Source organism: Hoplias malabaricus, chromosome X1, assembly GCF_029633855.1.
Source record: "Hoplias malabaricus isolate fHopMal1 chromosome X1, fHopMal1.hap1, whole genome shotgun sequence".
In the NCBI taxonomy this organism is placed as follows: Eukaryota; Metazoa; Chordata; class Actinopteri; order Characiformes; family Erythrinidae; genus Hoplias; species Hoplias malabaricus.
Genome location: NC_089818.1, coordinates 5,784,659 through 5,846,854, shown reverse-complemented (window position 1 = coordinate 5,846,854; position 62,196 = coordinate 5,784,659). Strand labels below are relative to the sequence as shown.

The 62,196-nt window shown below is 42.5% G+C and overlaps 2 protein-coding genes across 3 annotated transcripts; one reads left to right on the top strand and one right to left on the bottom strand.

Moving 5' to 3' along the window:
* Positions 1–3,532: 3,532 nt before the first annotated feature.
* Positions 3,533–8,802, bottom strand: LOC136675890 (neuritin-like). Of its 2 annotated transcripts, XM_066652689.1 has the most exons (5): positions 8,674–8,802; positions 8,170–8,385; positions 7,215–7,321; positions 6,982–7,123; positions 3,533–5,391 (listed from the first exon to the last, which is right to left on the bottom strand). In XM_066652689.1, exons 3-5 carry the CDS (start codon positions 7,243–7,245, stop codon positions 5,151–5,153), a joined length of 414 nt encoding a protein of 137 aa, XP_066508786.1. In that variant the 5' UTR covers positions 7,246–7,321; positions 8,170–8,385; positions 8,674–8,802; the 3' UTR covers positions 3,533–5,150. The 2 variants fall into 2 exon arrangements, with proteins under 2 accessions (XP_066508786.1, XP_066508784.1); XM_066652687.1 differs by lacking the exon at positions 7,215–7,321.
* Positions 8,803–14,475: 5,673 nt separating this feature from the next.
* On the top strand, positions 14,476–61,286 carry LOC136675813 (ras-responsive element-binding protein 1-like). The gene is made up of 13 exons (XM_066652575.1): positions 14,476–14,578; positions 36,058–36,153; positions 42,717–42,815; positions 44,719–44,978; positions 47,949–48,035; positions 48,351–48,514; positions 51,320–51,464; positions 51,628–51,770; positions 51,866–52,055; positions 52,158–54,777; positions 55,741–55,905; positions 55,994–56,755; positions 57,900–61,286. The coding sequence occupies exons 2-13, from the start codon at positions 36,150–36,152 to the stop codon at positions 58,409–58,411; spliced, it is 5,151 nt and encodes a 1,716-aa protein (XP_066508672.1). The 5' UTR covers positions 14,476–14,578; positions 36,058–36,149; the 3' UTR covers positions 58,412–61,286.
* Positions 61,287–62,196: the final 910 nt, after the last annotated feature.

The window sequence follows — 62,196 nt, the reverse complement described above, 5'->3', positions numbered from 1 at the left end:
AATTCCACACATCAGAGTTGTATAACGTTATATATTCTCAGGACCCCCACAGGACCACCACAGAGCAGGTATGATGTGGTGGTGGGTCATTCTCAGCTGCAGTGACTCTGACATGATTGTGTCTTAGTGTGGTGCGAGTGGATCAGACACAGCAGTGCTGCTGGAGTTTTTAACCCCTCAGTGTCACTGCTGGAGCGAGAATAACTAACTAAACCAAATAAAAATATCAAGTGTCCACTGATGAAGGACTAGAGTACAACCAACACACACTGTGCAGCAACAGAAGAGCTACAGTCTCTGACTCTACATCTACCAGGTGGACCAACAAGGTAGGAGTATCTAAGTGGACTGTGAGTGGACACAGGGTTTTAAAGCTTATGGTTTCTCATGTTTAAGCTCTGCTCCTGCACATCCCAAAGGAATTGTATGGAGCTCCAGTGGCACTGGAGGCACTTCATTTACAGCTGCTTCAGAGCGTCTAATTCCACCAGCAATGCTTTTCTATGAAGACAATAGAAGCTGCACTAAATACAGATCCATGTACATATACAGACTACTTCCCCCTTATTTCTATTATTGTTATTAATATTAAAATCATAAGTAAACCTGTGATTCAAGTTCCATGAACGAGAAATATCTGTATATAAATATTTACTGACAATTTTAAAGTATATTATTTTTATCTATGTTACTATATAGAACCTTTCTGGCTAACAGCATTTGCACCATTAAAAAGCATAAAGCAGTTGCTGTCATAAACACACCTGTCTCTCAAATGAACAGGGGCCTCGTGGCACAGACAGGCCAAGGCCTCATGCGCTCAACAAAGAAGAAGCAGAATAATGGAAATGTCTGCTCTTTTCTTCTGTAAAAACCCTCATACCAGACCCCAGACCTTTAAATTCAAACGACAGTTCTCTCCTGGTTCAGCCGCATCTCTATGTGCTGTCGCTCTCTAATACTTCCCTCTACCTCCTGTGAATGGTTGGTTATTGTGTGGTGTCCTTGCTCGGGATCACAGCAGCAGCACCTCCGCATTCATCCGTTCCACATTCTCAGCTTTAGAAACTTGCTCTGCCTCCGAAAAAGCCTCCAAATTGGATGTAACTGAAAAGACTGTCATATAGAATGTAGCAGGATGCATACTAATTTAATATACACCGAATGTAACAGCAAGGCCAGAATAATCTAATGTACAGGTCTTTGGGATTCCATGCCTTGTACCAACAGGATAGATATCTATTAATGTACAACTCTACTCCTAATGTTATTTTGTGTATCTTAAATGTTTGCACTTTATTTACCTTCCCTGGAACAATGATGTCACACAGTCTAGCATTTAACTATTTTCTCATTTATCTTATGGTTAGCTTTGTTGGTTTGTTGCTATTAATTAACATAAGTGCAAGTTGTGCACACCATATATACACACAAGCTTTTAGTTGTGTGTGTGTGTGTGTGTGTGGATGTGTGAAAAGTTGTGTGCAGATACTTCAGTTTTTCACTACATGAAGCACGTACGACATCGATTAGCATCATGCTAACTTAATCTGTATGAAATCTGCAAGTAGAAAGTTGCTTATGTTTATACTGTCATATATAACCCAGCTAGCAAAATTGTATCGGCCCACACTCGGGCCGAATCACACACCCCGGAACAAAACCACTCGGCACGTGGAGTTGGCATTGTCTCGGCCGATAGTTTTGGCCCGAGTCTGGGAAACTCTCGGCACAGACTCGGCCGAGTGTTGTGGCTGAGGCACGGCTCAAATGACTCGGCCCTAGTCCGGCAAGCCATAACTAACTCGCGCTAACCGGACCACGGCCGAGTTTAAGCCAGAAACACGCCATTAGTGACAGACTCGGCCCAGATCTGGCTCATTATCGGTTGTAATAGTTTATTTCTATACACCGCCCCCCGCCAGAATCGGCCCAGATCTACCTTGCTAGCTGGGAAATGGACAAATGTGTGAGCAAATATCAGTCCTTAAGATGGCTGACGCTAATGTTTTTAATTGTGCTGTTTACACTTGTCATATCTAAGCAGACAAACTTCCAAACAAAATACACTGCTGTAAAACTGCGTTGACATGTGGTTTACAGCAACGTTCTTGTATTTTCCTAAAGGAAACAAATGGCTTTAGTGGGATGTAGCCTGAGAATATATGTGGTTTTGTGATTCTTTACATGGCACGAATGACAACGAACAACCAAATGTAAACTTGTGGACGAGGCTCGGTAACAGCCCGTAGGAAAGATGTCCGAACGAAACTCGATTCTGCTGCTCAGAGCTGCTGTCAGACTGAGTGGAATATTGTGTTGGAGAAGCTGTTTGCAGCCAGCTCTCGCTGAATTATTGACGACGTGTGTCTTTCTGGAGGCACTCTGTCTCCACTGTGATGCTCTGCCACTTTTGCACACACTGAGACGTCCTCTGCTTTCAGAAGGTGTACAGTTATATTGATTGGAGGATGACTGTAAATAACCTTCAGCACAAAAAAGATCTGTCAAGCTCCACTAGATGTCCACAATATTGTTGACATCACCTTCTCAAGAGTGAATTCAGCAAATTTAGGGTGCGTGATATGAAATGGACTAGAGCTTAAGATCACCATGCGCAATGCTAAGTGTTGGTCAGTGGGGTCTAAAGCCCCCCAGCACTGAGCCGAGTCTCTGGAACATCCTTTAACACATTAGGCTTCTGTTGGAGTGTTTTTGTGATCTACAGCTAATTCATCACCAATATGGCCACATCCCAGAACGGGACCCACTGTATGTAGCTGAAAATGAATTACTCAGAGAGCAGCACCACAGTAAATATAACCAATAATCACTTTCATAAATATTCCTATTATTCCTGTTAAAATGACTTGCTACTTCAGTTTACAAAAATGAAGTTTTTGAAGATACAAAAATGTCTCAGTACCCTCATCACCGTAATGAGGCACAAGAGAGAAGCAGATGTGTTCCCGTCGCTCAGAGCATCTTGTTTAGGGACCATTTTGGATCCTCAGTGCAGCACGTGTTAATAACCCTGTTAATAACCCAGCTATGAGCCCAGTCTGGGGGCAGTTGGCTACAGGACACGAAACATCTGTGAACCTCTGTACCGCTAACACAGAGTTTAAAGTGTCAGCCTCTAATTAGGTGAGTGATTGTGATAGGTGTTAACCAGCTTCACAGTGAGGAACATGATTGGGACAGATGCACTAAGTCTTGGCACTCTCCAGGAGTTGTAGAAGCTGCAGGCTTTGTTACTGCGTGTGGGTAAATTCCATCTTAAAAATAGACACAGGGATGTAGCGCATCTGGAGTAGGGTTTGTGAAAGGTGAAACTTGTTTATAAGCTGAAAATGTATGATTCCAGAAGTTCACCACACAGCCATGAGATGGAGCGTATCTTCGTACATTAGTTAGCTAAATGCTAGCTCATAGCTCCAGTGAAAAATGGAAGGCAAAATCTGAGGACGATCCATTTCTATAAAAACTGTAAGAATCGAGTCATCCATTTGTTCTCAAACAGAATGTGGTTTATTAGTAGCTTCCCCTGTTTAAATACAGCTGATAATCATTTTAGCATTTTTTTGATGATGAAAAACCTTGTATCTCCAAAGTAGTAACTTGGCAGGTGGTGTTAAAATATGGATTTAACTTTTAATAGAACTTAAAGGACCATACAATTTTGCAGCATAAAAGTAGCTCATTTTTATTTTAATGTTAAAGCAGTTTTAAGCCTGGCATTTACTAATTAGGATAAATGGAGATGCAAGGCTTTGTCCCAAGGCAAAAATATACTGAACTACTGTTTTCTTTCAAATGTTGCACCATTATCATCATGATATAAGACTATTTACACAAGTGAAGAGTCTGGATCTGGGCTGGAATGGTTTGAAAAAGTATGAAAAGGGCACAAGTTAGCACAGGTTAGCACAGGTTAGCATGAGGTAAGAGGTTCTGTATTTTGGCACCTGGGAGATGGCCAGCGAGTACAGCTTAGGAGTCTACACACCTCCTGAATTGTTGGCACAGGTTATGCTTAAATAGGAATCCTTCCTGAGAATTTGGGGGGGTCTAGGAATGTTTTCATGAAATCAAACTGATGCTAATAAGACTTCATATCATTCCGTAGATAGATATTCTGTTGGGCTGCAATCCTCCAAATGTGTTGTAAATGTGTTGTTTCGATTCTAACTTTGTAAGTTTGAAATGCACAGTGAAGATAAAATCTGCAGACATCACTTTGTAGACCCAGGTGTTTAATTTTACGCACATAACTTGAATACTCTCCAGAGAAAGCATGAAATAATAGGACTCCAGAGCAGCGGCACATTAGCTTATGGCCAGTTTATGCTTCTGGGACAAACCTATGCGGTAAGCAATGCGTATGTCCCGCCTGGACGCAAATCATACACCATACCATACGTCGTAGCCTGATGCACCCCTCCCTGGAAATCTAACTATGCGTTGAATCAATCAGTTGGACGAACACGGATGAGATATTGGTTAAGACGTCCCAGAACTAATAAAAAGTTGGGACAAGGGAAAAATACAAATGAGGAGAGAGAAACAGGCCTGAAAAAAGTGCAGGTTTTGTATTTGAGTCTTTCCTGGAACTGCATACAAACTACTCTCAGTTCCAGTTATATAGTGTAGTGCACTTCACAGATTATAAAACTAATACTACTACACAACTACATTGTGTTCCTCAGAGAGTGGAGGAAGATATTTGAGATTCAGCCCTAGTGGTTTGCACTTGCGCAGAAAATGGTGTAGGCTCTGCGTTAAGTCAAACAGCAAACATCTTACAATTTCTCACTTAGACCTACTTTAAAAACACGTAAATATTTTTCATAATAATGCTTATAATAGTGTCCGAAATTACGTTTGCTCAAAAGGGAACACCTCAATACTTCTAACCATAGATTTATGGCAATTACTTACGAGTCTAGATGACCAATCATACATACTGTAATTGTTACATTAAAAAAGGTTTCCGTATTAAGTGCCATATCACGGGTCCAATGGCATGGCTCATGGGTTTTTCCTCAAAGCCCGCATCTTTTGATTCAGAACCTCCATCATGCACCTAAAAAGCAAATAATGTGATGTCCGTTTGATCCAATTGGTCGTGTGACTGATGCTATAATCACTCAGAATACAAGCCATGCCACCAGCTTGGAGACAGCTATGGACAAAACTGTCAGTTCCAGGCTCCAGGTCCAAGTTAAACCGAGTTTGGATGATCCGTTATCTCCTGAGCACAGTTCAAACAGGCTGCCTTTGTAGTTTAAACTCCTGGACTGGACTTTAAGTTTCTCCCAAAGGTCTACAGCACCTTCGTGGCAGTCAGCAATCGCGGTGGAGGCGCAGGAATGGAAGTCGTCCCAATATCTGTGAGCAAGAGCAAGTTGGTAGATTATGGTAATTGGCATGTTTAAAATCAAAGTGCTTCATAATTAATGAACAATTATTTTCCTTTAATAATATTTCAGTTATTGAAGTTGAGGGGACAATGTCAGCCATTAATCAAGCAAGTGCCAAATATTATAATGTTTTAAAAACAAACAAAGCCACCTCACACAGGATTCTGAACTGTACTGGACACCAACAGAGTGATGATATGACAGAAGTAATGATGTCACTTTTGACCTCAGATGTAACTGGTGGCAATGAACATGCATTAACGGTGCCAGCGGGGCTAGTAGAGACTTAGTGACCAGGGAGGCCAGTGTGGATCTACATATGAGAGTATGATAGGTCTGTAAATCGAGCTGTAAATCGTGTCGTTGGCTTAATTCAGCAGAACCCAGATAAAGAGTGGAGCCAACCCAATAACCCCTGAAAATAGCTGTCGATGTTTTGGCATTTATGGTATAACATACCTAAATATCTCGATATCAGGAGGAAGGAGAAATCCTTTCAATCAGGAGATTGATCTTAACTGTAAATAAAAGTGCTCCTAACTACTGCACATTCAGAGGGAGTCTGTATGGAAACGTAAATGCATGTCAGTTTGGTAAGGAGACACAGACTATGTCAATAAACACCCCCCGGGACACTGCTGCTGTTTCATAATTAAGGCGGACAGGGACAGAGGCGATATGAGTTCATCCTCCATGCTCTGAATGACTGGGAGTGCACATATTAAACATTCATATTAGATCCTTTGCAACTACTTCAGGCTATAAATGTTCTTCTACCATTTTGCAGGATATTATTTCACCCACTTGCCAACCACAACTTTGCTTTTCTTTAAATGTAGGACTGTGGGAAATTATACTTGGCCTGGTGGGAACCCACCTCTATTTACTGAATTCACCCCCTATATGGTGCACCCATTAGCTTCTATTACTCCATAGTAAAGTATTGAGCAGTTGGTACGGGGTGCTCTGAAGCAGCCACATGCATTGGCTAGAGGTGTATGAAGCCCTTCAAAACTGGATTGGGGAGCATTGGAGGCACTCCAACTCATCCTAATATACAGTAAGGAGCTCCATCAGTTTAAAGAATGTGGGTCCATTACTCCTCAGCAATGTTCTGGAGCTTTATAAACCTCTATCCCATGCTTAGCATAGGGCATGGTGAATTTAGTCTCATGTAGAGCTGTACTTGGTTATCCCAACCTAATTCTTTTCTATGGAATTTAAACAAACTGTGTTTGCAATTGAAATTAATTTACTAACTATAAGGGCTGTCCATGGGTGATTGGACCTACAGTGTGCTACTGTTTGCATGTTTGAATACATCATGGAGCATATGTGAAAGACATTGCTGCTTCTCAAAGCAAGACTAAAAAATATATTTGGGGCAAAGCAATTAATAGCACCCCCTAGTGGAGCAGTTCCCAGATGAGAGTGAGTGGCTCCACCTTGTGGAAGATTATAAACTAACCTTGAATGTGTATGCAAATACGTACAGTATGTGAGTGAAGCCACCTTAATCATACACAACATTGTTCATGTTCGTTACGGTCATACTTACGAGCAGATGGTCTGCAGGTTCTCCCTGTCGTCCAGCTCCTGCGGATAGTTGACCATGTTCTCTCCGAGGTTCAGCAAACAGTCTGAAAAGCCTTTGAACACGCCTTCACATGTCCCCGAGCTCGTCACCTGGAGTAAAGACACTGAAAAGAGGAAGGAATTTCAGCCATTAGGAAATAAATAGCGATGGCAGATTGAAAAGCATTATACATAAAAAAATGTGATTTTACAGACCATTGTTCAATAAGGTTGGTATGCTTTTCATTTCTCCCAGAACTGTGACTCATCCTTTGCATGCTCTACTTGATTTCAAGGACATGTGGTTGTCCACTGTGCTAGTACTTTGTCAATTTTAAAAGTAAGAAAAGGAAAAAAAAAACTTGCCAGTTATACATCCGTCATTTTTGCAGAAATTAAGTGCATTAATGTGTTATTTGTGTTCCCTTTGCTGCATTAACAGCTTCTATGTTCTAGTAAAGCTTTACACTAGATGCTGGAACATTTCTGTGAGGCTTTGATGGTATTCAGAACATCATGAGCGCATCTATGAACCCTATATGGAGGTCTTCAGTATGTTTTCTATCTGATTGTTGTATTAGTTCTGTGTAAAAGTCATTGTTAGTTAATATAATCCAGAATAAAAATAATATTTAAAATAACATTAATGAAATTAGATGCTTTATATAAATAAGGGAAGGAAAGTCAATGATTCAAATGAAAATCATCAAAATTAAATGATCAAAATTAAATGGATGTGGAAAATAAATGCATGAATAAATGAATACAATTAATTAATTATTTATTTAAGTAATTAATTAAGTTATAAATTCAGTAAAACAAATCATTAATATGAATCCCTCTCAGTTAAGAGTTTTAGTTACATAACAAAAGAAGCAGATTGATTTTTTTCAGCTAATTCAAATATTTAGCATTGAGAGGCAAATAAAAAGTGCATTGTTCTGATTGGTCTAAACTGCTGACATTTGGTGGGGTTACACTCCAGATGGATTTCTAAATGTTGTACAGAAGGAATGTTCATTTGCAAATACGTGAACACATCTACAGATTCTTTGTGCCTTCCTTCACTTCACATCATTAAACAGGGATGTCTTTTTCTCAGGACTATGTTGATTACATTTCAAAAATCTAATATGGATATTAATAGTAAAAAATGGAAGCTGGTGCTTACCTAACTCCAACAGAAAGAAAAGTGAGGTGTATCTATCTGTTAAAGTAAATCCCATCCTATGGTTCATGAAACCATCAGAATGTAGAGTTTAATCCGGTTTCATCCACGCTGTGTGAAGTCTGTGATGAGAATCCGTCTCTTACCCAACCTCTCGCTCTGACTGGGGCTTATGGGGAGCTGGAGAGGGGCGGAGTCATATGGTGGTCACGCCCACCGCTTGGATTCACAAAAGGAAGGCATAGGAATCCAGTTTATAAATGTATTTATTTATGTATTTCATAAAATAAATACATAAACATATACAGTTTAGTTCAAAGATGGCGTGAGTAAACAGATATCATAATTTAAAAAGTGATACTAGTTGCTGTTATTGACTGTGGACCAATAAGAAAGCTAATGACCAATAGCAGTCATTTTTTATAGATATTTAACATAAAATAATTTCAGTTAATATGTGTATATAAAAGACGAGTGTGAGGGAAACAAAAGGAGTGAACTACTAACATCCCGCATAAGCTGGCAGTACACCACCGCTAATTTCTGTTAGCCAGATTAGCTTAAGCCTAAAGTCAAGCCTATCGTATAGAAACAGAGGAATTTCTAAATGAACAGTCCTCAAAACTGAGCTTAAACTACCTGGCTAACAGAAATCCTGCTTTTTGATATAGTGAGGTAGAGATTTGAATGAAAATGGTGGAGCTATTTTTACAGAACGAAAAAGGCTCTGGGAGCCAGGTCCAACACTCTTGATGATTTCTAATACTGCCCCCTACTGGACGGGCGCCAAACATCTCACAAAACAACCCACTGCTTTTGTAAAACTACGATCATAAGTGTTTAATGTCATGACTTCAAACAATGCAAGGGATAAAAGAAATAATGGTAAATGCATTATAGTTGCCAACAGATGGAGCTATTTCACCATCAACTGCTTTGGTGGTGTTCCTGATTACTTTCCTGATCCCACCCCGAGTAACTTCAGTGGGCCGCATGGATTGAACATGGACTATGCGAACTCAAGGTGGACATGGGCTATGAGTGGCTTAATACATGGGCTGTTAGTAAGACCTAGGTGGGCTTCTTCTGTCAGATACATGTGGGCAGCCCAGTAACAGTCTATGTAGCATGCAAAGAAGGACATATTCATTACCATTACCATAATTACCATTCTGGTCCCATCACTGGCTGAGACTTTTAAAAGTTGGCTTAATGATGACAAAATAATATGTTTTTTAAAAACATGGCAATATTGTATATAATGTGTAGTACAAATACTGACAAGTAAAAAGTTACTGAGAAATTTTCTTTGTTCTTCCACCAAAATATATTAGCATTAGCAATATTTAGGAAGAGTTTATGACATTAATTATTTCCACTCAGATTCATTTTACGCACAAAGAGGACAGAAGAGGATATTCAAGGTGTGCATGGAATTAGAACAAAAAAAAAAAGATGTGCCCCACATCCTGTGGTACCATGCATTACCCACAGCGTACTGTGGCTAACAGGAGCTTATCACAGCTGAAACACAGTGTGAGAAACATGAGAAACACCAGATACGTCACACTTCTGCATGAGAACCAAAGCTGTGAAAGGATGTTAGATCATGGGCATGTCTCAGACTTCTCAAATTACACTTGTGAATCTTTCATTTGCTGAGGAACTGCAAGGCAATGCACTTACATACGGATGGCGGAAGACCAAGGACAGAAAACTGAAAAGCGAGAGTATCCAACATTGGCAAGAATAGGAGGGCCCCCCAAGGCAACGTTGACATTTGAAAGAGAGAATGGTGACAGTAAGCTCAAGTGCAGCTGCTCCACATGACTATATATGGACACTGCACGAGCAGCATGTTCAGTTTGTTGTCTGTGTGTGCAATGGGTGCTCCTTAAAGTATAGTTCACTCATTTTAGGAGCTCAGCTTTACGTCTCAGTAAAGCACTGTACAGTGTCCCTGTCACTGCACACAGTCACTGGGACCCACGAAGACCACAGGAACAGCTGCTGGAAATAAATGAGGAAGCAAGTTAGGTTGTGTTTGGAGTCATGAGAGATAACGGCATCATTTAGGCCTCCAGGTGGCAGCATTGTCAAAACAATTCAGCCTGTACACTTTGCTGACTCATTATTTCAATGCAAAGCTCTTTAATAAGCACTGCACTTGAGCTATAATCTTTTTTTTTTCAGTGCATTGGCTTGCATTTGTAAACCTGAATACACACATAACCTGCAACTTGATTCTATTGGAAAATATTATGGAGTGGTATCTATATGTGGTCTCTGGTAGAAGTGAGTGAAAAGCCTCATAAAGAATCGTTTATTGATTCTATTCATGTCTATATTCATATTAAATATTACATAAGGGTCTTTCTCAGCTTCCTCTGGTGTGGCGTCCAAATCCGTGTGTAACGAGCCAATCTGAGAGCAGCTGACGACTTGGACATTTTCTCAGGATGAAAAACATTATGTAGGCCAGAGGCAATTATTCAGGTCATTGTAGGTCGGAGACATTACTTAGTGTACAAATACAAGGTCGTGTTTGTATGGTTATGTAAGGAAGCCTCCTAGTGGAGAGACTGCACTCTAGTGGCAATTTATACTCTTAGTCACTCTCTCACCCTCTCTCTCTCACTCACACACACACACACACACACACACACACACACACACACACATGCTGAGGCCTGCTGCCACCACATTGTTTCCATTGTCCACTATGCATCCTCCAACCGTACCTTAAAAGTAAATTATCACCCTATGCACTGTGCACATTCAGATGGTCAACCACCACAGACGACAAACAGTGTTTATGAGAGTAAGTTTGTTTGGTTTTTACTTTTTTCCATACGTTGCAACTGACAGATCTGCTTAGCTTTGGAGGCCCAGAATGAGCCAGCGCAGTCTCCGTGGAGCGGGTCCCCCATACGATGCTGATCATGTTTATAATAGGTTTAGTACAGTGTCTTTTTTTAGGTCATTGTCTTGTTCCGTCTTCCCCTGAGATTTAGTTTCTTGTAAATGTCTTGGTGCTGTTTACAGAGAAGAGGCTCCGTATCAACTATATCATGAAGCTTATATGTATATGTTGTTCTTGGGATCATACGTGCAACATTCATTCATTCATCCATTATCTGTAAGCGCTTATCCAATTCAGGGTCGCTATGGGTCCAGAGCCTACCTGGAATCATTGGGCGCAAGGCGGGAATACACCCTGGAGGGGGCGCCAGTCCTTCACAGGGCAACACAGACACACACACACATTCACACCTACAGTCACTTGTGAGTCGCCAATCCAACTGCAATGTGTGTTTTTGGACTGTGGGAGGAAACCGGAACACCCGGTCACCCGGAAGAAACCCACGCAGACACAGGGAGAACACACCACACTCCTCACAGACAGTCACCCGGAGGAAACCCACGCAGACACAGGGAGAACACACCACACTCCTCACAGACAGTCACCCGGAGGAAACCCACGCAGACACAGGGAGAACACACCACACTCCTCACAGACAGTCACCTGGAGGAAACCCACGCAGACACAGGGAGAACACACCACACTCCTCACAGACAGTCACCCGGAGTGGTAATCGAACCCACAACCTCCAGGTCCCTGGAGCTGTGTGACTGCAACACTACATGCTGCGCCACCGTGCCGCCCATACGTGCCGCCAGCACTCAAAAAAGCGCTTGTCTAAAATGCTCATTTGTTATTTTTTGTTTTTTTTTTCTGTGCTGAAAGAAGATGCAGCAAGAGAAGATTATAGAAAATAGCCTTATGTATTTAAATCTTCCTATTACTAGATTACTACTGATCTTATCACACCAGTGGAACGTGATAAAAACTTGTTCTTGTTGCAAATAAAGCTACAGTGCCACAGGGAGTTCACTATTCCATTATTAAGTAGTTGGATATTCTTCTGTTGTATTTGCCCCATACGCCAAGCTAGTCGTCTATGAACATATTCAGATCTGTTTGGCGATTTCTAAATAAGTCTGTTCTATATTAGAGTTATTTATTTACCTTTATTTATCAGGCCTGCCTATCTAAATTACAGCCTGAATAGAAGTGCTTGTAGGTCAGCGTCCGCATAAAGGGCAACTTACACAACTGAGCAGGCTTTGCCACAGCTATAACATCTAATACTAATAGTGCATAACTTTGTGAAGCAGCCTTAAATGGCCAGTTGTTAACAGTACAGTCATGATTCATTTCTATCTGAATTTCTTTTAGTCCCTTATATAAAGTTGCAATTTTTTTTGTTCACTTACCTTATGTTAATATGTAGTCTGAGATACTGTAAATGCAGCTCCAAACTGTTTCAGGCTGTAGCCCAAAAGTGAATATAGATGTAAGTGTGCTCTTTTTGTGGTAAACCAGAACAACAGATTCAAGCTTAGCAACTCGGCCAAGCGTGTTTGACTGTTCACACATTGATCTATAATGTGTTTTATTAATGCAAGATTTGTGTTACTGTATGGTAAATGCCTACTGCTACAGGAGCTTTATCATTGGCTAAACTCTGAGAGAAATAAAAGAATAAAAAAAACTATTTAAAAACCTTAATGTCAAAATGGAATATTGACTTAAGGCTGGTATAACATTTCAAGTAGTTTTTGCTCTATGAACAGCTGATGGGAACTGCTTTGAACTGAATTATGCTCTCTGCTGAAGAGTATGCTAATGCTAATCATGTTGGTTAAATTTAGTTTGGATAATCTTTGTTAGAAGTGTTTGTGGATGTTTAGGGCTACATAAAATCACTGTGTCTTATTTACATTATGTGTTAATTCTCTATACTTTTGGAGCAGTCTGCATATTAACCAGTTTCATTTTCAAGCACATGGAAAGTGCAAAGAGAGGAGAGGGTTCTATGAAGCATCTGGTAATACCTTAAATATAAGAATAAAAAATAACAGACACAGGTAGATTTTAAGAGAAAAGTAAACATCCATGTTCTAATACAATTCTATGACAAGATGGCTATACAGCTAGCTAGCTTATGTTGGCTAGCTATAGCACCATAGCCGATTACGTATTAGTGAAAACCCAAAATTCCAGCACCATAGCTGTAATATGCTAGCAGTTACAAATCACATTAAACATGTTTTGTGATTCTTCAAAACAAACACCTCACTATATCTTATCTCTTATTTGCTCTGTGTTATATTTTATAAAGTAGCATTACATCAATCTGTCACAGACTGGGGTAGTTTTTTGTATTTTTGGTCATCAGTCCTCACACTACAATACCCAGCATGCATTTCACAAACACTGGGAACACCCCTGCAATGGGGAATATAAATCCTGACTGCTAGCATAGCCACTGATGTCTAAGCAATACAAATGTTGGAAAACATAATGTAGAAAGTCCACCTACATTGAATATAAGTGTTTAAGTTTGTTAAAAAGAACTGTGTTGCGCTAGAAGTATTAACATGTGTGAAATAAGCCATGGCTGGGTGTTTCTGTTCTGAATCGGTAGCATTCTAAAAACCACAGACTCAGACAACAAGGGTTTCTTATGTCATAAAGCTAAAGATGCAATTCTGCTAACCTTTGGGGCGGGGCTTAATGTGGGTGGAGTTTACTTGCTTATTCTCAGATGTGTTATAGATAGATAGATAGATAGATAGATAGATAGATAGATAGATGACTGCAGGGAGCTTTGTTTCGATTTCTCTGAGAAAAAAAACAATAAAATTGACATGGTTGGAACAACTGGTAAACAATGCTGTAAAGTGTCTTTACAGGAAGAAGCAACATTTTCTAAGAAGTTAATTCATACTTCGCGCCATTTATATGAACAAAATAAAGGTTACTATTTTTGGATAATGTTAAAAACAAATCAACATAAAGGCTTTTGTAACTTCTATCAAGTGAGTCTTCAACCAGATCGTGCGTGTGTAAAATGGGTTCGGTGGTGTTGTCAGTGAAGTATCTGGGTGTAGTCAGAAGTTTGGCCCCCTCCTCTGGTCAGCCCCCTGCTGTAGAGATGCTCCAGCTTCACTGAGCCTCTCACTGCACGTCCCCTTGGAGACTAGGACACGTGATGCGTCCGCTTATCAGGTTTAGAGAGCAGCGCCTCGCTCCCGACTCGGAGACACGAAGAAAAAAGCCAGAAAAGTGACTTTTCGCGTTCGTGCTCGGCGTCTCGCTCGACGGTGCCGCTCGCGCGAGGCTGGTAAGAGCAGGAGATAGTTGGCGAACTTTTTGCACATCCTCCAAAACGCCATTTTGCTCTCGACGCTGCTCTCTCTCTCTCTCTCTCTCTCTCTCTCTCTCTCTCTCTCTCCGGAACAAGTTTGCATTTTATTTTCTCCCCTCTCTCTTTTTAAAAGTCCATCCTCCTCTTTTCCTCCTCATCATCATCCGCCTGCAACTACCACGGGCAACTCCTCAAACGTAAGTACGTTAAGTTAATGCTTAACTTCTTTCACCCACTTTTCTCAACTTTCTGCCGTGTTTACGTTCTCCTTTTCCCCCTAGAGCCACTTTTGGGGAGTAAGGAGTAACAAACATGATAGGTTTTTACATGGGGAAGTCTAAAAGTTTTCGTTTTTCTCTTCTTCCTTGTCTGAGTGCTGCCTAACTTTCATTCTCTCATCCTAACGCGTGTAGGAATTAGTGATGGGCATTCCGGCTCTTTCACTGAATCAAATTAAATGACTCAGAGTCGACTCATTGAGACTTTTTAAATCAGTAGTATTCAGAGCCTTTATTTTTGTCCCTAAAAGTATCTAATTGTGTTGATGAAGACATTGGACGCATCAGTGTGTTTTGAAGGTTCCTGCTGGAGTCAATATCGACAAAGGCATGGATTTATATTTTCAAAATATGATGTAGTGTTTCTAGTTCTGCGTTTAGTGAGTTTTCTTCTTGAATCTGACGGTTTTATGAGTGTTGTTAACCATTTCCAGATGTTGTTATTACACGGTTTATAAAATGTTCAACGTTAGAATGACATTAATTGAAAAAGTCCTACTATCCTGTCTACATTCACAATATAAATAAATAAATAATGCAAGCGAGTGGTCTTCGCCTGAGTCGGTTCAAAGAGTCGACTCAGCGAACGACACATCACTAGTAGGAATGTGCTGCCCTCGCCTACTTCAACTACCTGTTGAAAACACGACGAAAATGTTCCACGGACACCGAGTTGTGCCCCTATGTTCTTCAAAGTGCGATTATATTTCACTTTGGGTCGAGTAATACGGAGTTAAAAAGAGTTTTAACTTCGTGCTCCGAGCATCCAACATCTTCGTACTTTGCTCTGAGCCAACGTGTGGGTCTGAGAGGAGGAGGAGGAGGAGGAGGAGGGGAAACATTAGTTGCTGGTGAACACGCTTCCCTTTCTGTGTTGACCTTGTCAGGACATTTGCCATTCGCACTTCTCTTTCGCTTATTCGATATTTGCTGCTGGAGGACACGTCCACGTCATGTACAGTGTCTTTATTTCCCCTGAAGTAAAGCTTAGCTGGGAATGTAGCACAAGTTGTGAAAAGAGGAAGTTGACACAGCAGCCACTTAGCAGCTAGAGAAGATGTTAGCATTGAGACATTCAGTAGTGGGTCACGCTCCCGTATTTTGTTGACTCAGAAGTAACTAGCCTGCTGATATATATTGCATTGAAATATATTGTACATTAGTATAACACTTATCTGGTACATTTTTGCATTAAAAATAGCAGGCCTTTCCAAGAGCTGAAGGCGTATCTGTTTTATTAACAGAAGCTCAACTTCACAAAATAATATCGACTGTTAAAGCTTCTGTGTACAGAATGCATATCAAAACTGAATGCTGTTCTCAGTAACATCAATATTAATAAAAAGGAGTGGCCACCACTGCATACCAGCTTCCTATTGGCTGAGGAGGCTGTGGACTGAGTAGAAGTGGATTCAGCATCATTTAATTTTAAAATAGGAACTCTGACCCACAATTCTTACTCCCAGAAGTGTTCCTGCATGTCCTTTACATAAACATTTGTGTGTATATACATATATATATATAATGTGTGTGTGTCCAGATGTTTTTTTTAGAGTTTTTATTGGATGGGCATGTGATTCATCTAAGTGTGTAACGCCCACCCCAGGCTATTCATAGACACACCCTTGATTAAAATGCTATCAAGCCCCTTTCTCATGATGTAATTTGATACACAGTTTGGTGTTGTGGCAGTTATAGCATATAAAGATGACACCTACAGAAATAATGCCATATTTAAAGCTACTTATTCTAAATACAAGGACAAGTTAGTTTGTATGTGTGATGTAGTTAGTCACTGATGATGACCACAAAAGCATGTTATAACAATAACAGTATTAGCTACAACAAGAAACAAATAACTATATCACCCAGTTCTATTTGAAAGTGAGAAACAGCACTGTGAGTGTGAGTTGGAAAGCTAATAGCCCTTACTTCAGTGTTACGTCATTGGATTTCTTAATGGCGGATAATAGTTATGACCATTCTGGTAATACATATTGAACATTGTAGTGAGAATTGTTCAGAGACAGAATTAAAGGGGTTCTCTGGCCAAAGTGAAGACATCTCACTTTTACGATCTGTTGTAAACATGCCTACTCAAGTCCTATTGTGGTTCTATTGCAATCACTAGAGCCAGATTTTCTGGTTTTCAAGACAAGACTAGAAAACCCCCTTCGGAAGATATACCACGAAGGTGGGGAAACTGCTGTGTTAAGGCTGCTATTTATTGCTAGTTTGTTTGATTATTTATTTATGTTTAAAAGCTACTCCTGTGAATATCACATTTGTGTTTAGTTGAAGATATGTCGGATAAAAACGATAGTATGACATTTGCATGTCGCCTGCTCGTGTTATAATAACACTGATGGACACAAACACTGACTGGGACTGAGAGATGCAGGTTATTATTACTTAACACAGCAAATATCAAAAGCTAGTTTTAGTAACGGAACACCCCTTTAAGAAGCACGTGGAGTAGTTTCAGGCTTGGACGACATAGACGAGTTGAAACACATGTTTCCAAGTGCTCCAGTGCAGCTGTTTTTCTGCTTGTTTTGCATCATATTTGTGAGGTTTTTCTGATGCAGTGCACCCTTCGCCTTTTCCCCCTCATCCTTTCTTCGGTCTCTGTCTTTGGAGACACAGAAAGAGCAGATCTGGACGAGCAGTTCACATTCCTTTACGAAATTCTACACTCATCTCAGGGAGGCCTGCAGATGCATCGCCATCCATGCAGCTCCACTTGGGGCTGGTGAAGTTGAAGGACATGCAAATAGCATGTTCAGCATTACGTAATGTGCTGAGTTTAAAGTAAGTTATAGTTCTTAACTTAAAACATATGAAGACGGAAATTACAGAATATTTCAATGAGTAGCAAGTGTAAGTTGGTTGTTCTTTGCCACTGAAAGGCCCCAGTTGACTCAGGATGGAGAGTTGTTTATTCAAGTTGATTACATCCAATTCAGATAATAAAAACTAAAACAGTCCTGAAGATGTGAAGCTGAGAGGCTGTTGAAGTAATGCTTGAGGAGCAGACAGGGCTGTAATCGCCTGTGTTTCCCCCAGCAGGGAGTCGGCAAGGCTGAATAGATAGCGGCCAGTCTGAGGGTCAGATACCGATGCAGTGCAGAGAAAGGCTCTGTATTACATTTGCTCTTTCGTCGTCAAATTCACAACCAAAACTGTAGTTATTTTGGCTCGTTTTGGCAGTTACATTTTCGTGCCTTTTCACAGGCTTGGCTGGTATCTGACCAATATAAAATGTTATAAAGCAAAGTAAAGTTATGATATTGATTTGGAATATTTTCAATATATATGAAGTTCTATATTTGATTTGACAGTAGGTTAGTGTCGCAGTCACACAGCTCGAGGGGCCTGGAGGTTGTGGGTTCGATTCCCGCTCCGGGTGACTGTGAGGAGTGTGGTGTGTTCTCCCTGTGTCTGCGTGGGTTTCCTCCGGGTGACTGTCTGTGAGGAGTGTGGTGTGTTCTCCCTGTGTCTGCGTGGGTTTCCTCCGGGTGACTGTCTGTGAGGAGTGTGGTGTGTTCTCCCTGTGTCTGCGTGGGTTTCCTCCGGGTGACTGTCTGTGAGGAGTGTGGTGTGTTCTCCCTGTGTCTGCGTGGGTTTCCTCCGGGTGCTCTGGTTTCCTCCCACAGTCCAAAACACACGTTGGTAGGTGGATTGGCGACTCAAAATGACCGTGGGTGTGAGTGAATGTGTGTGTGTTGCCCTCTGAAGGACTGGCTCAACCTCCAGGGTGTATTCCTGCCTTCCACCCAATGATTCCAGGTAGGCTCTGGACCCACCGCGACCCTGAATTGGATAAGTGCTTACAGATAATGGATGAATGGATAGAGTACTAACATAGTTCTGACGTCACCGTGTCGAGTAAAGAGGTGTATTTTCTCACAAATCATTAGGAACAGTCTTGTGGTTCGTTAAGTCCAGTACAATTATGGTTTAGACTGTTTTTTTATTTTGTATGAAGCTTTGCCTTATTCACTATATAGAGCACCATTATGGGGTTCCTCCATTCTATAGTTGTGTCTGAAAACAAACTGCACTCAAACAATGCAATAAGCAGTGTACAATTGATGTACCCTAGAGAATAATGGATACCCATAACATACTGCAAAGTTTGGTAAAAACCTGCATGAGGTAGTGTCTGAAATGATTTACTATCCTCCTGAACTCCTTTCTGAATAATAGTGCACTACATAGTCAGTAATGCAGGGAATAGTGTATAGGGAGCCATTTTGGAACCAGTTATTTTCTCCAGTGTTGACTCTTCTCCTCGTCATAAAGCAGCCATTACACTGACACCTAGCAGCTTGTTTTCCTGTTGTAAACATGGCCGCTCACGTGTAGGGGGCTGCTCTGTGGAGCATAACCCGGTTTCTTTAGGGACTACAAAGCAGCATTTTGGTGCTAGAAAGTGACTTCCTGCTCCTTTTAAGAAAGTGAAGTAGAGTGCAAAGGAAATGCATTTAAAGTGGTAATCACTATTAGTCCCATCCTTATCTTACTGTGGTTTCTTCTTAAAATCAGGAGTGGATGCAGAGATGGAGGGATGGACATACTGCCATGTGTGCCTTGTACTTTTCCTACTAGTGATGGGTGATCTCCTCACTTGTTCAGGGTAGAGATGGGCATCCTGTTTCGGGCTGCAGCTATTTTTAACCTGTCTATTTTAGATAAGATTATGTTCCTCAGCCTGGTAGGGGATTGGAGGCCTGGTTAGGTGGTGGGGTGAAGAGAGAGAGAGAGAGAGAAGGGGTAGAGACAGGCTGTACCTGTGTGGCTCAGAGGAGCTGCCGTCATACTTGGATCTCAAACCCAGTGTCTAAAGCTACTATTAGCCTGATGAAATGAATGTTTGCCAGTGCAGACCTTGAGAATAGCAGTGATTCATTTTATCTAGGCTGATTAACTTGAGCTCTGCTGCTGTAGGCGAAGTTTAGGCTGCTTATTCATCATTAAATATGTATACACAAGGCTGGCTATATATTGTGTGAAGGTTTGCATGCATTAAATATAGCAGTTATGTTTCAGTTTAAAATATTAGAGGGAAGCAGGTTTAATGGCGTCAGATTCAGTAAGATGGGAGAAGGATAACAGGAAATGAAGGCAGCATGTGTGAATGAAGGAAGTTAAAAACAATGGCTACAGTAACCTCCTCCTCTGCGCCACGATGAAAAGTTAGCGACGGAGCTGTAATGCGTCTGTAAACATCTCTAGTCTCTTCACCCGAGTGTGGAACGGTTAATTTCTTGGTCTTGTCATGTTTGCTCAGGGAAGGATCCCTTTTTTTTGTGTTTGCAGAAGAGAATGAGGGAAGACAAATCCCAAACAGATTTGCAGGGCCTCCCTCTCTTCACCCGCCCCTCCATCCCTCCATCCCCCAGCCCTCTTCTCTCTGAGCCTGAGCATGACTGCTGACTAAACAGTTTTGTCAGCTGGCAGTGGCTTGCAGTCTGTGGATTTGCAGTGGCTTCTAGGCCCTGAACAACAGAGGGAGGATGCTGAAGGCCCACACTTGTTGTGCCTAATTAAACTCATTATCGTTGTTATTAAGGGGTACCAAAGTCTTGAAACTGTAGGAGTGCCAATAAAATGTTGGGGTCAGGAGCATAATTTATGATCAATGATGCCGTGGCACAAATTTAAAATAGATTTGATGCTGCTACTGTTACATTTTCAGAGAAGTGCCCTCTTCAACGTGCAGCTACAAGTGTGACAACATTATTTAGTATTTATATATTTTGCTATTGTTGACATATGTAATATATTAAACACAACCCCTGCTACAGTATGGAACACTAGGAGCTGTTCCTATTAAAAAGTCTAGCTTTGATTGCTGTAATTTGAAGTTAATGTTTGGGTAATAGTTTTAATGCTAGGGCTGGGACTGTTGGTTTTATTCGACGTTTGATAATTTAGTGATTAATTTTGATTTAAAAATGAGTCATGATATTTGCACACTTTTACAATACTTCACATTAAAGTTCACTTCGTTTACATGGACTTTGTTACAACAAGCACATGCACATTTTTGAGATCATACCAATGTGTTTCTTCTTTTTTTCAGTTCTCTCTCTAGTTCTCAGTTGTAAAGTAATAATTAAAGCAATTCATCAAGAACGTATTTTTAAAGGCTAAGCACCACTTAATGGACCTCCATGAATATTTCACATTATTGTAGTTACTGACAGATATAAGTATGAATTAAAATGAAAATAGCAGCTTAATTTGCTTTAAAACTGACAATTTTATTTAAACTGACGGAAAAACCCGAGCTCGCTACGGAAATTCTTGAATGCGACCGTGACGTCACTGGTGGACAACAGCTGAACAACGCCGCGGTAAAACACCGTTATGACTGACTGTTATGACAGTATCTAGCTAAATAACCAACATTATTCAGGACAATAGCCTAGCAATAAGCTAAACTCAAATTTAGAGGTACCGTTATTCTTGGAAATGTGATCGAAGTCGAACTCGAACGGTCTTTTAAACCTTATTCCTTGAATTAGTACGAAATAACATGTTTTCTGACGATCAATAAACACAAGTTAGGAACTCAAATTCCACTGTATTTATTGGTTTGACACTTTCATAGAGCTGGTGCTTAGCCTTTAAAGGCACACTCTGTTAGATTTAGTAGTTTTGCTCCTGGGCTCCCCCTACAGTTGCAGAGTGTAAATAACTGTTCCGAAATCAAGGTGGAAATGGAGTGGGTTTGTTCCTACCCTCCTCCAAAGTTACATAATGGTGTTTCAGCTGTGTTGAGCCCTGAGTAGCAATGACAGACGCTCTGTTTTCACCGTACACCTCAGTAAAGCGATTTTGAAGCTGAAATTTTAAGGTAAAAATACTACCTAGTTTTACAAAGCTTCAAAATGTGCTATATTTATAGGTACTTTACAGAGGAATAAAAATAGATAATCAGAGTTAAACTACTCATGCTGCTCTTTCACAGGAAGAAATACATGATACACGACTGTGGTATTTCAAACTGGATTTGTTACGGGATTAAATGTTGATACCAACCCAACAGCAATACCTGGTATAGGATCAGTTGCATCTCTATTAAAAGGGTAGGGTGAGGCAGAGGAAGAGCCCTGCTGTAAATAAGAGAGGAGTTTCCAAATTCCAGCTGGAGTTTAAAGTATGTAAATGACTGCACTACCTCAAGTACCTCAGCATTTCGTTGCGGTCGTCCTGGGAGTTCCCACTGAGTGTCTTGTGATGTTCTGACAAATCACAGCCGTTAGGTCGATCTGATAAATGAGAGCATGTGTCAATATGATGACGATGATGATGATCAACCATCATTTATTTCTTTTGTATGCAGTATTCCCCTCCCGTTTGTATTTAGGATATGTGAGAATTCAGTGAGGACAAAAGGAAGTAAAGAGAGAGACAGAGCGAGCGAGAGATGAAACAAGGCCAGGCCCAGCAGCAACACAGTGGAACCTGTTCCTCCTGAAGCGGCAGTCTTATATTCTTCAGGCCTTTTTGCTCGCAACTAAGTTCCCTGAACAAACAACAGATGCTTTAAGATACAAAGAAGAATGCCGGACCTTCATTATCATCCTCTTCGTGTATATTTGGCCATCGCAAATTCAAGAGAGTCTTGTAAATTCTATCACTGAAATCAGAAAGAGAGTCCAGACAAAATTGGGAAAGTAGTTCATGTTACTGGCCGCTCAGGAGTAAGGAACCTCACCAAAAATATGAAGTTTAATTTGTGTTATATGAAGTTTAATTGAGTTATATTTTAAAAGCTTTTATACGTTGGGCAAAATGACAGCATGCCTATTGTTATGGTTTGCAAACAAAGCACTGAATGGCCGTCTCCAAATAGTGATTAGGGACCAAGCATGATGTGCCATTATGGACACAGCAGATCGTATATAACAGGCAAAGAGGACTGTGTCATTGATGTGGGGTTTTAAAAAGGAAGTAGTGTCCACATTGATTTTTGACTTCGGTGTAAGAAGCAGATTTGTGGCACGTTAAACAGAATGCCCTAAAAACAGCGAAACAATTGAAGTCAGTGCAGATAAATAATTCCACTGTTATTACCTCTGTATTGATGTCTCAGAGTATACCGGGCTAAAGACAGAACTTTGCACCAGGAGCAGAACTGATGGGTCGTGCTACTAGGAATTTTAGCCTTTAAGAAATGTAGCCTTTCCACTTGTAGGGTCATCAGCTGGTCAGCTGTGGTGCTTCTTTTGGCTTTGAGAAAAGATGGAGGCAGCAAAAATAGCAGCTGACGACCCCACATCAGTGAGTCGTGTTGATGTTGTCACAAGACTCCATTCACTCATGTATGACTTTGTAATTGCTTGATTACAGTGATACTCGTCGCGATGATGGGTGTGGAGTAGGGGCTGACTGAAGGCGTTTAGAGGAAAGTCATTTATGTGGAAAGTGCAGGCCTACATTACCGGGTTAAGCAGAGCTTCTACTGGTGTAGTGTGTAGTATTAGTCAAAGTAGCATTTAGACGTCCACAAGCTTGAGCCTAGCTGCAGAACTGGCCCAATTGGACAGTGAGTCATTCCTTGTGTGTGTGTGTGTGTGTGTGTGTGTGTGTGCAGTTTTGCTGCATACAACAGTGAAGAGAAGCTTCACGGAGCAGCTCTGAGGCTGCACACTGCTTGGCCAGATTCTCCACTGTGTCTCCTAGTGAGATGGCCAATGGGAAACAGATGTTCCTCAGCTTCGACTCCCTGCCTCAAGTCTTCCATCCTTCATATGAAGGTTTGGATGTGATCGGAAAACATCCAACTTCCCTTATAAAGCTTTATTATTCCCACTCTTTTGTACATGGACTATGCAAATTAATCAGCTGACCTTGTCCTCAGGGAACTTCTGTGGGTCCTTCCAAGTTTGAGATCAGAGAGAAGGTAGTGTTTTCGAGTTGTCGTTTCAGCTTAACCCCAAGTTCCTACAATTAACACCTACTGGGGGTGAGTAGAAGGAAAGTCTGTCCACCTGGAGTTATACTCCAATCTCTGTGAGTGAGGAGAGACTAATCTAAACCCTAAATGAAAGCCCCAGTAAGGTTTCAAAAACATGATCCTGTTTCTTTGTAAGAATAAATGTTTGAAAATGTAGAAATGATTTAATGGGTCTTCAGAAATTGGCTCTGTGTGTAACGATGTTGTAATAATGTATGCAGCCACATGCACACTCCTTTTCAATATCACTGTTTCTTTGTTAGTCTGTATGACTAACCCAGTGTTAGTTTGAACATATGCAGCTCCACCTGTGTATGTCATTAGTGTCTCTACATGCTGATATTTGGGCCGTTTGAATGAAAATGGACCGGTGATGGCCATTACACAGAGCCAATCAGAGAACATCAAAAGCAATGGAGTCGTGGTTGTGGGAGACCAGGAAAGAGTTTACCAGATTAGCCCCTCCTCCATCCTGGATTTTCATCTGTCATCTGCCTGTGCCCATTTGTTTCTGTTGGATGATGTGACTCAATGTCAGAATCCATTGCAGCGAAGGTTGAAATGGTCCGAATGGTTGACACTCTATGGGGCTGATTCAGTGTTTGAAGTGTCCTCAATGAAATACATTGGAGTGTATCTCTGACACTCTGCCAGCCTCTAGTGCAGAGGTCACTAATAGTCGTGGTCCAGGTCGAGGACCCAAACCCTGTCCGATCCAGACCTGGGCCTATAAGCAATACACTATTGAGCTATGTAATTTTGCATAGAGTGTTTATTTTAATCTGATGAATTTTCTAGACTTTTACGCTACAGGTTTAGCAGCCCAGGAAACTCACAGGCCAATCACATACATTGTACATATCACGTGATTACAGTCGGCCAGTCAGATCTGACAAGGCAATCAGAACGCTCAACAAGGCATCTCTTTACAGGTTAAGTCCTGCCCTTCATCCAAATGAGCCAGTCAGTTTGCTCATTTCCCATAAAGTCCCTCCTTTCAACAAAAAGAGCCAATCAGCTTACTGGTTAGGCAGTGAATAGAGGGTCAAATGTATTGTGGCTCTAATCGGGAAAAGCACTAATGTCAAGCGCAACTATGAGATAATAATAAGACACTTTATATTATAATGAATTTATATGCGTTTACAATTCTGTTTTATTTTAAAAATTTACATAAAATGAGAACAGAATGTTTTATTTTCGGTATTTGTTATGTATAATTGATTCAGTTATTTGTGAATATTGACAATGAATATTGTTATCAACTATATTGTTGAAATGTATTCATTCATTCATTATCTGTAAGCGCTTATCCAGTTCAGGGTCGCGGTGGGTCCAGAGCCTACCTGGAATCATTGGGCGCAAGGTGGGAATACACCCTGGAGGGGGCGCCAGTCCTTCAGAGGGCAACACACACACACACACACACACACATTCACTCACACCTACGGACACTTTTGAGTCACCAATCCACCTACCAATGTGTGTTTTTTGGACTGTGGGAGGAAACCGGAGCACCCGGAGGAAACCCACGCAGACACAGGGAGAACACATCACACTCCTCACAGACAGTCACCCGGAGGAAACCCACGCACACACAGGGAGAACACACCACACTCCTCACAGACAGTCACCCAGAGGAAACCCATGCAGACACAGAGAGAACACACCACACTCCTCACAGACAGTCACCCGGAGGAAACCCACGCAGACACAGAGGGAACACACCACACTCCTCACAGACAGTCACCTGGAGGAAACCCACGCAGACACAGGGAGAACACACCACACTCCTCACAGACAGTCACCCAGAGGAAACCCACGCAGACACAGGGAGAACACACCACACTCCTCACAGACAGTCACCCGGAGGAAACCCACGCAGACACAGGGAAAACACACCATACTCCTTACAGACAGTCACCCGGAGGAAACCCACGCAGACACAGAGAGAACACACCACACTCCTCACAGACAGTCACCCGGAGGAAACCCACGCAGACACAGGGAGAACAGACCTTGCCGTTTTTGCTTGTACTTTTACTGAACAACATTAAAGTGAAATGTGTCAGACCTATATGAAAATCAAGGTTAGCATCTGGCGAAATGTACTTGTGTTCTTTTCAAAGAGGTAAATATAATCTGAGATAATGAAAAGGTCTGCTAGCCAAAGAATGCTAATATACTGGCTCTCATCCCCAAGGGATTCATTTGAGCCAAGCATCTCTTTTAACAGCCTCAGCTAACTGCCCTGAGGCCACGCAGACAATGAGCCAAACACAGTGCCTTTTCAGTGAGGTGAAAACCAGGCTGCTTCCGTCTCTAGCAACACAAAACAGGACAGTCGCTGCGCAGATGGAGAACAGGAGCTTCCTCTCCATGGTCTCAAAGCTCAGTAAACGAGTGCCAGCCCTCTCTGTTACATCAGAACCTGGAGCCCAAGTACTTCTACGCTTTTGTGTGTCTTTCTGCCGTCACTTACACATTTTGGGGCATTTGATACATACCCAGAATCCTTTTGGTGCACACCTTTACAAAGCTCCCAGGCTGTAATTTCCACTTTTACGAGACTTATCATTGTCTGTAGAAATAGGGAGATGCCCTGTTGATCGTAAAAAGAAAGCTATAGCAATGATTTAAAAACAAATTAAAAACTACAGGTGAATTCTGACAAAAATAGAATAGTTTTTATAGCGTTTGCCTCAAACTTCAAACAATTTTGGGTGGGCTTTTCCTACTTTCAGATTTATCCGGAAGCTGATTGGCTCTTTGCATTGAAGGGTGGGGTTTCCTCCGTAAACAGACACCATGAGTTTTCTCTTTCATTTTGAGACCAATAAAAAAGGAGGCTCCTTCTCCTTTATGAAGTCTCTGTGTTGACCTATTTCTTTTTAAAATAATGGTTGTGTTGGGATGTAGGCTGGGGTTTGGATGGTGAGACTGTACAGATGTGTGTTACATTCACAAAAACACGTTGGTAGGTGGATTGGCGACTCAAAAGTGTCCGTAGGTGTCTGTGACTGTGTGAGTGTTGCCCTGTGAAGGACTGGCGCCCCCTCCAGGGTGTATTCCCATCTTGTGCCCAATGATTCCAGGTAGGCTGTGGACCCACCGCGACCCTGAATTGGATAAGCGGTTACAGATAATGAATGAATGAATAATGTTTAATGGATCATTATTCTGCAGGGTTTTTTTAATAGCTGAGAGTGGGCAATTCCACAAAAGACCTAAAGAAGCGGCTAAATTCAAAAGATGCTATCTGATTTGTTAGCATTCAGCTAAAACCTACTGACAATTGACAAAGTCTTTAAGCGTACTCCTCTCTTTTGATTCCAGGAGAGTGTGATGGTTCACTTGCTCCATATAATATCTCGTTGGCTTGATTTTAGCATCGTCTAAAGAGAGGTTGTTACAGCTTCTGTTTTCTCCCTTATGCAGAAAGACTTGCAAAAGCTGTAGTGGAGCAAGTGATCGAGCGTGAATGGGACAGAGGACAAAAACATGGAAACAAGGCAAAGTTCATTGCTGGATCTTTTGTAGCTTTGTTCATCACAGGGTTGCAGTAAATATTAACTCTCTTATCACCGGGACAGGGCATGCTCACAGTGTACAAGGCATGGGGGGACGTGCTACATAGAGACAGACAAGACTGGTGGGGTGAAGAGCTCCAGGCAAGCTGTTGAATAGTTAGGTTAGGTTAGGATGCCAAAAGTTAAAGTTCTGGATGTTGTAATAGTTGAATTTTGGCTTGTTTTGGTTTGGATTATGATTTGATAAGAGTAACGATGCTGAGCAAAAGCTGTGGATAATTGCAGATTGCGAATTAAATTTGCGATTCTTTCTTTAAGGTCCACTATGTTTTGGGGGTGGAGCTTGTCAGTATTATGTCGCTAGGTTTTTTCTGATTGGTTGAAACCCTAACCTTTTTAAATTACAGTGAAAGTATAGAAACATGGCCTACTGTTTATGTGCTGTTTTTACCAACGCTATCTTGTGTGGCAGGTTTTTCCTCTTTTTGGAACTCTTTCGACAGATGGAAATATATCAGTAGCATCAGTGTCCTCAACTGTAAATATACTTAGCATAGCATAGCACTGTAAGCTGGCTTTGCTCTCAACACTGCTGCTCTTCTGTGAGATGATAGTAAAGCTGTTTTTACACTTATTTTATTATATTTTACTTATGTTTAGGTTTGAAAAATAAGTCAACATTAGTTCGTATGTAATGGAGCTGGTGGTAAAAAATAAAATAGGTTTCTATGGGTATTTTTTATCTCAAACCTTGTCCTGTATGCTTTTAAAGAAATGTATTGAATCAAAATCTTATATTGAATGAACGTGCCACCCCACTATGATGGACCGTCCCTTTAAAACCACACTACCGCAGAAGTAGTCATTCACAACTTGGTTCTGCCACATGGAAGCATCATGGAGGAAAACCTAAACAGCTAAACACAGTCACTGAAGCAGTTCATACCAAAAAACAACAACAAAAACTAAATATGACCATGGCTCAAAAAAGAGAAGCACAAGCTCCCAGTAACATTAGAAATATAAATCCCAGTTTAAATACTGGAGCATATTTACAGTACAAGCCTCTCCAGTGAACTGTGAGGGCAATAAATCAAAAAACAATCAGTTAACAATCATAATTGAGGCAAAATATTAAATTAATCCTGATACTGATATGCAGACATATCGCCCAGTATATGATTTTCCTTATATTTCCATTTGTATACTTCCATACAGCTGTAATACATAATATATAAAGTAATAGTGTGTTCAGACTTGCTCCATTGGAGCGCACTTGTCCTTAAATCTCATCAGTGTGCTCGCAAGGCCAAAGTCCAGGAGATTAGGACGTGAGGCACTGTTTGAGATGGATTACTCTACAGATTCCTCTGGACTCTGTTCGCATAGAGCAGCTCTGGGCCTGTGGGAAGCTGCTGCCACCTATCAGTGCTTGGACATCTCTTGAGAGAGAGAGAGACCGAGAGAGAGAGAGAGAGAGAGAGAGAGAGATTACATTTTACTTTCTGTGAAAAGGCCTTGATCTTGTGTTTATGATGGGAATTAGCAGCCAGAATCAGTGCTGAGCATTGCCCCCTTCTGCTGCATATAAACTGCCCTTTAATACAGTGGGGAATTGTCTCCTGGCCGGCTCTAATTAACCACACACACTTACAGTAACAGTGTATAGGACAATGTCTCTCTTATTCCATCGCTGTGGACTGATTTTGTTATGGTGCCACTAACATTTCTGATCATTCCTCGCTGATGGTAGGAGTAGCTCACTTTCACATGCTCTTATAAGCTTTGCTGAGCGTCACCTGACCACTTCAGCTGCATTGGTCACAGCAGAGACCAGGGCGTGTTTGTGGGCGTGGCCGGCAGATGCTAGCAGTGGGTGGGCCTCTGTGGGGTTCATTGAGTGACAGAGTAAACGTCGGTTTCTGTGGAAACTGCCGGGAACCGATGTGGCCCTGTACTTTGATCAAAAGCCGGCTCCGGTGTGGAGTGGTTAAGAGAATGTCCAGCTCACGAGCTCAAGAGCCTTCTGTTTAAGGCCCAGTAGATGATGGACCGCAGATGGCTGTTTCAGGTTTACCATTAAACACATTTATTAACTTTTTGGGGGTCTAGAACGGTTTAAAAAGTTACTGTTACACTTGGAGTTGGAGTTGAGTCAACACTGGGCTGTGGGTTGTGCTTAATATTTCTCAAGGTTATTAATCACTTGGTTTATTTAGGAAAATATCTGTTTTCCATTGCCAGTTTTTACAAGATTAATAACCTGAGTTAACCCTTGAAGCATTACTTTTATCATCATTTTAGTATCGTATTACAACCACATTAAATATTCTTATTAGAATAACCAGAAATGAGCAGAGTAACTGTTATATATCCTCATATGTATCTAATAATGCAGACTAGGGTAGTGACTGTCTGTGAGGAGTGTGGTGTGTTCTCCCTGTGTCTGCGTGGGTTTCCTCCGGGTGACTGTCTGTGAGGAGTGTGGTGTGTTCTCCCTGTGTCTGCGTGGGTTTCCTCCGGGTGACTGTCTGTGAGGAGTGTGGTGTGTTCTCCCTGTGTCTGTGTGGGTTTCCTCCGAGTGACTGTCTGTGAGGATTGTGGTGTGTTCTCTCTGTGTCTGCGTGGGTTTCCTCTGGGTGCTCCGGTTTCCTCCCACAGTCCAAAAACACCTGTTGGTAGGTGGATTGGCGACTCAAAAGTGTCCGTAGGTGTGAGTGAATGTGTGTGTGTGTGTCTGTGTTGACCTGTGAAGGACTGGCGCCCCCTCCAGGGTGTATTCCTGCCTTGCGCCCAATGATTCCAGGTAGGCTCTGGACCCACCGCGACCCTGAACTGGATAAGGGTTACAGATTATGGATGGATGGATAATGCGGACTATTATATATGATGACTATATTTGTGAGGATTGCACATATTTGCATATGGAGAACCTTTGTGTACACAGTTTGCATGCACTTTGCTTTTCTTTTTTTTTCTTTTTTTTTTTTTGTGCGAGAGGAGGAGGACAATGACAACTCCTCTTGGACTCGAAGCCAAAAAGTTTCAGAAATTCATTCAAGTCATTTTCCCAATTTCAAATATAATGTAAATTGCTCTGGGAAACATTTGTTATGACGTCACCTTCTAAAGTTGTATTCCATTTATTCGAATTGTGGAACATTAGTGTTTGTCCCGTCGTGTGAATTATATTTTATTTTATTTTATTATTTATGAGACATTGTGATGCAACAGCAGCCGTGTGTTAAATACACATCTATTTATTGTGTGTTTAACGATTGAAAATTAGTGTGAATTATTTTTATACTGGTCTTTGAAGTTGTGAAGAAAGTGCAGGATGTGTGATGGGGGGAGTCAAATAGAGTGTGTGTGTGTGTGTGTCGTGGCTGTACAGTAGAGACGGCATAGAAATTCATACTGCTGCCAAACACACTTTGTGACCTACTTCAGCTCCCTGCCACACGGCTGTATTGTGTGTCTGCAGTCGGTGGCGGGATCTGATGCTCCTTTAGCTGTGTTCATTTATCTGTCGCTGTCTGGGGTCTGAAGATGGGCTTGATTAAACAGAACAGAGAAAAAGGAGGAGGAGGCGGGGCCGTGATTATAAAATAATGAGCAGAAGCGTACGCTGGGCTGAAGTCTGTGCTGGGGCTGGAGTTTTAAATAGCCTGGAATGCGCAGTGCTGGAAGTGGGTGGGAGTTCAGTGGCCACCGGTCTGCCTGCTACACTGCAGCAGCTGTGCATGTGTGAGGGGAGGCCTTTTGGCGTGTGTGTGTGTTTGAGAGAGAGAGAGAGAGAGAGAAAGAGAGAGAAAGTCAGGTGCAGTCACAGTCATACACATTCAACAGAATGATAATTTCAGTTTCTTTAAGATGCACCCATCATGGACACAAATGTTTAGTATTATCACTATGGACAGGCATGGACCAATAGAATGGCACCTGGAGCAGCTGCACATGAGCCTGAGGTCATCAGCTCTATGTAGTGTTGTGTGGTGTGTGTAATAAAAACAGTTGCATGCTGTTATTGTTAGTGCTGCCACTGATATCCATATGATTTTATGTCTCATATAAAAGAGCAGTGTGCCTTTCACTTCATTAAGTGATGCTTAATAAACATGAAAGCATCAAAGCACAGCCGTAACTGAACAGTGTTAACTGGGACAGCAGAGTGGTGCAGGCTGTGGGGCTGTGATTTTTGAGACTGTTTGAAGTAAAGGCAAAGTGGCTACGATCCAAAAACCTCCAGGCTGCAGGATGAGAAAAGAAGAAAGTGGTGCGTTAAAGCTATTTGTGAGACACTCGTCCTTCAGCTAATTCTCTAAAAGAGTGGGATGCCAACCGCTAGCACTCTCGCTCTGTCTCTCTCTCTCGTTCTCTGTGTCTCTGTTTGTCTCTCTCTCTCTCTTTCTCTGTCTCTCTCTCTCTCTCTCTCTCTCTCTCTCACAAACACTAACACACACACACACATCCTGCTTCAGCCTGCAGCTTGAGACACTCTTTGACCTTCGGTGCTCTCTCTCTCTCTCTCTCTCTCTCTCTCTCTCTCTTCTCTCTCTCTTTCTCTCCCTCTCTCTCTCTCTTTCTCCCTCTCTCTCTCTCTTTCTCCCTCTCTCTCTCCCTCTCTCTCTCTCTCTCTCTCTCTCTCTCTCTCACTCTCTCTCTCTCTCTCTCTCTCTCTCTCTCTCTCTCTACCCTCCGCCTGAAACAACGCTGCTGCTGTCGTGTGCAGAAGGAGCCGAAGGCTGCATCAGAGCCACCTGTCAGGAGTGACAGCTGAGAGCAGCTTCTCCTCTCCAGCCATGCTTAACTTCACACACACACACACACACCCTCTCTCTTAACCCCTCAGGGATGGTCCACCCAGTGTGCAGAAATGCTCGCTTTCTCTTTCCCCTCTCTCTCTCTGATTCTATCTCTCTTTCTGCTTCTCTCTTTTGGCTTTTCCCCTTTTCGCTCATTCCTCTTTCTCTTTCTGTTCATCTCACTTTAAGCACACGTCCACCTCGGCCTGAACAGTTTGGAGAATGAAAGTATCCTATCATTTCCTGTAACACAGAAGGGTCCAGGTCTGTGGTAGAGATGTTACAGCAGCTGTGTGTTCGGTCGCTTCTGATCAATCAAACCGCTCTATATATGGGTACAGGGCAAAGGTAAAGGGTTAAAGTTCCCACCAGCTTAGAACTTAAGAGTGGAGTTAGGATTTACACTTTTAAATGGTCATATTTAAATAATATTTCATTAGATATCTTTAAAAACATGAATAAATTTAAGCTAAAATGTGATTCTCTGTTTCCGTTCATTGATGTATTTTGTAATAGTTACATCCTCATCAACTTGTTCATGTGATTTCTGACAGTACATGATGCGCTGTTATGTCTAACAATGGACCAGAGTGGGTTGCATAACTATAAACAGGAAAAGTCATTTTGAAATCAGAACACTGTCCATACTTTGTCTGTTTGAGTCAAAATTGTGATAATTGCTTGTTGGTTACAGTGGCTTTATAGCTGCGCTGCTAAACAAGGCTTGGTTGATTTATTACATTCAGTGTAAGGGGGGAGCCACATTATTGCTTTCAGGAAAGAGAAGAGAAAGTACTAAAGAGAAGGAAAAGAGCTGTGAAGAGGCTTAAAGCGAAGGGTTGTAGAAGCGCTGCACAGAGCTAAATGAATCAGCTGTTTCTATGAAGCGTGAAGTGTGATGTGTGGGGTTTTGTATCGGGCCTCTGCTCTGATTTATGCAGCAGTGCTCTCGGCCAGTGGCGTGTTTGTGGAGTAAGAAGTGTGGAACACTGGGTCACACATTTTACTCAATGAGGGGTTCATTTCTGCTCGTGAAGGAGGGAGACTGACCAGGAAATGAGACTCAGTTTTGAGAGAGGAGAGGATGGATGAAGGGGAAATGAGCTGGAGGAGAAATGATGGTTTGCCTCTTTGGAGGCAGCTCTTTAGTTTGTAGCTGTGAGGTTGGTTCTTTTCCATTACATCGTAGCTACGCTTCTCTGCTTTTTAATTTTTTTAATTTTTGCAAATTTCTATCTATCTATCATTACACTTATATAGCGCCTTTCTAGAGACCCAAGGACGCGTTACAAATCCGTCCACCTGGAGGACTGCATCGGGCACTAGGATTTTGCCCAGGACAGAGCACCAATCCATATCTGGGCACACACTCATTCACTCACACAGCAGGACAGTTATTAGACAGAAGCCAATTCACCTAGCCTCCATGTTTTTGGACTGTGGGAGGAAACCGGAGCCCCCGGAGGAAACCCACGCGAACACAGGGAGAACATGGAAACTCCACCCAGATGGGACTTGAACCCAAGATCCCAGCGCTGAGAGGCGAACGTGCTGACCACTAAGCCATCGTGCCGCCCAAATTTGGTGCCTGGAGCCCAGTATTTCTTCAGCACTTGCGCTCTTGTGGTTGTCGTCATTTCACAACGGCAGCTCGTAAAATTACGCAGTGGTCTTTCAAAGAGATTCAGACACTCCTTGGATTCATGGCCAAGAAGAGTGTCCAAGGAGAGCTGGACGGTGCAAAAAGGAATTAAAAACCCAGTAAACATTTAGCCGTTGATTCATTGTTGAAATAACGTAATGACTGCCGTCTAATCAACGTTCTCTTAAGGTTGAAAATGAAAGTTGAAAAGACGTCCAAACACAGACATTGAAAAGACGACTATTAGACGTATTTTGGACGTCCATTGATGTTATTAATTGGTCCCAAAATAAATGACTTGTATAAAACGCGTTTTGGACGTCCACTGACGTTATCGATTGGTCACCATTAACTAACTTATTAAGATGGATTTTGGACGTCAATTGACGTTATTAATTGGTCCCGAAATAAATTACTTGTATAAAAAGCATTTTGGACGTCCGCTGACGTTATCGATTGGTCACCACTTAACTAACTTATTAAGATGGATTTTGGACGTCCATTGACATTTAAAATATGTCCTTGACGGACAGACTACTTTTAGACCTATTTTGAACGTCCAGGGAGGACTCTACCGATCTATCCGAAACTGGTGCATGGACGCAGTATGGTACGCTAGCGTGACAGAACCGTGTTCAGTCGTGTGTGATGATTTACACTGTTACTTACATGAACCTCATAACATCCGTGCACATGAGCTCATGGCTGACTTGCTGCGCCTGGTGGAAAGGAAGTGCCAAACTATTCCTTTAAAAGAGACAAGAGGAGAAGAGAAAGTGTGAAAGAGGAAGGAAAATGGAGGACCTTAGGTTTAAAGGGGAGGGCTGTAGAACCAGTTGAGCCAGAAGGCTTTTTCCAAGGTGCTCCTCTCCCTGAATTTCAAGCAGAAACCAAGCCCTTGTCTCCAGTGAACCTCCACCCCCCCCCCCCTACATCTTCATCTCCAGCCCAGAGAGTCCCTCACTCCCTCCAGTTTCTCTACTCCACCCACTGAAACTGATCCAGTGGCTGTGTGGAGCCAGCAGAACGTGATAGCCATCGCAGCCAGCACCTGCCAGCAGCCTGCACTTGCCCGTGCCACTCACAGGAGGACAGAGGAACACGGAGAACCCACACACACACACACACTCCAGCACATTCTTCTCCCATCTTATGTGATTGGAGTGCTTAGTACTGTTGAGAAGTTGTCAAGAAAGGCGAGTAAAACATAACTTTGTACTGTGATGTGATTTAATGTGGCTCTAGAACCGGGAAGTGATCAGAATTGTTGGGTGCTTTCCAGTGTCTGATATTAACAAATGGACTAGGGATGAACTGTCTCACCAACTGGGCCTTGGATGATGAAGGCTAATGTTTCCTCTGTGATACGTGAAGTGGACAGCTCAACACGCTTGGAGGAGAATGCTAACTGCCCAGTTATTCTATAGAAGTGAATAAAGGCTACCGAGTATCTTCACTGTCCTGATTTAATTTTCACATGGGCAAAATAAAAATGTTGAACCCTCGTTTACATTTACTTAGCTGTGAGATGTGGGGTTGGATTGAATTAGCTTGCTTTTGCCCACTCGTAATCCCCTAATCCCATCCATCTGCCTCCCTCCATGGACCTCCTGCCCACATCCCTCATCTGCACTGTTCCACCATCGTATTCTTTGTCTCACCCCACCTCTCTCTCTCTCTCTCTCTCTCTCTCTCTCTCTCTCTCTCTCGCTGTCTCTCTCTGTTTAAATCCCCCGCTGCTGTCCAACAGTCCGTGGTGGTGTGTTAGGGGCTTCCAGAAAAGGAAACTTGGCAGGACACCTGTCTTTGATGTGTTGTGCGGTGGCAGGAAGTTTCAGTTTACCGGCTTAACAAAAAGGATAAGAGCTCTGAGCTCTTCGCCTCTTACTATACGTCCAAACACACACACACACACACACACACACACACACACGTGTGACATCACCCTCACCCTCATGTAGCCTCAGCAAACCTAGTCTCCTCAGGAATGTGCTTTGGGTGTAAATTCAGATGAACCAAGCTAGCATCCCTGTAGGTTAAGCCATTTTACCTGGACAAATTCGAATATGCTGTAATTAATATAGATTGGATATTAGAACCGGATCAGTGTTGTTTTTCGACATTCCAACGTTCAGTCTGCTACTGCTCAGACTGTTCAAATATACACAAGAAAAGGACAGGAACAAACAACATTCCTAGTCATACTTTCTCTTTCTGGAAGTGCTATTATTGACTAAAAAAAAAACAATTCCAAAAATACCTTTGGTGGCGTTTCTAGTGGTAAATTATGGATGGCTTTTATTTACATTCAGGGGTCATCCAAGCCTTGCCGGTGGATTTTTCACAGAATGCAGTGTTTAATGGGCATTGGACTTAGCTTGAATGATTATGATGAAGATGATGATGATGATGATGGAGATGCTAATTGTGTGTATGTGTTTCTTTTGCAGTATGAGCAGAGGCTGCTGTTCCTCTCCTCTCACCTTGAGCCTGTGGCCTTGCACATCTGCGACCCACTGACGTGTTTAGCCTTCATCTCAAAATGGGTAAAAAAAGCATAAAAACTGTTTGTGTCCTGCTTTTAGCATGTCTTTGTGATTCAGTTTCTTCTTTATTTTTATGAATTAATTATTGATTATTTTATATATTTATTTTGTGTACACACAAACGCACCCGCAAACACACACATGCACACACACACACACACACACACACACACACACACACACATCTTTGTACATTAGGTGTATTTTGTGTTTAGGGTGTTTATTTTATTCCTTATGGTCATCATTTCTAGATATTAGTATTGTATTCAAATAAAACAAACGTTTAATTATGAAGTGAATCAAATCAGATTACTGTCCCTCATTTTATCATTAGTGTCCAATGAATGACCAGGTAATGGTGGAGTGTTTGTGACAGTAAATGTGTGGATGGTGTGTGTGTGTGTGTGCGTGCATGTGTGTGCGTGTGTGTGCTTGGTAACTGTGCATTCCAGACACTCCCTGATCCACACAGCTCTCTGTACACACTCTCTGAGTGAAGCTGCTCCTCTTCGTAAAGGTTTCCTTCAGTATTTAATGAATCAGCAGCATGTTCAGACTGTACAGTGTAGTACAGATGTGCTTTATAGCGTTGTTATCTCATCACCATCCATTTCTGGGGGAGACACGGGGGTGATATGCAAATGGCCCCATCAGCCAATCATTTATTGCTATATAGAATAGATGCATTCTGATTGGCTTCCTTGTATAGTGCTGGCCTGAAACACACTTTCTATTTTCTGAGAGTGGGCGGGGCTAAACTGCTCGAAACGGAATATGTAATTAGGGATGGACGCTATCTATATTTTTCATATACATGCACGTTATCGGTCCGCGCTGAGCCTTATATCTGTGAGCGCGGGTCGAGTGAAGTGTTTCAGCACAGTTCTACACTGTTTAGAAGCATAGCTGTCCAGCTAACAGGCACCATAACAGATGGCATCCCAGCGAACTCCCGTTCAGATCTCACATATTTATAAGATAAAGCCTCATACCTGTGAGTACAAAGTCGAGTGAAGGGTCTTCTGAGTATTTTGCCTGTTTTCAGCTTCCTTCCTCTGTCTTTTAACCTGAACTCAGGGCTAAACTCACCACTGCCTCGAGCAACTGGGCTTGTGACATCAGTCAGTGAGCTCCCACAGCGCCCCCTCAGTGTGGCTCTTTTAAATGCATGTAAATGAACTCTGGCCTTGTATTTAAAGACACAGAAGCGTGTGTACATTGGATTATGTGAATAATGTAGGATCGGGGGAGTGTGAAAATGTGTAAAATGGAGGATGGTTTCAGGGCTGCGGCACTGGTGTGTATTTGTGTGTGTGTGTGAGAGAAAGAGAGAGAGGGAGGAAAGGGGAAGGAGGAGAATGGCTCAGGCATTCCCAGGCCTTCCCAGCCACCACACCAAACAGGAAATGCATGAGTTCCCTTCTCTGTCGGGAGAGAGTCTGAGTGAGAGACACGGGGAGAGAGAGACTTTCCATTCCTTTGTGTTGTTAGAAAACACTGAGCTGAAAATGAAACTTTAAGAGAAGCAGCACAGGCCGGAGTTGTGTGTGTGTGTGTGTGTGTGGAGGGATGTGTTATGGGGCTTATGTGTATATAGGCATTTACTTAAGCATCCTTCTCTAAAGTCTTAATAGTTGCTGACTGTGTTGTGAAATGTTATTACTGCATCATAGAGTTCTCAGCTTGTGTCACATTCAACTCCCTAATTTACTGACTCATGATTCGACTTGGATCTCATGACCCGGGACTATATTTTCCCAGAACTTGTGCTTATGCCAGCATTTATTAAAGTGTTGATAGCGTGACTTAATGTCTAACTGGGTTCATATATTAGGAGAAATGCAGAAGTACAATTAATATGTTCTCTTTTGTTTTTAAAACTGTCTGATGCCTATTAGTTCTTTAAGCAAACATCTTCACCAGCTGTTGGATGCCAACACAGTTCTTCCACCCTCCTTCTCCATCCTTTAACGATCCTGCAGTGCTCTTTTCAGTCATGAGGTTCTTCATGATTGGGTTCTTCACACATCCCGCTCTTTTCTCAATGTCCAGGTTATAAGAAGGTCAGAGCTTGTAATCCTACAGAAAAGACGTTCCTGCGATGTTCCGAACATAATACTAGGTTATACATTTTAGGAAAGTTAAGGGAACGTTCTAACCAAAACACTAGGATTGTACATCCCCACAACTGTTACTGTTGGCTTTGTTGGGTGATTAATTACTGTCTTATCACCAGATCCTTTCTTTTGTTTCTCTAATAACAGTCCTTTAATCCTCCAGTAATCTGTGGATCTGCTCTGTATCGCTGTCTCAGCACCTGGCGATGGCGGGTCTCCTCAGGGAGTGGAGTACAGTGGACAGTGTGTTATTATGAATACACCATTAAGGGTATTTATAAGGAGTGTGACCCATGGCCTGTACTCTTTTAGGAAGGGTTTAGGCTTTAGATTTCAAAACATTTCAGTGAGGATTTGATGGCACCGATGCGCATCAGGGATCACAGTGATAGGTGATGTGGTGGCTTTCCTGTTGCTTCTCGTTTCGCTGTGTTCTGTGTTTCTAGGATCCGTGCTGTGCTCTGCATAGAATCAAATCAAATTACCCTTTCAATTACATTTCAATATACAACAAGATTTATAAATATTATAAATAAATACTTTAAATAAAGTGTTCTTTTTTCATTTCAAGTAAATTTTAAATATTGAAAAATGATTTTGAAAAAAGTCCCTAATGTCTTGTAGTTGCAGTTCACTTACTGCTTTACACAACCAGCAGTCTGATTGGTTCTTATTGCTGGAGGGCGGGGCTTTCTGTTAACAGCAAGCTGATTGGCTCTTTATGCTGAAGGATGGGAATCCATGTTCAGTGTTATGAGAATTTCAACCTGTAATCGTTTACTTATTTTTAAAGGTTCTGGTTTTAACTCACACAACAATGGAGGAAACCCACGCAGACACAGGGAGAACACACCACACTCCTCACAGACAGTCAGCCGGAGGAAACCCATGCAGACACAGGGAGAACACACCACACTCCTCACAGACAGTCACCCGGAGGAAACCCACGCAGACACAGAGAGAACACACCACACTCCTCACAGTCACCTGGAGGAAACCCACGCAGACACAGAGAGAACACACCAAACTCCTCACAGACAGTCACCCAGAGGAAACCCACGCAGACACAGGGAGAACACACCACACTCCTCACAGACAGTCACCCAGAGGAAACCCACGCAGACACAGAGAGAACACACCACACTCCTCACAGACAGTCACCCAGAGGAAACCCACGCAGACACAGAGAGAACACACCACACTCCTCACAGACAGTCACCCGGAGGAAACCCACACAGACACAGGGAAAACACACCACACCCCTCACAGTCACCTGGAGGAAACCCACGCAGACACAGAGAGAACACACCACACCCCTCACAGACAGTCACCCGGAGCGGGACTCGAACCCACAACCTCCAGGTCCCTGGAGCTGTATGACTGCGACCTGCTGCGCCACCGTGCTGCCCTTAAAACAAACACTCTGTTAAAAATTAAACATTTAATAGTTTATCAGTTACAGGTCCAGGTCTGGATCGGACAGCATCTGTTTAAACATAAGTTTTGCTCATGTTTGAAGCATTGTTACTTTAACTCAGGTAATGAATCTCTTATAATGTGCCTCATAGAGATAATGGCATAGCTCTACACAGTGACGTCACTGTATGACTGTTTTTTGCTTGTTAGTTTTCAGCTAAAACCAATAGAGCTATTTTGAAGGCTTCTCTTTATGTGCAGTTGTGGATATGGGATTATGGGTGTGGCATGGAGCTTTTCAATGCAAAGAACTCTTGTGGAAAAATGTATACAGTCTCTTTTTGTTTTTTTTATTTAGAATTGAGGATGATTAAAAAGGGGGGTTGGATGGGGTCAGAGCAAATCATAGCCTACACTCTCTCTCTCTCTCTCTCTCTCTCTCACACACACACACAAACATAGCACAGAGAAAGCACCAGTAGCAGCTCAACTGATCTCTCAGCCACTTCCTGCTTTTGACTCTCAACCCAACCCACTCCCCTCTGTAACCCTCTCTCTCTCTCTCTCTCTCTCCTCCCAGCTTGTGAATGATCAACAGAGCCTCGGCCCCTCCATGCACCCACATCCAGCACATCTCTGTTCCTGTCCACTCTCCAGGCACCTCTCACCTGGCCATGTTTCACTCTTGCTCAGTTTTCGCTTTGCTTTTCATTTGATCCCTCTCTTTTGCCCCCTCTCTCTCTTTCTCTCCTTTTTTTTCCATGTGTGCTCCATCTCTCTCGCCCCTCTCACTCGTTAGCTCCGCCTCCCTCTCTCTGGGATGGGCCCCTCTCTCCCTCTTATTTTCTCTCTCTCTCTCTTTCTTTCACTCCTCTTTATGCATGTTCCTTTCCACTTCGTTCTTCTCCCTCTCTCATTCTCTCTCAGTCTCCCTGTATCACCATTTCCTTTCGTTTTCTCCACTTCCTGTGCCTCATCCCTCTCACCTCCGTTCCTCACTGGCTCTGTCTATGTCTTTCTGCTCGGTTTATCTCTTTACCCCACCCCATTCATTCTTTTTTTCCTCTTTTCTTTGTGTGCTTATCTCCCTCTCTCTTTCTCTATTGCCTTCAAATTCATCCTTTATGCTTTATCTCTGTGTATCACTATTTTGCTCTTTTTCTTTTCTCTTCCACATTTCTGCTTCATCTTTTGTGTCTCTTTCCCTCATTGGCCCTGCCTACATCTGTCTGGAATGCCACCCTCTCTCTCTCTCTCTCTCTCTCTCTCTCTCTCTCTCTCTCTTTCCAGCAGTTGGTATCAGTCTCCCGCAGCTGCTGTGCGCCAAAACAGCCTGTGCTTTTTCTCATTTGTGCTCTGTTTCTTTCACCTGCATCCAACGTGCAGCCCCTGTGCGCCCTTCATTTATTTATTTTTCCCGTCCAAACGGCCTTTCTGTATGAAACAACCATACGTTATTCATTCGGCAAAGATCTCTGAGGAGATTAGATATAAGACAGCCCTCGTACCTCGGAAAAAGAAACCGTCAAAAGAAAAATAAGTGAAAATACCTGCTGTTCGGAAAACTTTTATAGATATAGACAAAATGGGACAACCGTGCACGGTCTGGTAGAGCATCTACACTCTTCCCATCAGATAAACTGTACTTTGTTTTCATTTTTGAGGAGAATGTCAAGCATCACACATTGCTCCTCTTTAATGATGTACAGAGTTAAAGCGCTGCTTACGTCTGCTGCGTGTGATTAAATCATCAAGGAGTTTTGGACGGACTTTGAAGGACAGCTCAAGCGAAGAATTCATCATTAAAAACATGTGCTGGAAGACTGCGCTCACCAGTGGCAGCGGTTCTCCTTCACTGTAGGGACAGGACACAGCGTAACAGCTCGTCCCCCATCTATTCCCTGCTTTTCTGCCTTTCCAAACACCTGCTTTTCTATTTAAAACTTTGCTCTTCTTGTCGGTCCGTTGAAAAAGACAAGTCAGGACATGCACGGTTTGTGTGGAATGGTAACTTGGTGGAAAGAGATGGAGAAACGTGTTGTGGTTATGCAGGTCTCTTTCTGTAATGCACTGCCAGATACGTTTTATTGGAAGAGAGGTTTGATTAAATCTAGCTCATATACATAGGATTGCTCATTATTTTTATTAATATAGACATTATATGGGGGCATTGCTTCGTCCCTCAACATTCATGTATCTGAGAAAGGCATTTAAGTTCCAACTGCCGCCTATGTGCCGAGGAGGCAGCCAACAGCCTCTGGGTGTGTGTGTGTGTGTGTGTGTGTGTGTGTGTGCTCACTGTAGCTAGTCGTGTGTGTGTTTGTGTTTAAAGCACCACAAGTTTGATTCAGGGTCAGAGTCTAACAGAACACAGTTGGCCCCTCCTCACAAGCACAGTGCCAAGCAGCGCGAGTGTATCATATATTAGCATTCTATATAGGCATTTAGCATAGAGTCCAGAGCCAATGTGGTGGCAGCGTGCCTTGGAGGATGTATGAGGTTGTCTCACTCTAACAGACTGGTGGTGGTGTGTAACTGGGGAAGTCCTGGCCAGTGGCTGGAACTGGAGACAACTAAATCTGGATGAATCTGGGCTAGTTCTGAGTTTAGGTGAGATTCTGGATGTTAAAGTGAAAGCAGCTCTCCCCCAGTAGCCTCCGCTGTAGGAGTGAGATTTCTCATTAAGAATATGAAGGAAACCGAACGTCTTGTAGTGAAAGAGGAAGCTGACTGATAAGGTTCCTTTTGAGATGTGGTGCTGCTGAATCAAGCGAGAGCTTCTCTGAGGTTCCCACACCACTTCTGCCTTACAGAAAAAGCTGATTGTCAATAGAAGAAAGTTTAAATTTTTAAATTTACTTTTAATTTCTTCCTTTTATGTGCAACTCACAGTGAATGAAGGATCATATTGTTTGGTAGCAATAAAAGAGGTGGTCACATGGGAGAAAAACATTTGTGTAATATGTATTGATTATAATCATAACGGAACATGTTTAATGTTTTCTCTGGTTTTTTTTCTGTGTTTAGCAGACATGGAGAGTGCCTTACCTGAAAAGAACTGTGTTCAAAATAATGCATCCTCTCAGCAGACGGAGGAATCCTCCAAAAAACCTCTGCAGCCCACGAAAGGTAGCAGTTAATTTGTACTTTCACTGCATGTCTTTCTCCGCAGGACCTCTTCTACTGATTTAAGGTGCACCTACTATTTCAGAATCATTGTTGAATGCTCATGCAACTATTACTCTGTTTATCCAGCAGAACCTGACCCTCTCTCATAGAACTAGATTACGCCGAGCTTCAGTTTAGTCCTAGTCTGGACTTTAAAGGCTAAGCACCACTTAATGGACCTCCATGAATATTTCACATTATTGTAGTTACTGACAGATATAAGTATGAATTAAAATGAAAATAGCAGCTTAATTTGCTTTAAAACTGACAATTTTATTAAATTGACGGAAAAACCCGAGCTCGCTACGGAAATTCTTGAACGCAACCGTGACGTCACTGGTGGACAACAGCTGAACAACGCCGCGGTAAAACACCGTTATGACTGACTGTTATGACAGTATCTAGCTAAATAACCAACATTATTCATGACAATAGCCTAGCAATAAGCTAAACTCAAATGTAGAGGTACCGTTATTCTTGTAAATGTGATCGAAGTCGAACTCGAATTCCTCCGACACTATAAACCTCCGTAATGCAGCTACGTAGCCGAGTATAATCTGAGCCACCGAGTTTAGCGAGTCAAGCTAACGTTAACTAACACCAACTAAAACAGGCGAAGTGAGTGTCCTTACCCTGTTTACCTCCATGTTACAGAGGCTCTTGAACACCTTTCGTTGGTGTCCTTACATGCCCATATTGTTGGAAAAGCGCCAGTGAAATGAGCTACAGATAACGGAGTGAGCGGATGGTCCTTTCCAAAGTGCCCGTTTAAAGTGGACAAATTTAGTCCATTTTCTGGATATTTTGGGATCTTTGGGCCATTTGTTCACAGATGTCCCACTGTACATTGAACGATTGCAGCCAAAAACAACACACCTTTTCGTCATTTTGCATTAAATTAAGTGCAGCTTCTAGAGTTGTTGTCCACCATCTACGTCACAGGCAAGACGCCTATTAGAGTTTCCCAACACCGTTGGGGGGGGACCAACGGTCTTTTAAACCTTATTCCTTGAATTAGTAAGAAATAACATGTTTTCTGACTATCAATAAACACAAGTTAGGAACTCAAACTCCACTGTATTTATTTGTTTATTTGTACAAATTTTATTTATTTGTGATTCAAAATGCAGCTGCCAGAGTTCTCACTCGGAGCAAAAGAAGAGATCATATCACCCCCATCCTTAAATCCTTACACTGGATACCAGTCTGTTATAGAATAGACTTTAAGGTGTTATTACTGGTTTATAAATGTCTCAATGGGGTAGGACCAGCGTATTTATCAGATCTGCTACAGAGATATGAGCCGAGCAGAGATCTCAGATCTTTAGGAACTAGTCAGTTAGTCCTGCCTCGGGTCAAAACTAAACATGGAGAGGCAGCATTTAGCTACTATGCCACTTTTAAATGGAACCAGCTGTCTGAGAATATTAGAAGTGCCCCAACGTTAGACACATTTAAATCAAGACTTAAAACTCTCTTGTTTGAGCAGGCTTACAGCTCAGTTTAAAATATTCTGCACTTTTCTGTAACGGCATTTTATTTCTTTTATTTCTTTTCATTTATTGTCATTTTAAATTGTTTTAATCATTTTAATCATTTTACTCTTTTTATGTAATTGTCTTATTGGAATTTATGATTTTACTCTGGCTTTTAATGTAATTTCTTTTTCTGTAAAGCACTTTGAATTGCTTCTGTATGAAAGGTGCTCTATAAATAAACTTGCCTTGCCTTGCCTTGCCTTGCCTTGTTTGATACTTTCATAGAGCTGGTGCTTAGCTTTTAAACTCCGTCCACAGAGCTGGCCCTAAACCCAGACTAAAACTGTACTATACAGTGTCTTATGATTTCTCTGTGTAAGTTACAGAAAAGGCAGAGAATGACGTGAACCATTCTGGAGAAGTGGTAAAGGAAAATGGAACGGACGACGAACTGGAGAAGGAGGAAGATGAGCAGGAGGAGGAGGAAGGTGGCGAGGAAGAGGAAGAGTCTTGTGCTAGTTCTGTGGTGTGTCCTGAAACGAAAAGTGTCCAAATGAATGGAGGAGCAGGGTCTGTGACCTCAGATCCATCCCATAAATCCTCCAGCAAGTCTCCTTCTGTTAATCGCACTGGGAGGAGGAACCAGGTACTTTTAGGATTTTTATACAACTTAACGTTGTGTTTGGGGACTGTTGTGTTATATACTGCACAGTTATATAGGAACAGTTGAATAGTTATTTGGACTGTTGGAGGAAACCCACGCAGACACAGGGAGAACACACCAATCCCCTCACAGACAGTCACCCGGAGGAAACCCACGCAGACACAGAGAGAACACACCACACTCCTCACAGACAGTCACCCGGAGGAAACCCACGCAGACACAGGGAGAACACACCACACTCCTCACAGACAGTCACCCGGAGCGGGACTCCAACCCACAACCTCCAGGTCCCTGGAGCTGTGTGACTGCGACACTAACCTGCTGCGCCACGGTGCCGCCCTTGAGCTCTTTATGTTAAGCTAGTAGTTTTTATTTAGATATTGAAACAAACACAGGGGATTAAACTACAATTACACTTATTACTTTAGGCGTTTTAACTTAAAGGAACACTAGATAGTATTTGTACCTTAAAATTTCAGCATTAAAATCATTGTGACCCCTCACTAACCTGTAAAAGGGAGAATAGAACCTTTGTCGTTGCCACTCCAGGCTCAGAACTGCAGAAACTGTACTATGTAACTTTTAAAGGGGGGGGTTATTCTGCTTTATATAAATATATATATTCAATTGATGTGCTGGCTTTTCTTTATGGGCTACAGAGAAGGTCATGCTGAGGGCACAAGGCAAGGCTCTGAGTCAGAGAGTCCGTGGCGTACGAATGGCAGCAAATGGTCCGTGTGCCCCTGAATCCCCTTTTGTCTGTGGCCTTACGCATCTTACGCCTCCAATTAAAGCCAAGGACTGAGCTGAAACACTCCTCTGTGGAGGAAAAAAACAGGTGTTTCAAAGGCCCCCACCCCCACGTCCCAGCAGCCTTCATTCAGTAGCACTAAGTATGTTTCCATACGTTCTGCTGCTGGACTGTGGCCTGTCCACTTGGTTATTGATGCTCTCTCCCAGCTGGAACTACTGCTCTCCTGGAGACAGATGCAGAGCACTTGTTGTTGCAGCACACACCACTGTTGCCACAAGGATTTAGAACACAGCGTCTTTATCAGCAGGGTCCTCTCAATCTGCCGTCCAAGTTGTCTCACCTATTAAATTTCACACCAGGGGTTAAAGGAGCCATAATTCATTCCTGCCACCAGCAAGTAGCAAGGAATATTCATGAAAGTGACATAGAGCTCACAGGAGATGAAGGACTTGCTTTGCAGTCCGTGGATTGGATCTGCCACATAGGGCAGCCATGTTTGAGCAAAGTTTGAAATTGAATACAGGGCGGGTTCAGTCCCCACCTCTGGTCACTGTCTGTGAGGCGTGTGGTGTGTTCTCTCTGTGTCCGCGTGGGTTTCCTCCGGGTGACTGTCTATGAGGAGTGTGGTGTGTTCTCCCTGTGTCCGCGTGGGTTTCCTCCGGGTGACTGTCTGTGAGGAGTGTGGTGTGTTCTCCCTGTGTCCGCATGGGTTTCCTCCGGGTGACTGTCTATGAGGAGTGTGGTGTGTTCTCTCTGTGTCTGCGTGGGTTTCCTCTGGGTGACTGTCTGTGAGGAGTGTGGTGTGTTCTCTCTGTGTCTGCATGGGTTTCCTCCAGGTGACTGTATGTGAGGGGTGTGGTGTGTTCTCCCTGTGTCTGCATGGGTTTCCTCCGGGTGACTGTCTGTGAGGAGTGCGGTGTGTTCTCCCTGTGTCTGCGTGGGTTTCGTCCGGGTGACTGTCTGTGAGGAGTGTGGTGTGTTCTCTCTGTGTCTGCATGGGTTTCCTCTAGGTGACTGTCTGTGGGGAGTGTGGTGTGTTCTCCCTGTGTCTGCGTGGGTTTCCTCCGGGTGACTGTCTGTGAGGAGTGTGGTGTGTTCTCTCTGTGTCTGCGTGGGTTTCCTCCGGGTGACTGTCTGTGAGGAGTGTGGTGTGTTCTCCTTGTGTCTCAGTGGGTTTCCTCCAGGTGCTCTGGTTTCCTCCAACAGTCAGAGAACACCTGTTGGTAGGTAGGCTGTGTGAAACCCCCCTGAGTTGTGAGTGTGTGACTGAAAGGGTAAGTAATTGTCCACAGGTGTGTGTGACTGGTTGAAAGTGTGAACCTGGTCGGCCTGTAATGGCCTTTATTGAGCCCAAAAATAGACGTTGAAATAAGTTGTATCTGTTGGGTCTGTCTGATTAACCACATTTCACGTAGGTTTGAATGATAAGGTCGATATTTATATCACGATATATTTTTTTTTAATTCCGGTTGATAACGATATAATTTCGATATCGATAACTAATGAGTCAGTAATGAGTTGTTATTAAAACATTTTAGATTGTGATTATTTATTGATATTGAATTGCTGTCCAGACCTAATTTCAACCAATTTTAGATGTCGAGGGATGTTTTTTTGTAGATGTCTTCCACCTGTTCATTATCATCCAAATATCAATGTTGTTCAAACAGCATGTCTTTTCAGTGTGTTTGAGAATAAAAATAAAAATATCATGAGGTCTAAATATGAGTAAACATCTAAAGGAATTGTTTATCTTCTGTGTAAGGACAAAAATATTATATCAGATTTCATAAACAGAATAGCTTGAACTGATGTTGCAACAGCATGTGTGTCAGCTTCCATCTTCCATGTGTTCCACAGACTCTAGAAATAAATTGTCATATAATTTAAATGTTTATTTCATATACTCCACTATAAAATAACCCATTAAAGGGTGTTCATAGGTTTGTGTATTAGATGAAGTAATGATCAGGTCCTTGAGACTGTGAATGGTGTCGCCCAGAGGCTGGTGGTCCTGCAGTGGTCACCTGTTGCTGTCAGTTGCTGTGGGGGGGATGCTGGTGTCAGTTCAGTGTCCCATACCAGACCGTTGCCTGTGTGGAAGAACAGGTTTCGAGGTTAAGGGGAGGGGGAGGTGGCAGGGGGTTGTTGTGTCTAAATGCTGTGTCTCTGAGAGATGACTTATCGCTTTGTCACAGGAAATGAAAGAACGCTCGACCTTCATCTGCCCCTTGTGTGAAAAGAACTGCCAGACCCAGCACCAGCTCACTATGCACATACGACAGGTACATGCTGTAAATCAAAAATGTCATGGTCCTTAATTATTAAACGTTACTGTACAAATGAAAGAAGGAGCAGCACTGACTTCTACTTTCTGATATAGTGTTATAACCATGAGTATGATATGTGTGATCCAATATTCATCTAAAAAACTAGGTTTCAACATTGCCTTTTCTTAATTGAACAGTTGTTTAGTCATGCCATGTATGAATATCACTGGAATATCACTTTCTGCTTTGTATCCAGGCTTTAAAATGAATGTAGCATAAAGACGTGAGGTCTGTAAACGTCCGTTGCTCTTTGTCTTTGTTCGCCTTCAGCACAACACAGACAACGGAGGCACTGACCACTCCTGCAGCATCTGTGGAAAGGCCCTGAGCTCGGCCAGCTCTCTTGACCGCCACATGCTGGTCCACAGTGGGGAAAGACCCTACAAATGCTCAGTGTGCGGCCAGACGTTCACCACCAACGGCAACATGCACAGGTACCGGCCTACAACTGCCTCTGTGTCGGTAGAGGTTCTAGAGATGTTAAAGAAAGATGTCGCATCTTTAAGGACAGTTTCTGTGTGAGATGATGCTAAGAAGAGCAGTGTTTTGTTTTTAATTTGGGATGCATGTGTATGCCCTGCTTTCGTCACTGTGCAAGTGTGAGGGTGTGTATGTTGCGAGGGTGTGCACACCCATGTGTTTGTGCGAGATCCTTCTGTTTGCATGCTGTGCTCCAGTGTGTGTTTATGGTTGTGTGTCCTGCTCTGTTTGTGGTGCTCTGTCTATGGGATGAGCATAGAGGCCTTCTCTGTGCAGCTGAAACATGCAGGCATTCCAGATGGGGGTGGGAGAAGAAAGACAGTCCGGGTCTGTGTGTAAATGGCTGGAGAAAGGGAGAGGGGGTGGAGTTTGTTAAGAGATGGTCAGAGTGTCGTTAAGATGCCTGGACCAGGCTCGGGTCATTTACAACACAGATGTTATCAACTGAATACATAAAAAATAAATGAATTAATAAATAAAAAATAGTTTTAGAGTTATTAGATTTAATCCGTTTGCTGCAGTGACAGCCTCTACTCTACACATGTTGGCACATTGCTGTGAGGTCAGGTACTGACATTGGATGTTAGTTCTGGACCCCAGATCATCACAATGGACACTCTAGAGAAAACCCATTGTACTGCTTCCAATGCTGGGAAGTTGTATACCTCACTAGCCTACACTTGACACTGTGCATTGTTTTATATAAAGATTAGGCGCAGTTGGATGCCTCTAGCATGGGGACCTGTATATCGTTGGTCATATTTTTGCATAGTAACAAGCAGCTGATTAATCAGCCCATTGTGTCTTTATCTTACTTTATAAATGTGTTTTAAACAGTTGTTTGAATATGTTTTCAGCTCTAGTGCGGTTTTTCTAGTGCACTTTATCATTTGGATGCCTGGACCATGCTTAATTCCTTCACCACACCAACGTAGGGAGTCAGGATTTACTGCGTTGCAGTGAGGCTTCTTCCTTTGCTGATGATGTACTCAGCCAATCAGAGTCTCTCTAGTCAATACCACAGTGAAATTCTTGCAGATCCAATTGTACTGTCATTGCGAAACCCATGGCTGCTGGAATCAAGACTATGCTGAGCATAACATCATGTTCCCCGCTGCGTTGTACATCACAGCACCCTCTGGCATTAGATTTGAGGTACTGCAGGAGACCATTAATTATCCCAGTGTTCATTTATTCACAGCTGAGTCCAAAAGGCACCAAAGTTGACTGGGATTATTTATTATTCATCCGCTTGCCTTCTCCAACCCACTCGATTAAAATGCTGCCTCCAGCCTTATTTTTTTGCTTTTTTTTTTTTTTGACTTGTTTGGAGGTGAAGGGTTTGTGATTGAGGCCAGAGACTCGAGATGTGGAATGGAACAGGATTCAGGCTGTCGAGGTTGGGTCCACATATGGACGGCCCCTCTCTCCATCTCTGCTATTAATAACCCTGACTGCAGAATGTAAAACAAGCTTCTCGGGACTGTGCCTGCTGGCATTTATCCTCTCTCTTAGTCGAGCCCTTAGTGCAGAGAAGCTTTAGGGCTGTCAGGGGTCCCCAACGATGCCCTTTGAGTTTGTGACTCCATAGAAACGGAGTCTACGTCTGTGTCTCCGTGTTTGGTTGGGAATAACAGTGTGAAGTCGCTCTGGTGATGGCAGTGCACATTGTTACTGACCTTAAGTCAATGACATGAAACGTGCATAAGCTTCAGTGTGTACATAGATTCATTAGCATTCAGAAGCTATAACGCTTTCCACAGAACCACGTCAGGACCGTTTAGTTACTCACTGTTTAACCCACATCTAAACCTAAGCATCAGGAGCCTCGCATGTGGAGGAACCTGAAAGGTGGGTTTGTTTCTGCCAGCCGCTGGAGGGAGGTGGGGGCTGCACACGTTCCAGCATGTCGTAATGCAAACTCTCCCTCCACTCTACCTTCTGGCCCCTTGGAGAGAAAGCCCTCTGCTGTCTGCATGTAGGTCATGCATTTCCTGCAGCCCACTCATAACACTCAGCTCCACGCTCCAGAGGGTGGTGTTTGTCAATGCAGATTTAAAGGAGAACACAAGAAGTTAAAGTGTGAATTTGAATGTGGTCCGACTATAAAAGGTGAACACTGTGGTCATCAAACACTAAGTCTAGGTGTTTCCTCAAAAGTAGAATTGCTCGGCAACTCTTACTTTCATCGCATGAACTTGATCTGCCTCCTGAAACTTGCTTGGGTCGGGTGAACCCACTCCATGTACCCATAACATGACCAAACTACTTTCCCCAAGCAGAACCAAACAGAATTTGGGCCAGAATGGTGTATGAGTTTTGCCAACCCGAGTGTACGTGATCATGGATAATAGCAGCGCCTGTGTGTTGATGTCTCATACTCATTTCTGGACAGGATACCTTTGTGTCTTTTAGTTTCGTAGAAAAGAGAGGCAGCTTTCTGTTTTTGTTTTGTTTTTTTATGCTCCAAATGTCTTGAACAATTCACCATTAAATATTTGTCAGGCTCCTGGGTATATTTTTAAAAAACACTATTAAAAAGCTTTATTTATTTACCACTTAACTAGTATTTGGCTTCATTTGTCCCCTTAATTTTACACTAATATTACTTTTTTTTTTTTTTTTTTTATACATTAACATTAGATCTCATGCCTTTTGAATTTACTTTCTATTAATATCCTTTACTGCTTTTGCTTTTTTTTTTTTTTTTTGGTATTTGTGCTATTTACAAACAACAAAATATTTACAAAATATTGCAGACACATGAAAATTCATGACAAGGACCCAAATAGTGCCCCAGGCTCCAGTCCTACCTCCCCAAACAAGCGCCGCAGACCAAGTGTCAAAAGGAAGCCGAGTATAGAGGATGAGGAGGAGAAAATCAGTGAACCACCCAGTAAAAAGGTGATTCTGCAAAACCTTTTAGTATTTTGTGAAGCCCAAATGTTAACATGGCTTATAACATGCAAATTCCCAAAGTTAGTACTGATTTGACTGTATTATCACAGCTGTTTTTTTTTTTACATTTATCGTCAGTGTTAGTTCATAGTCAGTCTTCCTTGTTCAGGTTCTGATAGTGCCACAGTCAGGAGAACGAGGTCCTGTGAAGCGCGAGGAAGAGCTGCTGCACTGTCCAATCTGCTTCAAGACTTTCATCTGTAAATATGGCTTGGAGTCACACATGGAAACACATCCTGATACTTCTCTCAGGTGAGTGCAAAAAAAAGGTTAAAATTGTTACTTAAGCCACAGAAACAAGATTAGGGTTAGGTTTTGTTGTAATTTTTTTTTTCCCATTGGGGCAGGTGTAACCTGTGCTGTGTCACCTTCCGCACACACCGAGGTCTTCTTCGTCACAATTCTGTTATTCATAAGCAGCTGCCAACAGATCCCAGTGGAAAACCTTTCATCCAGAACAACCCTTCAATCCCCTTGGGTTTCAGCGACCTGTCCTTCATTGACTTTTCTTGCCACAAATTTCCCCAAATTGCACAGGTTGGACTTAGACCATAAACCACAGCAGTCTAATATAGTGATTATTGTTTTTTAATCCATGGATCTTTGAGTTGTAACCCTGAAATTTCATTTACTTTCCAGATTTGGTGTGAGACAAACTTGCGACGCTGCTCCAGCAAGTTCCATAAGTTTATTTGTGAAGTCTGCAACAAGGCCTTTCCTCTTCAGGTATCTCTGGATCTGCACTCGACTTTGCACAAAGCTAGTGGAGACTCTTGTGCTGAACCCCAGAAACAAGAAACTGACACTATTACAGATGCATCTAAAGACCCCAATACTGTGGATTCCAAAGACTTCGCTGAAGCTACACCACATGCTGTGAACGGACAGAAAGATTTCATGGCATCCCTTGGTCTTCAGCTTTCTTCACTGGCCAAACCTGAGCAGTCCGAGGAGGAAATGCAGCAAGAAAAGTTAGACAGCATCCGATTCATACACGTCGAGACCCCTGCAACAGATCTACCTCAAGAGAACAGTGGCAGTCTTGGCCTTTGTCTTCTAGACCCTATCTCTGTTCAAGGCTTGAACAAGAGCACTGGACTAAGCTTCCTGTCGTTGCAGCCACTTGAGGGGGGACTTGTCAACAGTGGTTTGGTGGTCCGGCCAGTGAGTAATCAAGCAGGAATGGAATTGGCCGACATCCAGCAGATCCTAAAGATGGCAACCTCTCAGGTGTCTTTACCTCTGCTTCCAAAAGGTCCTGGAAGTCCTCTGCAAGCCGATACTAAGCAGGTCACCCCTCTCAAACCCAAGCCACTGGTAACTCCTCGCTCAAGCATGGGGACCTCTACAACCCCACCACCTGTCATGAATGCCCAGCAAGCCTCTTCAGGTTGCATCAGCCCTGGCTTACCACCACATGCAGCCTTGCTTCTCACTTCCAAGCCTTCGTCAAATTCATCTACACCAACTTCTTCCTCTCCTACTAACTGGGAGAACGCCCGTCTAGGGCCAGATGGAACGGGGGGAACAATTTTGACCTACAACTTGTCTACAGCGAAGATCAAGCAGGAAGATGCTGCAGGTAAAGAGAAAGAAATAAGAGTATCAGGTGGCAAGAAGATCTCCAAGACAGAATATCCTTGTCGCTTCTGTACACAAGTCTTCTCCTTCCCTGGAGGCCTCCAAGCACATATGCGGCATCACTTAGGAACCTCGCCATACCAGTGCAGCATCTGCACATACGCTGCTCCAGATAACGCCACGTTGATCCGACATTTACGAACGCACAGTGGTGAACGGCCGTACGTCTGCCGTCTCTGTCACTACCCCTTCACTGTTAAGGCCAACTGTGAGCGTCATCTGCGCAAGAAACACATGAAAAACACTCGAAAAGAGATTGAGAAAAACATTGAGTATGTTACCACCTCCAGTTCTGGTGGTTTAACTGCTGGTTCTACGCCAGACCTCGACTCAGCTGGCACTGGTACCACATGCTGCCGCTACTGTGGAGAAGACTTGAAGAGCTACAGGGCTCTCCAGATTCACCTGAGAACTCACAACGGCTGCCAGAAGAAGCCTTTTGAATGTCGACAATGCGGAGCAGCCTTCTTGGCCAAACGGAACTGTATTCACCACTTGCTTAAGCAGCATCCAGACGTTCCAGAGAGGGAGATCGAAGAGCACATAAACGCTTCAGGTCCTGTCACCCCTGCCTTGTCTGCTCCTGCCTCAAACGGGCTCCCGCACACAATCCAGCCTCAGTGTGTTAAAGAGGACCTCAGCACTTTCTCTGGTGCTGCTTTCTCTGATCAAGACCAGCCTTTAGATTTCTCCAACAAGTCTTTAAAAGCTGTTAGCTCAGATATAAAACCAGAGGCAGCCGTTTCCTCTCCGCCTTCGTCAAACGACTGCTCCTTGGAGCCCATTGACCTCTCCATTCCTAAACAGCCAGAAGGCAAGAAAGTCTGTAGAGAAATTGTTTGTACCACATCGCTGTGTCAGAATGAGGTGAAGAAAGAAGCTCTTTCACCAAGCCTAGACAAACCTGTAGGAATAGTGTCAGGAGTACACGCAGCCCTTCCCATCACTATCCCTGCCCTTGTCTCCACTCCCACAAGTGAATTGGCCAAGCCCACCACACGTCTAAAGCCTCTGCTGCCCAAACCAGTTACTGTCAGCAACACATCAGAGATGCCACCATTGGCCTCCATTGCCCAGATCATCTCTTCTGTGTCTGCTGCCCCAGTGCTGCTCAAAACTGGGATAAACACTGACAAAAACAATGGATTAATGGGTGGCGAAACACTAAATGACAAAAAGTGCTCCAGCGGCACTGCTAGTCCTGAATGCTCCTCTTTTGGCGGTTCTTCGTTTGATTCTTCAAAGAGGAAAGGGAAGAAACGGCTGTTCAAGGAAGTGGTATGCAGTCCTGCAGTTGCGGCCTCCAGTGGAATTGACCTGGAGTCCAGCGGAGAGTTCCCCAGTGTGGAGAAAATGCTAGCCACCACTGATGCGAATAAATTTAGCCCCTACTTACAGTCCAATCAGGGGGAGCCACTGAAGGAGGATCTGGAAAAGGACAAACAATCTGCCAGTGAAGAAGAGAAGGATGGGAAAGAGGAAAAGCAGAAGGGTCAGCTGCAGAACAAAGGCAAGAAGAATGCTTATTCAAACTCAGTGCAGAAGATGAAGTGTCCCTATTGCCCTCGAGTGTTCCCCTGGACCAGTTCTTTACAGAGGCACATGCTTACACATACAGGTAAGACATTTTACTCTCAGTATTGCCTTATGTTCCCTCAAGTATATATTTGGTTTTCTAATCATGCTTTTGTGAATTTTGAAAATGCACATCAAAAAATGTGTATTTTAATCGTCATCTTAAAAAGAGATTATGATGCCTGGAAGAAGTGGAAAAGTTGGGATATCACTAAATGTTAAATGTGAAAAACAGCGATGGAAAAAGCACAGTGAGTGTCGTATTGCTTGACCACGTCACTGTTCCTGTAAATATAAAGATTTAATTAACTCCCCCCGATTCTCCTGCCTCTTCTCTACTCTCCATGCTTTAGGAACATTCTTTTGTCATAGCCCCACAACCTGAAAAACTGTAGTGCATTTGTAGATTACTTTACACATATGTAGCACTGCTCAGAAGTCAGAGATCACACTGGATTTTTCTCTAAACTTTAAGAGCAAGTTCTGTACAACAAAAATTACACAGAATCTGCCACAAATAAATAATGCCACGTGCTTGGCCATTCTCATTAGCTTGTTTTGCTGGACCTGACACCTTCTACCTTCTATCTTTGGCCCAATCAAAACCCAGCTTTTTTGGCCATTCTTAAATGCAATATCCAAATCTAGTGTGAAAAGTCCTCCAGAGCGTTTGCTTACCTGAGTGTATGGTGAACGTCATCGGTACGGCATGGACATTTGAGTCCTCCTTAAGCTTGCCACTGCTTTTCCTGCCTGGCATCACTAAAAAAAGTGATAGCAAACAGCTGTAAGACTATTCTGAGGTAAAAAGCCCACTCATATCTCTCCATCTCACTCATTTCATTGCCGTCTGGAGTTTCTTCTCATAATTGTAGTGGATGAGAACTCCACACATTTAACATTTTCCTCAGCTGACATTTTATTGTGAATAACATTTGACGACCGGCTAATGATAAATAGATGAGGCAGGACACTGTAAAAGATTTTGTTGTGCTTTTCCTCATAGGCCAAAAGCCATTCCCTTGTCCCCAGTGTGATGCATTCTTCTCCACCAAGTCCAACTGTGAGCGCCACCTTCTTCGTAAGCATGGCGTATCCAGTCGCAGTGTGTTGCAGAACAGTGGATCATGCCTCAAATCCAAAGCTGACGAGGGGTCACAAGAAAGCACAGGTATGACTCCCTTCTGTCTACACTATTGTCAAATTATTGATTCCATTCCAACGCTTGAAGAGTGAATTTACCTCTCTTTTGTTTGTAGAAGGTGTTTCTGATGCTGAGCCTAGCCTAGTTGAAGATGCTGGGACCCCTGGAAAAGACGAAAGCACTGCTAATGATTTGATTGAGCAGCCCAATCACATGGACGCAGAACAACCAGAGTTCAAGAACAATGTGGAAAGCTCAGAGTCTGCTGAGAGCAGTCACGCAAACCTGGACACAGAGGAGAATCATGATTCCCACAGCAATAAGAGTCTTGATATGGATGATGCCAGCAAATTCACAGAATGCAAGGAGTCAACATCTGAGCAGCAGCCTGAGGCTACAGAACCCACGGTGGAACCTGAGAGTCCTCCATCAGAGGCGTTTCCTCACACATGCAGTACCTGTAAAAAGACTTTCCGCCATGCAGCTACGCTCACCCGGCACCAGAAGATGCACTCGCAGGAGAAGCAGCTGGAGGATGTTGGTAAGAAAGGGAAACAACCTGCAGAGTCCAGCCTGGTCAACAACACCAGCGCCTCCAGCTCCCCTGTAAAAGAGGTGGAGCTGCAGGTGAAAGCTGCTGAGAAAGAAGAGAACAGCTGTGTGGTGGAGACAGGAGCGGGAGAAGAGGGGAAGGAGGGACAGGCAGATGAGAGAAGCGATGAGGAAGATGAGGGTGCCTCCTCAGAGCTCAGAGGTTTGGATGAGGAGAGTGAATCTCCGAGTGGTAAAACCGACAAGAGGAAGAAGATATGTAACGTGTGCAGCAAACGCTTCTGGAGCCTGCAAGACTTGACCAGGCACATGCGCTCACATACTGGTAAGAGCAAATATAGTAGCTCCCAGTGTTTCTGAACTTCGGCCACTTCAAAACTTGAGGGGCTGTTAGGGAGGGCTAGTGCCTCTACTGGCTGGCTGCAGTATGACGTGTAACTCTGCCTTCCCCCACGTTTTCTATGGCAAAGCAGCACATTGTTAATCTAATTTTTCTAATATTTGGCACTTTTTTATCTTCCCCACAAATCCTTTTTTAAAAAGTTATTCTGTTATACCATAAGAAGGCAGGCTGATGTTTAGGAATTAAGTGATCATCTGCAGGACTTTCGTTTTCAACATAAACGGAGCAACGATGACATTCTGCCATCAGAAAAACTTTTCTCTCCACCTTAAATAGTGCAGCGCTTATTTTCTGGTGCCTAGAGAACTTTCCATTCCACCTTAAAAGGAGCCGAAATGACTGTAGTCTGGGTAGAATTCTTCATTCCACCTTAAAAGGCTCAGAATTTTATTTCCCCTCTCATTATGAACTTTTCATTCCACTTTAAATGGAGCAAAGGTTATAATATGGCTGCAGTTGAATTATGAATTTTCCCTTCAATGCTGCATTTTTTTAAGGTGGAATGGAAAATTCTACCACAGCCTTTGGAAACTTTAACTGATAGAATGTCACTGCTACCCCGTTTAAGTTGGAATGGAAGGTGGTTTAACGGCAGTAACTTCTACACCTTTTAAGGTGGAAATGAGAGTTATATAATAAGACAAGAGTAGATGTAGTTTTAGAAAAGGAAAATAATGAGAAATGAAGGAGGCCATAAAAATCCGCTCTGCTCCTGCATTTCAGAGAGAGACTCTCTGAGGAGGGGCTACGTCTGCCCAAAGGGGAGGCATGTCCGTCTCAGTGTCTCTAATGGTGGCAAATTTGACAGCATTGCAGACGATTTTGGCTTCATTTCTATAAAATGAAGGGGAATGGATGCATGCCTTCCATGTTTTGTTCAGTCATTGGATAGGGCCATGTGTGCCATTTGAATATTAGAACATTGATTCATTGACTTTTATTAAATAATAACAATAAAAAATCAATTTATTTGATGTATAAGAAAATCAGACACGCAAATACACTGTACTTTTATTAGGCTATTTTTACATTATCTGACTATTGTCCTTGTGGGGTATTTTTTAAGGAGAAAGGCCTTACAAGTGTCAAACATGTGAGCGGACCTTCACGCTGAAGCACAGCCTGGTGAGGCATCAGCGTGTCCACAAGAAAAACGCGGACAGCAAAGGGACAGAGGGTGCCCAGGATCCTGAAGAAGCAGACGGAGGAAGAGACACCAGTGCTGCAGACGGAGACGAGCTTCAGAGTTCCTCTGGAAGTGAAAGCGAGGCAGCTGCTCCTACCGAGAACGAGACTGAGAGGAATAAGTCAGCGCCTCGGGCCGAGGATGGTACAGGAAAAGCAGCCGAGGAATCCACAGATAAACAACAGACGGTGGACAAAGATATTGACATCAAGGTGGAGAAAGATTCCACAGTGGAACCATCCAAAGAGTCTCAGACGAAGGAGCCCCAAGAAGAGGGACCTAAAGCAGAGGCCTCTATGGACTCTCACACACCTGGAAAAACAGAGCCCAAAGAGAAGGGGGATGCTGGTCTTACAGATGACCAGGGAGCTGACAACAAGCCTGTTCCTTAAGGATTCAAACAGGGCTATTGTTTCGGTGCCATACTTCAACAACAATCTTCCACAAACACTAAAAGGCCACAGCCTGGCGTCCAAAACTGTCGAGACGAAACTGGAGACTTCAATTTTGCAATTTAAGAAATGCGTTTTTATTTTTTTTTCTCAATGCCTTAATTATTTTCTTTTCAAAAATATTCGGATCAATACGTAACTGGACAGTATCATTTTTAATCAATTGTATATGGTTGTGTTTTTTAATTAATCAGTTATAAGACTTTATACCAGATTAGTACCATTTTTTGTATGATAAGACGGTGGTTATATTAGCGCCATTTATAATGTATTATTCTTAAGTCAATTCCAGTTTGTTTTTAGTCTTTTTTGCTTAAAGGGCACCCTACAGAAGTGCCTGAGACCTATTTTCCTTTTTGGAATTCTGAGATGAGTCTTCATTAGAGGTTTGGAGGTATCTTTGTGTAAACTCAGTGGCCTAGTGTTCCTTTTTGTTTTCTGTCGGGGTGATCATCGGTCAGTTTGATTATCGGCAATATTTGCCTGTTGTGTACGTTTTTGTTTTTTTTCTCTCTCTCTCTTGAACTTCACTGATAAATGATGCTCTCTGGAGTGATCATAGCTGGCAGTTGAGACAGCTCCCCCTGGTGGTTTGGGGTGTTAAGCCTGACATTAAGACGCTGGCCATGGGTAAAAGCTTGTACAGCCACAGTTCAAGGGAAATTCCACTGATTTTTTTTTTTTTTTAAATGTCCAATGGAAAATAACTTTCAGTGTGTATTTTTAAAAATCCATTCATTCAGAGAAAATAATCCTCAAAGAAAACATGATATCATATTTAATACTAGTTTAATGGATATTGTTTTGTTGTAGACATCATGACAACTGGTATATATCATTACCATTGTAAAACAATACGAACCGGTCAGTTGGCTCAACTATTTCACAAAGTCAAACTGCTGTGAATGATCTCAAGTCGAGAAGTCAGTGGAATTTCTCTAATAGAAATCAGATAAAACAGAAATAATCAGTTATTTACACTGGGCATTGTGATCCATTATCCATTGGATCTTATCTTAAACCGTATGAACAGTAGCAGTCTCGGTTGAATCCAGTTAGTGGACCACTCCGTCTTCCACCATGCGGTGTGTATAAACCTGCATGGGCCAATTTCATCGGCTTCATTGAGCTTTTTCCCCACGTCTTCGGTGTCTTTACGTTCCGCACTTTGTGTTTAGTTACAGTGTGAATCCAAGTGCATTTTTCTGTTTCCGTGGTGATGTTCGTGCTTGATACATGGGTTTTATACTTGAAATATCCCTGCTGTCGTTAGCCTTTTCCTACTAAAACAATGCTGTTCGCACTGCCGTCTGCTCTTTACCGGTTAGTACCTCAACAGTTAGCGAATCGAACCTCATAGACTTCCTTCTGTGGACTAGGGGTTACCTCTAAGGCCTTATACCATGTGACCGAACATGCTTCACCCCAATCAACAATGGAATGCTGTGTCTCAGAGCCAAATACATCTATGCAATGTTACAGCTCCAGCGAGAACCTGGACAGAGAGCATATCACGGATATTTGTTAAAGGTCTTACTGTTGAGACGAGTAAGCTTCAATATGATCTATGTGTCCAGGACTGTTAAAATAGGTTGTGTAAACCAAGCAGAACACTTAATTTATTATTAAATAAGTACAAAAAAAAAATCCCTGGACTAGTAGTGCCATTTGGTTTCAGCATCAGATAGGTGCTCTCTCTCTTGTCTGTTGACGAGATGACCCCGGTGTCAATCACCTGTTACTATGGTGACCTAGTAAAGGGTTTTTTTTTAAATAGACTTAATATTTACATTAATGTTATACATCATATTTCAATGGTATTGGGCATCTATAGTATTGTAAGCCATATAGAGTCTTAACAGTCAAGAGCTGTTGGTTTTCATTTTGTAAAGTTTCTAAAGCTGGGGTTCAAGGAACAGTGTTCAAGGAAACACAAAAATGTCACTATATTTTTGCGGAAACAAATCATTTTTTTCCTACTATGATATGTTTATGAGAAATGTGTGCTTGCTTATTGTTTGTAGTATGTATGCGCAATTATATCAGCAATAGAGAACACACTGAATATTTTATGTATTTATTAATGATGTTGGAGAAAGTGCTCAGAGCTCATGCGAGAAGCCATGTGGACTCCCTTACGTTGCTACAAGGAGAAAAAGAAGTCGGACTGTAGCACTGAACAATCTTGAAGTTCTTTATATTAGCAGTTCTTTTATGGATCACAATCTGACACCTGAGCTGTTTGCCATTCATTTCGTTTTTTCCGTTTGTCTGTGTTTGTTTGCATTCATCTTTACCGCAGCCCCCACCACCACACGTGCATTAACTAAATATGTAATTGTTACAGATCCTGTTGCGTTTGAATTAGTTGTAGAGTAGTGATTTGTTTTGCATGTTTAATTAATTTGATTGGTTATCAGATGTATCTCTTTCTCAGGGCCTTGTTCAAGTTATGCAGAAATATTCTACGCTTTGCACGTAAACTAGAAAGTGCGTTCTCCTTTCTACAGCGAGCAAAGCAATCACTACAGTTGCTACATGCACATGAATGTGAATTTCTTCAGGAAAACCAACTGCCTTTGGCCTCATCTCAATGCTGTACTTGTTGTCATCTTCATTTTCTTCCTCTTTTTCTTCATTCTCTGTAGTTCATTCTGTTGTTTTAACCCTCCCGCTGTTTGTGTTGTATCACTGTCGGATGACTGCATTTGTCAAAGGGATTGCACATGTCTCCTGTATTTGTTCAGTTTTAGAAAGCTAAAGTTTGTTCAGCCCTGTTTTGATTAAATCATTCAAACAATAAATATACACTAAGAAAGAGTGAGAAATTAAATACAAATCTGTTTTTGGTTTTACGTTCTCGGTGCTTGTCATTGATTTTTCCAGTTTTGTAAATAATGATTTTGTTCACCTTCTTTTTCTGTAGTAACTCTAATCACATTTGATCACATTTAGAGCTCAGGTACTGATGGATAATTAGCCTTAAAAAAGCCAAACCAAATAATGGTTTGGTCAGAAGCAAATAAACCAAAATTTGTATTTCAACAACCATGCAAGAATTGTTAGCCCACAAACCCCCCCCCCCCCCCCCCCCCCCATCAGATAAACAGCACTTAATGTTCATCACTGAGATATGAGACGAAATCAAACTCCACTCTCACTTCGTATCTGGAAACAATTGATGCCTGAAACGGGATAAAACACTTGTGTAATGTTCATCCCCAGCTATTGCAGCATCGCAAAGTTAACTTACTCAATTTGAGAGAAAAAAACATGTTCTCAGGGCATCCATTTTGTGTTTGATCAAAACGACACAAGCTTTATAATTATCAGCTTGAAATTTACAAGGAAATGTTTCCCACTAATACAATGTTTGTGCTGAATACAGTGTGTGATAAATTCAATATAAAAACAGTTTGGTTACTTTGCGGAACATTTGTGGCTTAAAACCCGTGTGTTTAGTTAGCATGTGTTTTTTATTCACTAGAAGACTCATTATGGTTGACATTAGCAGTCAGTGGCCCCGACTGAGAAATTTCATTTTATATGATCTTAAGGACACGGATTCAAACAGCCAGGATTTCTGATGTCATAAAGCTGAGGAAGCAATCCTGTCAATTAGATTGAGAGTTGAGGCATTTGAGCAGGACTAATTGCATATTAATTGATCTGCTGAATGAAGGTAAAAGTGTAGTGTCTTAATAGGTGATCTTTCTCGGCAGCAA

Excerpts from the sequence above, each read along its gene's own strand:
- LOC136675890 (XM_066652687.1), bottom strand. The coding sequence starts at position 8,236 with ATGAACCATAGGATGGGATTTACTTTAACAGATAGATACACCTCACTT. Across the intron at positions 7,124-8,169 it reads TTTCTTTCTGTTGGAGTTAG|TGTCTTTACTCCAGGTGACG; the intron begins GTAAGCACCAGC and ends TCCTCTTTTCAG. Across the intron at positions 5,392-6,981 it reads AACCTGCAGACCATCTGCTC|ATATTGGGACGACTTCCATT; the intron begins GTAAGTATGACC and ends TCTTGCTCACAG.
- LOC136675813 (XM_066652575.1), top strand. Across the intron at positions 44,979-47,948 it reads GCACTGGGAGGAGGAACCAG|GAAATGAAAGAACGCTCGAC; the intron begins GTACTTTTAGGA and ends GCTTTGTCACAG. Across the intron at positions 52,056-52,157 it reads AATTTCCCCAAATTGCACAG|ATTTGGTGTGAGACAAACTT; the intron begins GTTGGACTTAGA and ends TTTACTTTCCAG.